This window comes from Mirounga leonina, unplaced genomic scaffold (assembly GCF_011800145.1).
Source record: "Mirounga leonina isolate KUSES-001 unplaced genomic scaffold, KU_Mleo_1.0 Mir_170, whole genome shotgun sequence".
Classification (NCBI taxonomy): domain Eukaryota; kingdom Metazoa; phylum Chordata; class Mammalia; order Carnivora; family Phocidae; genus Mirounga; species Mirounga leonina.
Genome location: NW_023270433.1, coordinates 31420207 through 31488680, shown reverse-complemented (window position 1 = coordinate 31488680; position 68474 = coordinate 31420207). Strand labels below are relative to the sequence as shown.

At 39.0% G+C, this 68474-nt stretch overlaps 1 protein-coding gene across 2 annotated transcripts; it reads left to right on the top strand.

Moving 5' to 3' along the window:
• Window positions 1-12599: 12599 nt before the first annotated feature.
• TGFBR1 (transforming growth factor beta receptor 1) lies at window positions 12600-66326 on the top strand. Of its 2 annotated transcripts, none has more exons than XM_035016217.1 (9): window positions 12600-12742; window positions 37829-38074; window positions 40442-40684; window positions 45722-45952; window positions 50436-50603; window positions 52896-53052; window positions 54709-54833; window positions 55867-55997; window positions 61770-66326. In XM_035016217.1, the coding sequence occupies exons 1-9, from the start codon at window positions 12658-12660 to the stop codon at window positions 61893-61895; spliced, it is 1512 nt and encodes a 503-aa protein (XP_034872108.1). In that variant the 5' UTR covers window positions 12600-12657; the 3' UTR covers window positions 61896-66326. The 2 variants fall into 2 exon arrangements, with proteins under 2 accessions (XP_034872108.1, XP_034872109.1); XM_035016218.1 differs by having other exon boundaries at window positions 12603-12742; window positions 40454-40684.
• Window positions 66327-68474: the final 2148 nt, after the last annotated feature.

The window sequence follows — 68474 nt, the reverse complement described above, 5'->3', positions numbered from 1 at the left end:
TCCAGTATCCATGGGGCGTCTATAAAATTAATCAAAAATTAACAAATAAATAAGGTCCCCAAAGCAGAGAAAGTATCCAGAGGACAAATTCTTTATCCATAGTGTGTTTAAAAGGAGACATCCATAACAAAAGTCTAAATGAAAACAAAACAATACAAAACACAAAACAAAACATTTTCTTAAAGCAACCCAAGCATTTGGGGAAACCAGCTTGACAGAGGCGAGTGGGATAGACAGCCTGTGAGCATATTTTTAATGTTTGAAAAGCAGCCGAGACAATGCCAGAAGCTGAATTTCTTTTGCACTGTATTGGCAAAATAGCTTTTGTTTGAATCCCCTTTGATACCTATAACAGTTACAAAACTGTGTTACGCTGCAGCAGAAAATTCGATCGTGATTTTTAAGATGTCTGTGTAATAGGAGGTTAGGCAGTAGGAGTTTCATTCCTGACAATTGGTGGACTGACCCTCCCACGGAATAAACCTAAAAACGCTGGGGAAATGTATCTTCCTAAATGCATTCATCAGCTGGCAAGAAAGTAAGGAGATTCTTGGGCCAAAATACTAAGTGGAAGAAGGGACTCATCATGGTAACTGGAATACTGCAGCTGGCTCTTGTTCTGAGGGCACCTGCTGCACCAGATGAACTTGACTTTCTGATGTCTGGTCTGACAGAGTACAGGGAATCACAGAGCACAAAGACCAGGGGCCATCCAAGGCCTCTGGACACTTCCTCCATAAAGATGAGACCCCAAAGGTCTACACTCCCAGTGAAAAGGTGAACCAGGAATAACTATTAACCACATCAACCACCAGGGAGTTGCAAGAACATGGGTGTTGAGCCAAAAAAAAAAAAAAAAAGAAAAAGAAAAAGAAAAAGAATGTCATACTGAGAATCTGGAAGCATAAGCTGTCCCTCATGCAGTCTGAAGTCCCAATTCATATTACCTGTGTGTTCTAAACAATAAACACATTTAAAAAAAAAAACTCAAAATTCAATCAATAATTTCTTAGAATAACCTGAGACTGCTAGGGATACAGGTTGCAAGAACAAATGTAAATCCTCCACAGAGGACCCAACATTGACCTCAGAACTTAAAGAATTTCTGCAAATAAAATCCCAAGGGAAATGCACCACTTTCAATAAAAAGGAACAATATGTATACAGATGCAGTGTAAATGAGAAACAACAGACACAGAAATAGGCCCACAAGAGTTCAAATGCTGAAATTATCATATACAAACACAATTATGAAATAATTATGATTGCAATATTTTTTTTAACATACCAGTGCTTTAAATGATTTTTTAAAAAAAAGACCAAATTGAAAAACACACATTGGAAACAAGGAACAATAAGGGAAATTTTTTCCAACGGATTTGGAAAAAATCCAAATATAACTTCTACAAATGAAAAAAACATTAAAATTAAAACTTAGTGGAAACAAATACATGGTGGTTAACTGGCATGCTACTAAACAGTGAGTGGGTCAACCAAGAAATCAAAGAGGAAGTAAAAAAATACATGGAGACAAATGAAAATTAAAACACAATGGTCTAAAATCTTTGGGATGCAGCAAAAGCTATCTTAAGAGGGAAGTTTATAGCAATACAGGCTTACCTCAGGAAGCAAGAAAAATCTCAAATAAACAACCTAAGCTTACACCTAAAGGATCTAGAGAAAGCAAAACAAACAAAACCTAAAACCAGTAGAAGGAAAGAAATAATAAATATTAGAGCAAAAATAAATGAAATAGAAGCTTAAAAACAATAAAACAGATCAACGAAACCAGGAGCTGGCTCTTTGAAAAGATCAACAAAATTGATAAACCTTTAGTCAGATTCATTGAGAGAGAGAGAGGGAACTCAAATAAACAAAATGAAAAATGAAAGAAGAAATAACAATCAATTCCAATATACAATTGTATAACCAATTACAAAATACAATTATAAGAGAATATTAGGAAAAATTATATACCAAAAAATTAGACAACCTAGAAGAAATGAACACATTTCTAGAAACATATAACCTTCCAAAACTGAATCAGGAATAAATAGAACATTTGAACAGACCAATTGTTAGCAATGCAATTTATCAGTAATCAAAAAACTCCCAACAAACAAAAGCCCAGGACTAGAGAGCTTCACAAGTGAATTCTACCAAACATTTAAAGAAAAGTTAATACCTATTCTTCTCAAACTATTCCAAAAAATAGAAGAGAAAAGAAAGCTTCCAAATTCATTCTGAGACCAGCATTACCCTGCTACAAAAATCAGATAAAACACACACACACACACACACAGAACTGCAGGCCAATATCTCTGATGAACATAGATGCAAAAATCATCAACAAAATATTAGCAGACTAAATCCAGCAATACATTAAAAAAATCATTCACCACAATCAAATGGAATCTATTTCCAGCATGCAAGGGTGGTTCAATATTCACAAATCAATCAACTTGATACACCATATCAACAAGAGAAAGGATAAAAATCAAATGAGCATTTCAATAGATGCAGAAAAAGGACTTGACAAAATACAACATCCATTCATGATAAAACCCCTCAACAAAGTAGATTTAGAGGAAATGTACCTCAACCTAATAAAGACCATATATGAACCCACAAGGTAACATCATATTCAATGGTGAAAAATTGAGAGATTTTCCCATAAGGTCAGGAGCAGGACAAGATGTCTACTCTCACCACTTTTATTCAACATGGTATTGGAAATCCTAGCCACAGCAATCAGACTAGAAAAAGGCTAGGAAGAAGTAAAAATTTCACTACTGCACATGACATATTATGTATAGAAAGCCCTAAAGACTCCACCAAAAAGCTATTAGAACTGATAAATAAATTCAGTAAGGTGGCAGGGTACAAAATCAATATACAGAAATCCGTTCCATTTCTATACACTAATAATGAAGTAGCAAAAAGAGAAATTAAGAAAACAATCCCATTTATAATAGCACCAAAAATAATAAGATACCTAGGAATAAACTTAGCCAAGGAGGTAAAAGACCTGTACTCTGAAAACTATGAAACATTGATGAAAGAGATTGAAGATGACACAAATAAATGGGAAGACATTCCATGCTCATGGATTGGAAGAACAAATTTTGTTAAAATGTCCATAATACCCAAAGCAATCTACACATTTAATGCAATCCCTACCAAAATACCTACAGCATTTTACACAGAACTAGAACAAAAAATTCCAAATTTTGTATGGAACTAGAAAAGACCCTGAATAGCCAAAGCAATCCTTAAAAAGAACAAAACTGTTAAAAAAAATAAAATAATGAAAAGAACAAAACTGGAGGCATCATAATCCCAGGTAACAAGATATACTACAAAGCTGTAATAATCAAAACAGTATGGTACTAGAGCAGAAAGAGACCCATAGATCACTGGAACAGAATAGAGAGCTTAGAAATAAACTCATGATTATGTGGACAATTAATCTTCAACAAAGAAGGCAAGAATATGCAATGGGGGAAAAGAGAGTCTGTTCAACAAATGGTGTTGGGAAAACTGGACAGCCACATGCAAAAGAATGAAACTGGACAACTTTCTCACACCATACACAAAAATAAACTCACAATGGATTAAGGACCTAACCTGAAACCATAAAAATCCAGAAGAGAGCCCAGGCAGTAATTTCTCTAACATCGGCTATAGCAACATTTTTCTAGATATGTCTCCTGAGGCAAGGGAAACAAAAGCAAAAATAAACTACTGGGACTACATCAAAATGAAGAGTTTCTGCACAGCAAAGGAAACAACTAAACTAGAAAACAACCTACAGAATGGGAGAAGATATTTGCAAATCACATATCAGATAAAGGGTTAGTATCCAAAATGTTTGAGAACATACACAATTCAATACCCCGATAAATAATTCAACTAAAAATGGGCAGAAGACACGAACAGACATTTCTCCAAACAAGACAACCAGATGGCCAACAGACATAGGAAAAGATGCTATCTTTTCCCTGATGATGATGCATCATCAGGGAAATGCAAATCAAAACCACAATGAGATATCACCTCACACCTGTCAGAATGGCTAAAATCAACAACACAAGAAAACAACAGGTGTTGTCGAGGATGTGGAGAAAAAGGAACCCTCATGCACTGTTGGTGGGAATGCAAATTGGTGCAGTCACTGTGGAAAATAGTATAGAGGTTCCTCAAAAAGTTAAAAATAGAACTCCCCTATGACCTAGTAATTGCACTACTGGGTATTTACCCCCAAAATACAAAACGCGAATTCAAAGGGTTACATGCACCCCATGTTTATTGCAGCATTATTTACAATAGCCAAATTATGCAAGCAGCCCAAGTGTCTATTGATAGATGAATGGATAAAGAAGACAGGATGCGTGTGTGTGCGTGTGTGTGCGCGCGTGTGCGTGTGTGTGTAATGGAATATTACTCAGTCATAAAAAAGAATGAAAACTTGCCATTTGTAACAACATGGATGGAGCTAGAGAGTATAATGCTAAGTGAAATAAGTCGGTCAGAGAAAGACAAGTACCATATGGTTTCACTCCCATGTGGAATTTAAGAAACAAAACAAATGAGCAAAGAAAAGAGAGAGAGAGAGAAACAAACCAAGAAACAGGCTCTTAACCATAGAGAACAAACTAGTCACCAGAGGGGAGGTGGGTGGGGGGATGGGTGAAATAGGTGAAGGGGATTAAGAGGACACTTATCATGATGAGCGCTGAGTAATGTAGAGAACTGTTGCATCACCATATTGCACAACTGAAACCAATATAACACTGTATGTTAACTACACTAGAATTAAAACTAAAAATTTTAGGAAACTTAATGGAAACAATAATTAGAAAACGAAATTTAAAATGAATTCCATTTACTGTAACATATAAATTTAGCTAGAAATAAATTTAACAAATGTTATGAATGACTTCTACCAATAAAAACTAAAAAACATTGTTGAGAGAAATTAAAGACCTGAATAGATGGAGATACTATGTTTTAGATTAGAATAATAAATATCATAAAGATGTCAGTTCTCCCAAAATTGATTTATAGATTCAATGCAATTCCCAATAAAAATTCTGGCAGGCTTTTTTTTGTAGATATTGACAAACTATGATTATAATTTACTTATACAGTAGGCAAAACAATGTTGAAGAAGAACAAAATTGGGAGGCAAACTCTACATGATTTTAAAACTTACCATAAAGTATAGTAATCAAGACAGTGATACTGGGATTAAGATAGACAATTAGACCAATGTAAAAGAAAAGAGAGTCCAGCAATAAGCCTGCAAACATACAATTTTTGAAAAGGTACCAATGTAGTTTCAAACGGAAAGAAAAGTTTTTTCAGCAAATCATACTGGATCAACCGAATGTCAGTACAGGAAAAATTAAACCTTGACTCATACCTCACATCTTATACAACAGTTAATTCAAGGTGGCTTAAAGACTTACATGTAAAAGCTGAAACTTTAAAGCAACTGGAAGAATATGTAGAGGAATATCTCTGTGGTTGAGGGTAGGCATTTTTTTCTAGACAAAACACAAAAAGAACTAACTGTAAAGAAAAACAATTAAAATGACTACTCTTTAAAAAATAACATTAATAAAATAATAGAACAAAAAGTTCACCATACACACATTTGGCAAGACTCATATCCGGGTTATACAGGTAACTCCTAAAATCATTAATATGAGACTGGAGCAAAATGCTTGGACAGGCACTCCACAGAAGATGATATGCAAATAAATAACAAATAACAAACACAGATGCTCAGCATTTCCTCTGAGTTGAGATCGAGATCAGTGCTCAGGGAACCTACAGCGGCTGGAATGTGCAAGGCAGGGTTCTGGAGAGGAAAGAGTTCTGCCTAGAGTTTGAGAAGTCCGCATCGGGGTCCTCTGGACTCTTTGGTTGAATACTAATCTATGCATGCAGAGAATGAACCCCCACAAGGCTGGCAAGAACAACTTTGGAGGAAAGAAAAAATGCTGAGAATCTATAAAACAGATTTGCAGAGTTGAGACCAATTCAGGAATCATTTGAGTCCTCTCCAACCAGAGTAGAGAGATCTTGTGGACTATATAGAGCATTTAACAGAGATCCCAGAAAGAACATACCTTACAAGTGATGCAGAATTAGTCTTAGAATAATGGTTATTTTGGACTTGTCCCAAAGGAGTTTTTTTTTTTTTAATTTTTTAAAGATTTTATTTATTTATTTGACAGAGAGAGAGACAGCGAGAGGGGGAACACAAGCAGGGGGAGTGGGTGAAATAGAAGCAGGCTTTGGGCTGAGCAAGGAGCCCGATGTGGGGCTCGATCCCAGGACCGTGGGATCATGACCTGAGCTGAAGGCAGACGCTTACGACTGAGCCACCCAGGCGCCCCTCAAAGGAGTTTTAAAATAAGCCTCAAAAGGGTGAAACTAATCTGCAAGTAACTGAACTCACTGTCAGAAAAAGTTCAACACTCTTCAGGAAAATAAAGCATTCCATATCCTAAAATTTACAATGTCTGGCATCCAATAAAACGCCACTAGACATAAGAAGCAGCAGGAAAATGTGAGCCTAAAATATCAGTAAACAGAAACAGACCCAGAAATGACAGAGTAGATGGAATTATCCCACGAGTACATTAAAACAGCTATTATAAATATGCTTCATATGTTTAGGGATATAAAGAAAAATGTAGACATAACGAGAGGAGAAATGAAGATTTTCAAAAGAACCAAATGAAACTTCTAGAGATGAAAAATTCAATAAAATAAAAGCAGCCAGATACGGAGCGACAGGACTCTCATTCACTGCTAGTGGGAATGCAAAATGGTACAGCCTCTTTGGAAGATAGTTTGGCAGTTTCTTACAAAGCTAAACATACTCTTATCATATGATCCAGCAATCATGCTCCTTGGTATTTACCCAAATGAGTCGAAAACTTATGTCCACACAAAAACCTGCACAGGGATGTTTATAGCATTTCATCCATAATTGCCCAAACTTGGAAGCAACCAAGATACCCTTCAGGGGGTGAATGGATAAATAAACTCCAGTAAATCTATATAATGGAATGTTATTCAGCGCTAAAAAGAAATGAACTATCAAGCCACGAAAAGATAGGGAGGAAACTTAAATGCATATTACTAAGTGAAAGAAGCCAATCTTAAAAGGCTACAGTATGATTTTGACTATGTGACATTCTGGAAAAGGCAAAATTATGGTGACAACAAAAATTGGTGGGTGCCAAGGGTTAGGGGGAGGGAGGGGTGAGTAGGCTGAGCACAGAGGATTTTTAGGGCAGGGAAACTATGATACTGGAGTGGTAGATACATGTCATTAAACGTTTGTTAAAACCCATAGAATATACAACACAAAGAGTAAAGTCTAAAGTAAGTTATGGACTTTGGGTAATAATGATGTGTCCGTGCAGGTTCATTGATTATAACAAATGTACCACTCTGATGGGGGATATTAATAGTGGGGGAGGCTGTGCCTGGGTAGGGACAGAGAATATTTGGGACCTCTATGTAGTTTATGCTCACTTTTGCTGTGAACCTAAAAAATACATATTTTATTTATTATTATTATTATTTTTTAAGATTTTATTTATTTTTTAGAGAGCGAGCGAGAGAGAAACAGCGTGAGAGGGGCGAGGGTCAGAGGGAGAAGCAGGCTCCCCGCTGAGCCGGGAGCCCGACACGGGACTCGATCCCAGGACCCTGGGATCATGACCTGAGCCCAAGGCAGACGCTTAACCATCTGAGCCACCCAGGCGCCCTATTTTATTTATTATTTATAACACTTATAAATATTTTTATTTATAAAAAATAAAGTCTATTAAAAAAAAGTAGACAGAAAAGACCAATTACCTACAAAGGAGAAATGGACTAATACTTGATTTCCCATAAGCAACAATGGAAGCCAGAGACAGTGGAATGATAGCTTTGATTGTTGAGAGAAAGCAATTGCCAATCCAGAATTCTGTAGCCAGTGAAAACACTGTCCAAAAATAAGGATTAAATATAGTCATCTCAGTCAAACAAAAACTAAAATTGTTTGCTACCAAGTCATCTCTCTCTAAAGGGAATTCGAAAAGTTATATACTTCAGGTGGAATTAAAGTGATTTGAGATGGAAAGTGTAAGGAAAACAAAAAATGAAGATCAGAAAAGGTTGTAAAAAGTGTGTGCAAAAATTGGCCACACTTATGTCTCTCTTGGTATCTACACCCCTTTGCAATGTGATCTTGCAGTTACTTTTATCAAGAGGTTGGAATTTCCCTACCCTTTGAATTTGGGCTTGGCCTAATTCAGGCCCGAACCAATGGGAGGTGGCAGAAATGATGGGCCAGTTGTAAACTCTTGGATCCCTGAACTGTCATGTTAACGAACCTAGGCTAGCCTACTAGAGAGTGAAAAACCACATAAAGGAGCTGAACTAGACCATTATAGATCTGTTCAGCTTCCAGTTGACCTGCCACCTGATAGCAGACTCATATGTGAGGTCAGCTGAGATCATCTTAAATTGGCCTAGACCAAGAAAAACAGCCCAGCCTACCCACAGCCTCATGAGAAATAATATGGTTATTATTCTAAGTCACTAAGTTTTGAGGTGATTTGTTATTTAGTTAGGAGCCCAGGAGTTAGCAATAGATAATAATGGTATAAATCAATACTAGCTTGTAGGTTAAAAAATTAGAAACAAAATATATAATAGATAGCATCGACCTGAATTGAAGTGTTTTAAGGTTAAAAAAGAGGACATATTTATTTTTCTCATATAATATGAACATCAGTGATAAGCATTTAGAGCTGGTACAATTGCTCAAGGAATTTATCAAGGACCCAGACTCTCTCCATTCCTAGTTATCTACTCTATCCATTCCTAGTTTCTCTCTACTGTTCCTAGTTATGGCCACCATCCTTATGCTCACAAAATAGCTGCTGTACTTCCAGGCATTACAGCTTTGTTCCAGATGGAAAGAAGGTGAGAATGTGACGAGTCTTTATAGAGAAAACAATATCTTCCCAACAAGCTCTACCTGGTAGGCTTCTTATATTTCACTGGCCAGAACTCTGTCACATGGTCATATCTAGGTGCCAGGTGCCGGAGAAATTAAGATTTTTAGCTAGGTGAACTGCTTTCCCAAAGGAAATGAGGATTCTGTTCATAAAGTGAATGTAGGAATGAATATAGTTTAGGCAACTAACCATCTCTGCTCTCCATTTGGGAGAAAACTTTACCTGAGGGAATAATCCAAAAGGAAAAGCAAACAATGTACCTGGCAGGAAGACTAAGAGGTAGCATTGTACAGAGGACAAAGCACAGGAGTGAGAGTCTCTTAGTCCTGGCTCTGAATCTGACTTGCTGGGGGCTGGTCCTCAGTTTCTTCCCTATTAAATCAAGACAGAGTAAACAAGCCTTTTTCAGAGCCTATAGAGACTGTGAAGGGAATTCACATTTACGATAGATTCTTCATGTGCAATAGCTCATTTAGACCTTACGACAAATATATGAGTCATTATCCCATTTCACACTGGGGGGATATGAAATCTCAGAGAAATCGAGTAGTGTGCACAGATCCCGCATGTAGTAAATGGTAGAACCAGTATCCCAGCGAGGCCTCCAAAGCCAGAGGCTTCTTTCCATTGCCCTCCCTTTCTCAAAAGGGGAAATCAGTACATGCATTTTTATTTATTGAATTTCAAGGTAACACTTTCTAAACCAGTGTCTTTTAAAGTGTGGCCCAGTGACACCCACAGCAGAATCACGTGGGGACCTCCTTCAGATGAACTAATGCAGACTCCCTAGGGCTGACACCTGACACCCAGGAAGCTGCATTTTTAAAAGTTCTCCAGTGAATTTGGAGACATGTTAAAGTTTGAGAACCATGATTTTAAACTTATAATTTACTGTTCCATTCCAACGTAGTTTATTTGTGGATCCATGGCTCATGGAAATTTCTTCCTAATATCAGGAAAATAAAATTTAAAAATAATCTGTTCCTCCTTCCTGTTCCTCAGTGTTCTAATGAAGACACTCAATTCCATGGAAAATGTTAAGGAACTGGAAGTGTGTCATAGAAGATAATCTAACACTGATTAACTGAGGTTCCGTAAGGCAAAGGCGCAGGTTAACAGAACATGAATGCTGATTAGAATCAAACAGAGCCTGAAGGGGCTGGGCAAAGGAAATGGCATTAACTAAATATTTACTATGTTCTAAAAAAATGTATTTACTATGTTCTAGACGCTGTTCCAGACACATTACGTCATCTAAGGGGCCCAAGACATGTGATTCAGTCCCTTTTATTTATAAATGGGGTAGGAAGAATATTTCATTTTAAAGGGGCACCTGGGTGGCTCAGTCGTTAAGCATCTGCCTTCTGCTCGGGTCATGGTCTCAGGGTCCTGGGATCGAGCCCCGCATCGGGCTCCCTGCTCCGCGGGAAGCCTGCTTCTCCCTCTCCCGCTCCACCTGCTTGTGTTCCCTCTCTCGCTGTGTCTCTCTCTGTCAAATAAATAAATAAAATCTTTAAAAAAAATATTTCATTTCAGAGATGAAGAATCTAATGAGAGAATCTGATGAGAGAAAGACACTTCACTTGTCTGAGGTGAATCATTCATTCATTCATTCATTCAATAAATATCTCCTGAGCTCTCATGGAAGACACTGAGAATAGAGCAGCGAAAGAACAGTCTACAGACCTCAGGTATCATTAGGACCCCGACTTACCGTCCACATCTCCACTGAAAAAACTAGAACCGAGGGAGCAGATTCGGACTGGAGCCAGCCAGAAGCAGTCTTTGCCTGCCTTCTGGGCCCTGCGGCAGGGAGCAAGAGGAGAGCTTGCTGCTGATGGTCACCAGCAGCCAAGAGAGCACAAGAGAGCAGGCTATGCCATGTTTTTGGTAGTAGCTGCATCCCTAGGTGGGCAAGTCAGTGTATACCCACCCTCCCTTACCTGTCCAGGTAGGAGCAGATGAAGTGTCTGGAGGGAGGGCCTAGAAATAGAACTTGAAAGAGCAGGAGGGGAACCCCCAAATCTTATATCCTCTCACTGACCAGGGGATATATTATTTCCATTTTACAGATGAAGACATGGAGACTCAGAAAGGTTAATGGACTTGTTCAAATGAGGGTCCTACACGGGAGGGGAGTAGGGCAGGTCTCAGATCCCAGCTCCAACACCCCCACCCTGCCCTTTTACAGCTCGGGAGGGAAGTCCTCGCAGGTAGGTCAAGAGCTCATGGAGGAGCAGCGCTAAAGTGATTTACAAATCGATGCTAGAGGGTGATTCTGATTCCTGCTACCAAGGTTTATTTAATTCCAAGCTCAAATCACACAGAAAATAAAATTTTCTCCTTAAACGGTTCTGCGGAAAAATGTTCTCTGTTCTATGTAACAGCCTCCTCGGCTGTGTTTGTGTCTGAAGAGAGGACTAGTCTGACAGGAAGAATTACAAATCTGGAGCTCATTTTGGTGTCCCAGAGGGAAGGTGGGTGGAGCGTCTCACAGTAATTAGGAATTCAGAATGAAAACGTAGCCGAGTTTATTTGGGTTTCTAGTGACACCTCAGAATTATTGTGCAGGCGTGTCAGAGGCAAGTCAAAGTATTGACTGCTCCCCCTCCGCCAAAGGAGAAGTGCTGCGAGCTAAGAAGGGAAGTCCCACTCCTTTGGGGGTTGGGGGTGGGGACCTTCCCTTTCCCACCTGGATCAGGAAGAGGTCAGAAGGAGAGAGTGTGTGGAGCCCCTTTCTGGGTCTGCTCCTTGTTCCGGAGGGAGAGAGGCTATTCGGGGAGGGGAGGGGCGTGTCGGAGCTCAGGATCTGATTGAAGTCTGAGGCCAGGATTTCAGGACTTTCAGGGCCTGGAATTTGGTTGGGGTTAGACACTGACAGCGGGAGGAAACAGAAGACGTGAGTCTTATATGGAAGGCACTGAGGAAAGATTTGGGGGAAATGTTGAAAGTTGAGGCGTGGATCTGGAAAGTGGAAGTTGAAGCCTGCGTGACGATGCCGCGGATCTGGGTGAACGTGTTGGGGATTGGTGGTGCAGGGCTGTGAATGGGGGTCGGGTTGGGATTGGGGTCAGTACTAGGTCTTAGGGGCTTGGAGAAGGCTAAAGAAAAGAGCGTAGAGCGGCCACAGCCTTTTTCCGAAAGCGACTCACACCCAGACACACCCCTCGCGTAACCCTAGCCCTCCCGGGCCGAAGGCTAGGCCGGGTCGGGGCGCGCTAGACCCTGGCCCGGGCCGAAGGCTAGGCCGGGTCGGGGCGCGCTAGACCCTGACCCGACCCGGCCTCCTCCTAGCGCGGAGCGGCTCTGGCTGGGGCAGGGGTCTGGCAGCACGGCCCCTGGGGAGTCTGGGGGCGTGTCCAGAGGCCGGCGCCCGCGGCTGCGGATTGGCTGTCCAGCGGGCCTGTAGGCGGGGCTCCGGGCTGGGTCCCGCTCGGCCGCTCGCCGACAGCCGGGAGGCGGGGCCGGCGGGAGCCCGGCAGCCAATGGACGCGCAGCCCCCGAGCAGTTACAAAGGGCCGGAGCGAGGCCGCCGCGGCGGCGGGAGGTGGGGCGAGGCGAGGCTTACTGAGGCGAGGCGGCGGCCGGGCCGGACCGAGCCACAGGCGGTGGCGGCGGGACCATGGAGGCGGCGGCCGCTGCTCCGCGTCCCCGGCTGCTCCTCCTCGTGTTGGCGGCGGCGGCGACGCTGGTCCCGGGGACGACGGGTGAGCGGCGGCGCGGCAGGGCTGGCGGGCGGCTGCGGGGCGCGCGCGGGCCGGGCCCGGCCTCTGGCTCGCTCCCTCTCTTTCTCAAACATGGCGCGGGGCCGGGGGCGCAGGTGGCGGCGCCGGCCCGGGGCCGGGCTGGCCTGGCCTGGCGGCCGCCACGCAAACCACGGGCGGGGAGCGCGGGCGGGGCGTGGGCGTGTGTCCGAGCGCTGGTGGACGTGGTCTGCAGCCGGCGGCGGCCCCTGCTCCGGGTTCCCCCGGGGGAGGTGGCATCGGGCGGAGCGAGCCGAGGGCCGGGCTGCTTTCTGGGGAGCGAGGGGGCGCGGACCGAGGCCAGGGGGTGTGCGGCTGGCCGGGCCTGGCGGAGCTGGGGCGCCGTGTAGCGTTGTCTGGGCACCCCACCCGGAGCGGGAGGGTGCCCGAGGCGCCCGGGGCCCGGGGCGGGGTTGGGGTCGCCAGAGGCTTCCCGGGCGGGTTAGAAACTCTGAGCCTGTCGGGAGGTGGGAGGGGGCGACGTGTGGTGGAGACCCCCGGGTCACAGGGCCGCCCTGGCTGTGGGCGCCGGCCCGGCCCCGCCGAGAGGGGCTGCTTCTCCAGCCAGGGGTGGCTTTGGAAGGGGAGCCGCGAAGCTTTGTGTGAGAAGGAGGCACGAAGATGTGCGGAATGTTTCTTCTTTGGTGCGTCTGGGAAGTGTTGAAGTGAATCCAGTAACCAGAAGGCTACAGATTGTTTTCGTAGTAGAAACTTGAACGTTTGCTCACTCTGCGGGGTTTGGAATGTTTGAATGGGAATGACTCTGTGAATTGATCAAACGCCTTTATTTCCTCGAAGGAATATCGCTAGTGTTCCTTTTCTTGAGTGAGAGTAGTTTGAGTCAGTAGTCTCTGTGTAGTTGGTTTTCAAGGGAGAATGTTTGCTCCGTTTTCCAAAATACTAAATCAGGATGGGGTACGTGGTCATGACCAATCTCCGTGGAAAGAACAGTGAAAAACTGTTAACATCCAGACTAAAATACTAGAAACTGAAATATAGATCCTTAGTGTTAGAAACTAAATTACAGTGAAAGTACATTTCTGTCTCTAAAATTGAATACCAAATGTTTTAAAACCAAAAACCTCAAGAGTGAGAGTGCCAATATCTACGTCTGTTAAGAGCTTACTATGATGTAGATGCATAAAGTACACCAAAGTACATTATCAAATGCTCACGATGAAACCTCAGGGTTAGTGGCATTTGCCCCATATATAGATGAGAAAACTGAGTTTAGAACAGGTTAAGTACTCAGTTACTAAGGACAGGAGTTAGGATTTGCGCCCCGAGTTCAGTGTTTCCAAAACCTATATATTAAAGTGTGTATGTGTGTATACACACCTCAGTCTGGCACAACCCATATTTCTGTTCAGTCCACCAATGAGCAATTGATCTTTATTATTCATTTTTTTATTTTACCCTCACAATATGAAAATCAGGTTGGCTTCCTCCTGACTCCTAGTACATTCCTGGAGTCCCTTCATATTGGGCCTACAGTAGAGGAAACTGGATTTTTGACATTGGCCTAAGGCGTGGGGGCAAGGTAAATACGTGGACAGGTGAGAGAATCAGTAGTTATGTATCAAGCAAAAGTAACATTTCTACGCCACTCCTAACTGTAATGGCATAGTTAACTCTTTTCCACTTAGCCAGTCACACTAAGTGTTCGTGTATTCAAGTAACAGTATTAGACTTAACTGATGTATGGAACATTGCTCAGTCCCTGCTGGGGAGAAGCTTATAGACTACACTGGCATGCATACAATACACAGCTGATCCAGGTGCTATTATTCTTGTTTTTTTTTTTTTATTTTTTTTTAAAGATTTTATTTATTCATTTGAGAGAGAATGAGATAGAGAGCATGAGAGAGGGGAGGGTCAGAGGGAGAAGCAGACTCCCTGCCGAGCAGGGAGCCCGATGCGGGACTCGATCCCGGGACTCCAGGATCATGACCTGAGCCGAAAGCAGTCGCTTAACCAACTGAGCCACCCAGGCGCCCCAGGTGCTATTATTCTTAAGTCTAGACTACCTCAACTGGTCTGCCCACGCTTGTTTGTTATGTTGATGTTGATCTTTCATACATTCTGAAGAAGCTCACATGCACTTTTAAATTTATAATTTGGCTTCTTTTTTAAGACCTTGCAGTTGTTCCTTATTGTCTGGGTATTAGTTTTGTATTTCTCTGCTCAGCTTCTCCTCTTTCTAACATTGATTTCTCTAGGGAAATTGGTTCCCTGTCCCTAATACACAGATTCGTACCGTACCGTACCAGTATGTCTACATATATATCCCATGTGAGAATCCAGTTTCCTTTCTGCCATCATGTAAGTTTTTTCTTTGAAAACATGCCTAGAACCCAACTCTTCTTTATATCAATGCCTCTTGAATGTCTCTTCCTTTCTTTGTATGCAGCCATCAATTTAGTCCTGCCTGTTATCCCTTGAATCTAGTTGCTTTCCAGTTTCTCTCATCTAGACTTTTCTGTAGGCTACTGCCAACCTAATCTTCCTCAGCCACCCTCACAAAGGGTTTACAAGATTTTCCATTTGTATTCAGCACTTAGAGCAGCACTTGAGGCTTATGATTAGAGCCATCTCTAGTATTCAACCAAAGATCACTTCTTGCTGCTACTGTAAACCCTCAATTCCAGCAATTTCTGTTTTTCCACGGACTCCTGATTTTTTTAGCCTTTTAACTACATACTTAATTTTGCCCCTTTTGGGAGTATGAGGAGAGAAGTTCTCAGTTCTGGTTTCATGTACTGGTTTAGTTCCTAAATTCCTTATTTCCCCGAACTGTATAGCACTTAGGGTTTCAGTTTGTGTTGTTTATTTCTACCATCTTGCACTGTCATTTATCTATACTTGTGAATGTGTTATAGGTCCCCAGAGGGCAAAGGTATGTCTTTTCTTTCCTTTATGCTCTCAGAACCTAGCACTGTGTTTTATATTCTGTTCCACTTACATGTTTGTTGATTAAATGAATTCCATTTGAGCATTCCTTTAGTATTTCTACTGTTTTATATAAGTACAGTTTATGCAATATTAATTGACAATTCTGTGTATATAATATGGGAAAATTGTGTAATGTGATGAAAAAAGCAGTTGGTTATTAGATTTGATTATTAGTCCCAACCTCACCTCTAGTTATGCAGAAAATCTAGATGGTACCTACTTTTCCTAATTCATGAGATCTTGAAGACCAAATGAGAAAGATGTACTGGAGTTTGAGATTGCTATTTTGTATTGATAGTAATAGGTAGGACTGAATGTTCGTCCAGCAATTTCCACTGGACCACGTGTGTTTTGATTGATCAGATATCCTTTCTGATCGTTTGGTACCATTGTGGAGCCAGTGGTTAAATATTTTAATATCACCCCTACAGAGAGACATCAGCATTCAAAAAGGGACATGATTAATGTAGGCTGATGTGATTGGGGGAGGCTTTCTAGACACTTTAGGACTTAAGCTGACTTTGAAGGGTAGCTCGAATTTAAATAGGCAGAGAGGGGGGATTTGATGAGTGGTAAGGCTGTCCTGGGGCCTACTCTAGGGCAGAACCAAAACTTATTGACTGGATGGCAAGTTCCTCTTTAGAGTTAAGTTCATTATTCTACACTGTGGAGTTTGGATTGGATGTATTACCCACTATTTCTTTCCCCCAATTCTGAAAACTCTGCAATATGTGACTGGAAACAAAATAAAAAGGTAATCTAAGTGGGATGAATAAGGGAAGATAATATTATGGGCTGCCCACCAGGGGTAGGCATTCGATTGGTGAAAGTTCTAAGTCACTTCAGTTGACAAGGGAAAAAAATGACATCAGAGGTTAGGTGAATTTCTCAGGGTCAGGCAGAACTAAGACAAGAATTTAGATTATCTCATTCCAAATCTGTGCTTTAAAGAATATGAAGGACTTGGAGGGGGGGAGGGCAGGGTTAATGGAGTGACTTACCTAAGTGAAGTTATCTTGAATTTCACAGAACTTATGAAAAGTGCCTTCTGATGGACTGTGGACGCGGAGAGGTGGTGGTGGTGGTGGTTGAAAGGTCCTCAAGAGAAGGTCAATATCATTTTTATATTGTTGATAAAAAGCCCAGGTGTAGAGCTTATTGACTGAGAAGAGTAGGCTTTAGTAGTTTAAAAGATGGTGAAACTGTTTGGGGTTTAATTAAAATGGATGTAATTGAAAGGCCTTGCAGTTACATGGTCTAGGTTTAGAATTTTAGATGCTCTCCTTAGTTATTGAAATTAAATAGGGAACTGACATGATCAAAGTAATCAAGAGGGAGATAAATCTGTTCCTCTGGGGAGGGCTGCTTATATGGAGAAGACCTTTGCTGAAAGGTTCTTCTAAGCCTGTTGAAACAGTTAATCTGAACTCAGCACCATCCTGGTAGTACCTTTGTAGTGCATCAAATATGTTCATTTCTAATGACCTGGGTTTTGAAAATGCCATTATTTTATGGATGGCCCTTTTGAAATGTGAGAACATGTCTCTTCAAACCACAGAGCCCTCTGCACATGTCAACAAACTGCCTGCCTTTTGCTGTTCTTTCTCGGTCGTGGCTTACGTGATGCAAGTTCTCTGAACAGATGGACTGTGCTTTATTATCATGTGATTGGGTCACATCTTTGCTTCCTGCTTCTGGAATTGAGGGCAGATGCTGGCATGTTTCTCAGGGGTTTGCATGCTTTGTCCCATAGAATTGGCTTGAGAAAACTTTCGGAATTTTCTTTAAAATTATGGTCTATCTTGACCCAGCCTAACTCCAATACTTAGGATAATTAATGCCTTTCTTAACTGAGTTTCCTCAATATCAAATCCAAGCATTATTTATAAACTTTAAGATTTGTTGCTACTTTGAAATAGATCCAGTATTAGCTGTACAGTTTTGGCCCAGATAACGCAGGTAGGTTTCTTATGGTTACCTTTTTTTGATATGGACTTATGATTGGTTGATTTGTAGGCTTTTTGCCTTAGAAAAACACTTTCTCAAACACTATGAAGAGTGAGAGTGGAGTAAGTCTGGATTCAATTTGTATGGATCCAGTTTTATAGATCAGATCTGGCCTTTTGTAAAGCTACTCTCTTATTTTGGCATTCCAAGAGAATACACATTATAAAGAATGATTTCTAACTTAAAAAAAATATGACTTGGAGGGGATACACACAAGTTGCTTTGACATTTCTTGAAGATTCAGTGGTCCATGTACCATTTTATCAATCTGAAAAGAATATATTATAAGAATATGCCAGGGGCGCTTGGGTGGCTCAGTGGTTTAAGCCTCGACTCTTGGTTTGGGCTCAGGTCATGATGTCCGGGTCGTGAGATGGAACAGGAGTGCCGTGTAGGGCTCCACACTCGGTGCGGAGTCTGCTTGGGATTCTCTCTCCCTCCCCCTCTGCCACTACCCCTGCTTCGTGTTATTTAAAAATAAATAAATAAATAATAATAAATAATAAATAAATAAACAAACAGTTCATTCTTAAAAAAAAAAAAGGAATGTGCCAGGATTCTATCTGCCTTGTGTCATTTAATTCTCATAACCAACCCTGGATGGTAGTTGTATAATAGCACAAAATCTTCTTATGTACCAGTTCATTTCCAAAAGATTTTTTAAAAGATGTATGTATTTTAGGGAGAGAGAGCATGTGAGAGAGCACAAGCAGGAGGGGCAGAGGGGGAGAGAGAGAGAATCCCAAGCAGAATCCTCACTGAGCGTGGAGCCCATTGTGGGGCTCCATCTCATGACCTGGATGCAGATCACGACCTGAACTGAAACCAAGAGTTGATTCTCAACTGACTGCATCACCCAGGTGCCCCATTCCAAAAGATTTTTTTAAAGTCCATTTGTTACTAGGTCCAGGTGACCAGTGCTCAAGAGGTAACTGTAGGTTTGATGACATTGGTTCCAACCCAAGATTCTTTTCAGCTCTCTTAGATGTTATCCAAAGACGTTAATATTCTTTCATCTTTTAATCATAAATATATTTATTAAAAAAGACACTGCTTCAGATAGAATAGAGGTCTGTAGACTAACAGTAGTGTAACCACCAAGGTTCAAATGATTGTGCTTGGGTAGGCAGAGTTAACAGGATTTTTGCTCAGATTGGAACCTAGTTTGTTATCTATGAAAGTTTGTAAAAAGAAGAGCTCCTGTGTTTCCATTTTACAGACCAGGAAACTGAGGTCATGATGTTAATAAATGGTGGAACTTGCACTTGAGCATTTCAGAGGGTGTACTCTTTCCTGTACGTCATGCTACTTTCATATACAGTAAATACCTTGTTTTGGTCACCATCAGGAAGGATTTTTCTTCTTTTTTTTTTTTTTTTAACCATGAGAATTTGCTTCAGCTTGTCTTAATTATAGTTTGCCTCTTCACAACTGCAAGTTACTCAGATGCTTGCAGTCTTTGGATTATATTTTTAGGTAATTTGAATCTCTCTGATGAGTCTAATGATAGTTGATCACTCACTGTTTATATTGATTTATATATTTTCATAGCAAACTCTTTGCTTTTCAAAGTAACATGAGCTCAGACCTGAAAGTAGCTGAAAATTTGAATTGAGAAAAGAAAAAAGCTATCACTGTCCATCATGAACACTTTGGCTTGTTCGACCCCCCATGCATTTTTTTAATATGATAAAACCATTTTTTAATTATTCTCTTTCAGTAGTTTATCAAAGCTAATAAAAGTGGGGTTTTTTTTAAGATTTTATTTATTTACTTGAGAGCGAGGAAGTGAGAGAGAGCGAGTGAGCGCACAAATGGTAGGGAGCGGCAGAAGGAGAGGGAGAGAGACAAGTAGACTCCCCTCTGAGCAGGGAGTCCGATGCGGGGCTTCACCCCAGGACCTCGGGATCATGACCTGAGCTGAAGACAGACACTTAACTCACTGAGCCACCCAGGCACACCCTGCTAATAAAAGTGTTTTTAAGGGGTGCCTGGGTGGCTCAGTTGATTAAGCATCTGCTTTCAGCTCAGGTCATGATCCTGGAGTCCTGGATCGAGCCCCATGTCGGGTTCCCTGCTCAGTGGGGAGCCTGCTTCTCCCCCTGCCCCTCACCTTGCTCATGCTCTCTCCCTCTCAAATAAATAAATAAATAAATAAAATCTTCTAAAAAAAGTGTTTTTAAGTTGGCAAAGAGCTTCAGCTTTGTAGAAGAAATAGCTCACTTAATCTTAATGAATATTTAGTAATGACCAACACAGTGGGAAGTAGAGAAAGAGGCTGACTTGCTTTCAAGAAATAGGATGCTTGGGAAATATGATAAATACAGATTCAATAATAGCAACCACAGGCACTGCTTTATAGAAGTGGTGGGAATTGATCTCCTGCCTTGTGGGATGGTTAGAGTTTAGAGTGGATGAGGGGCAGAGAGAAAGCTCTCCTAGGCAGGGGAAGATGATGCATATGGAGAAGGAGCATGCTAAGTTTCAAGAATATTAAGGGGGAGGAATAGAAGTTCGTGATGTAAAGGGTGGCTTCAGAGAATTATGGGACTTGGAAATCAGGTGAATGGTTCTGATGTGCAAAATGAATGTCTGAGTGCACCACACAGGAAATGGAGCCGGGTGACTACCTAGGAGATTTTGGAGTTTGATGATGGCATTGGGAGAGGGAAGGGTGGCTCTATGACATTTCAAAGAAATCGGAGGAGCTGGTAGTAGGGCTTTTGCATGGCTGTCACTTTGCCTCCATACCTGCACAGCCTCCTCCCTCACCTCTTCCATATCTTTGCTCAAATGTTACCTTTTTCTCAATGAGGCTTACCCTGACCACCCTTTTTAAAATTGCCATTATCTTACTCTGCTTTTTCTTTTTTGTAACATTTACTACCTTCTGAAATCCTTTATTTACTTACCCATATTTACTTATTTTACTATGTCTGTTGTCTCCTTCTTCCTACTAGAATATAAGCTCTATGACAATGGATATTTTTGTTTTGTTCACCAGTGTAAAGTGCATAGAAAGTACCTGGTGCATCATAGGCTCTCAGTAAATGTTTGTTGAATGGCAGTAGGTCTTAGTTGTAGAAAGTTGAAGTACAAAAATTAAGGACTGCATGAAATCAAAAAAGAATGACCAGGATTTTTACACCAGATAATGCCTTTAACTAGTAATAAATTAGCTGAAAGAAAGATTGAGGGGAAATGAAATCTGGCTTGAACATGTTGAGTTTGAGGTATAGGTAGCATAGCCAAGGGGAGTAGGCAGCAAAGATGTTAGACTGGAACATGGTTGGAAATGGGAGAGAATCTTAGGCAAAGAGGCAATTGTCAACATTTGCCTTCCACCTCATTCTCACTCTCTTTTTAATTCTGGTGCCCTAAAAAGCCACCTTAACTCCTAGCTTAGATCTGGGGCCTTGCTCCATTCACTGAGATACTCTTCTGTCCTGAGTTACAGATCCATGCTTTGTTCCCTTTACCCCCTACAACACCAAAGAAGTATGTATTCAGAATTATTTGGGATCTTCTGTTTGTACTGACATTAGCCTTCAGGCTCTCTTTTGACCTTTGGGAATCTGCTCTGGTTCCTGGATGAGGTAGAAGAGAGGCCAACATAACAGGTTCTCAACCTCCCTAGCATTCATAGCTTTGAGATGAGCACTATTTTGTAACTTTCTCATATGGGAAAAATTTATTCACTGATTGGCTTGTGTACTCTGGCTGTTTTCCAGAAAAGGATTTAGGAAACTTGAAATAAAAACATATGCAATAAAACCAGAACTAATGATCAGAAAGATAAGAACCAATAAATAAAAAGGGAAAAGAAAGAACAATTATCCATAACTTTTAGCTGAGGAAAGCTTTTGTAGTTGAACACAATAGTCAGCTCTGAGTTTTCTAGCAGTGAGAGCAATAAGGGAACCTGATAGTTTGCATCTCGTTGTCTATTACTGAGCATTTATGGGACGCTGCCACCTTCCTTAATAATAAGGAGCCCCAGACACAAAGATGCAATGCAGGGAGAATCTCTAAGTGGTAAGGGGTTGCTGGACCTCAGCCCTGATTCTCGTTCTCACTTTTCCTCCTCAACATGTATTGAGGAGCATGCTACCATTTTTCTTCTTCATGCAAACGCTGTGATCCAAGTATGGACACACTAGTCTTACCCTAATGCCAGTGGAGCAGCTGATGTAAGGCTGCAGCGTTTAAGTCAAGCTTTGCTAAAAGCTGGAGGATAATGAATAGAGAAAGCAACATGAAACTGTTCAAGCTGGCTTACGAAAACATTTTCCTCATGTCCTTATCTTTTGGCCTGTCTCCATTTGGCAGACATCATCTGAGTGCTGCCACCAGAAGTGAATAGAGCCAGGCATTTATCTTTCTTCAAACAGGGCCAAAACAGCAAGGTCCAGAGAGTGTCTTCACTTGGGTTTCCTGTTTGAAGAGCTGCCTCCTTTCTGGGTGATGGATGTTGGGAACGATGACTTCCTTTTGGAGAGACCACACTTACTCAGAGAGTGTGTCCCTACACATGTAGGTTGCATGGTAACCCCAATATTCATATCAAAGATACCCATGTATGTCACCATGAAGGATATTCTTTGATTAGAGACATGCCGATTTCATTGGAAAAACAAGTTTCTTCCTGCTCTTGAGCAGAATCAATTATAGAAGTCTTTGTAAAAGGGGCATGGGAATCAAGTGAAGAGTTTGGGTTTATCACTCTCCATGACTTGAGTAGATTCACTTTCCTTTCTTATTCTGCAGTTCCAGTGTTTCCTTATTCTAATCAATAGGGCTGCCAGTGTTTCCTTGTTCTAAGCAATAGGGCTGAACCTCCTTATTTTTGTTCATTTGCTTCAGGATAACCATTCCATCCAGATTTCCTAGGTGTGAACCTCACTGATTACATAATAGTGTGTATTTATAGTTCTAGGACACCTTGTGCGGGCATCCTGTTACATTTCTACAATGTAAGATCTTTAAATATGCATTGAAATACAAATAGCTCCCATGGAAAAAAGCAAAAACAAGTGGCTTTTTCTTCTAGAGGTGAGAACTAATATATATTTGAGAGTAACGAAAATGGAGGAGATAGTTAAGCATGAAGAGGAATGTAAAGATAGAAAGTCACTAACTATGGCTTTTCATTTATACAAACACGACAATATATGTATGGTCTTTGTTCTTTATTTTTTCCTTGATGTATTCATTCCCAAATGAACCATAATGTGCTCTAATTGAGTCTCTTTGTTTAGCACATGGCTGTTGATTTGAGTACTTTCTCCGATTGAAAAACTGACATTTTAATTTTGTTATTCAATGTGCAACAGATTTAGATAAAAACACCAAGATTGTGTATTGTAGATTTTCTTCAACAATAATTATATGTAATTATTTTACCAAAATAAACAAGTTAAAGTAGTTTTAGCTGTTTTATCTCATTTTACGTTCGGAAAAAAAATTACAAATCAGGGACTAGAGTTTGCTTGTGTTTCTCAGTGAGCAAAGATAATTTCTGTTTGCTGGTTCTAGCCAGTTCCACCAAAGCAGTACAAAATTGATGCTAGTAAAAAGTACTGAAAATGTGAAGGGGAAGTGCAACTGGAAATAGGTCAGAGTGGCTACGTGCTACTAAAAAAAATTGGTAGTATTCATGAATGTGGTATCTCAAAAATTTTAAGGGACCTGTGAAGATTAAATGAGATTATAGCGTACTTCCTGCCACGTAGAAAACACAAAGTAAATGACAGTTATTAAGAAAATTGTTTTTCATAGAAACATAGAGTTTCTAGGCTTCTAGAAAGGATCATAACTAAGGGGATCAGGATTATCATTTTGTCTCACTTTATTTTACAGATGAGGAAACTGGGGCTTAGAAGGTAGGTGGTATTTCAGGATAATCAGGATAATTTCAGGATAATAATTCAGCTAATGACTAAACAGGAATCCAGCATCTTCCTCACTTAGAACTTCACTTAGCATCCCTTTTCCTTCCCAAGTCTCCAATAGGGAGAATGATTTTTTTTTAATTTCCTAAATTTATGGAAGATCTCTTTAAATGCTGTCAAATCAGACCCTCAACAGATGGATACATAGATGGATAAATAATGATAAAAATCAATATAGCAAAATAGTAACAACTACAGAATTTAGGTGGTGGGTATATAGGTGTTCAGAAAAACTGAATGTTTGAAAATCTTGATAATAAAAAGTTGGTGGAGGATAATTGAAAAACATTATAATATCTCCTAATCCCAGATGTGTGTCTGTCACTGATCTCTCTAAATATAGACAAACCAGCAGTACTTGCTATAGCCAAAGGAAATAAAACAACCAGGGTCCAGCACCTCTGGGATATACATTCTAGGCCCTTTTTTTGACATTCTTCAAGGATTGAGAACCACAGATCTGTCATGACTTTTTCTTTTCTTTTTCTTTCTCCTTTTTTTTTTTTTTTTTTACAAAGGATAGTTGTGCATTGCAAATTTGAAATTCCCTAATCACCAACAAACAAGCCAATTAACACAGTTATCACTGTAGATCACTTTCCTGTGAACAAATGCTCTATTTTTTTTCCCTTCACCTTTCCCATGGTAAATTTTAACTTTATTTATAATGCATTTATAAGCTTGGGTCTCTCTGCCCTCATGTAGTCTTTCTTTCAAGATCACAATTGTTTCTTCCACTTAATTCTTTAAAAAAAAAAACCAAAAAACCAAAAAACAGGGCTGCCTGGGTGGCTCAGTTGGTTAAGCAACTGCCTTCGGCTCAGGTCATGATCCCAGGGTCTTGGGATCAAGCCCCGCATCAGGCTCCCTGCTCGGCGGGAGGCCTGCTTCTTCCTCTCCCACTCCCCCTGCTTGTGTTCCCTCTCTCACTATGTCTCTCTTTGTCAAATAAATAAATAAAATCCTAAAAACAAAACAAAACAAAAAAACATGGTCACATATTCTTTTAGCTAGGGACGTTCTTTTCTCATTGATCATTTAAGTTTTGTCAGTTCTAGCCTTCCCTTGCCTTATGATGGGAAAAGGGGAAGGAGGGAGGAGTTTCAATAAATTTGAATTTAGGAGTCAGGCAAAAACCGTAGGGGATAGTCTTCAAGGAGCAACAGACTCAGAATTAGCTGGGCATTGCAAACAGATGGTATACTCTAAGGAAATAGCTGTTCTAAGCAGTTGGGTGTTTGCATCTAATTTAGCTTAGAGATCCTGGAACTGGAGAAAAAGTCTCATGGAGCAAATGGGTACAATCACCTATGAACCATTCTAAACCATAGCTAGGGCCTAGTAATTATTGACTTCTATATAGATGTCATCAATTCTATATATATGCTGCATAATTCTATACAGCATAATTCTATGTTGTTATCTTCAATTCTCTGAAGACTAAATAACATCAAGCCCTGGCAGACCCTTATCTTTTTATTATTTTTATTTTTTATTTTTTAAAGATTTTATTTATTTGACAGAGACACAGCGAGAGAGGGAACACAAGCAGGGAGAGTGGGACAGGGAGAAGCAGGCTTCCCGCTGAGCAGGGAGCCCGATGTGGGGCTCGATCCCAGGACCCTGGGATCACGACCTGAGCTGGAGGCAGATGCTTAACGACTGAGCCACCCAGGCGCCCCGACCCTTATCTTTTAATAACCAACCCCCTACTAGAGATCTTCTTCAGTAACCAAAATGCTAGGTAGCATCAATGCTAACAGCAATTTGAAACCCATATTCTCAAGCCTCTGGATGTTTGTATCGTGATGTCTGAAAACTTTATTTGGTTGGTTCTTCTGAAAGGAGCTCAGACAACATTAGATACTCACATCCTCATGCCCCAAAAGAGGTCATGGATTTAATGGTTAGAAATATTATAAAATATTATAAAAACATGAATATTGTAAAATATTATACCAGTCCCTCCATTTGGCTGGTCTTTTCTGTCCTTGCTTGGTTTAATTTAGCCATATTCCTCTAGGAGACTGCACTCAGAATTGAACTGCTTGCTTTGATACTTTGTTTGACAAGGAAAATGAACATTTCAGGCTAGGGAAGTCAAGAAATTAAAACTTGTGTAACTGTGTGGTTCATCAAGTTTCTGAAATTTCCCACAGTGTCTCTTCCATCCCTCTTTTAGCTAAGTTCAGTAAGTTTTTGTTCTGAAGAGACTCAGTTAAGTATAGAAAGTGCGATTGCTTCTGTGGAGCGGGAAATAGGAAGGGCTGGGTGTTGGGGAGCTGCTATCTTCTTTTGTTGGGTGGGGTACAGTCTTGTAGAACTAGTTGACACCTTAAACTCTATACATACATAACTTCAATAAAAATAAAACCTAAGTTAAAAAAATAGTGGTAAATGTATGGCAGTTAGTTGTCCATGAATGCTTAATAAAAATGAAGAGTTGCATTTCCCTGTTGAAAAGTCAGATTCTTAGGTTGGATTAATATGTACACAGAGGCCTTCAAATTTAGCTATTTTTTTTTTTCAAAAGACACCTAAAATGACGTGAAGATGTTGAAAATAGTAGATTAGAAAAAGGCAAATTTGACCCAAAAAAGGTAAATACAGTAAGATTAATACCCAACAAGATTCAAGCTACAAAAGCATTAAAAGGAAGAAAGAGGTATATTTTATATTGATGAAGTACTCTCTCAAGACATGTCATGAATCTTTATGCAACTAATAGTGTCGAAATATATAAGGCCAGAACTGTTAAAAATACAAGAGAAATTGATAAATTCACTATAGATGAAGAAAAGAATACTTGAATAACATAATAATGAAGATTTAATGCATTCCAATTTTGTAATCATGAACAGTATTCTTTTAAAATACTTCTTGAGTTTTTCAGGAAATTGATGATATGAAAGTCTACAAAGAATACCCAGATTAGAAATTTACAATAACTAAAAGAAAAAGTCAAAATAAATAATATATTCACTTGGAAATATAAAATTATTCTTCTGACTAATCCCTGGGGTAAAGAAGAAGTTAGAGTTGTAATTACAAAACATTTAGAAATGAACATATCCAAACTAGTGGGAGTTTTGCTAAAGCAGTACCCAAAGGGAAATTTGGAAGCAAGATTTCAAGCTGGAGCAGGAACTAAATCCAAATCAACCTGAAGAAGGAACAACTAAGTGTGTATAAAGGAGATAAGGATTTAGAAAAAACTTCAGAAAAATAGATTTGATCTATAAAACACCAAATTGGTTCTTTTTAAGCACATTACTAAAATACACAAATACTTGATAAATCTAAAAAAGAAAAAGACATGAATAGAAAAATGGTAAAGGAGAATGGTGTCTTTTTGACAAACTTAATGTATTTTAATGTAGTCCAACTTCCGTTATTTTCTCTTAAAGGTTAGGGCTGTTTGAATCCTATTTGATTAATCTTTCTCGACCTAATGTCTTGAAAATGTTTCTTATGTTTTCATGTAAAAGGCTTCTTGCCGTAACTTTAATGCTGAGATGTAAAGCCCATCTGGAGTTGATTTTTCATTATGGGATGAAATCTATGTATTTTTTATTCTTTATTTAAGTTTTAATTTTGATTCCAGTTAGTTAACATATAGTGTAATATTTTTTTTCTCTCAAGTTTTACTTAAATTCCAGTTAGTTAACATACAGTGTAATAATAGTTTCAGGTTTAGAATTTATTCAATACTTAAATGCAGCACCTGGTGCTCATCACACCAAGTGCAGTCCTTAAACCCCCATCCCCCATCTAGCCCATCTCCCACCCCCACCTCCCCTCTGGTAACCATAGTTGGTTCTCTGTAGTTAAGAGTCTGTTTCTTGGTTTGCCTCACTCTCTCTCTTTTTTTAAATTGCACATGTGAGTGAAATCATATGGCATTTGTGTTTCTCTGACTTATTTCACTTAGCATAATACTCTCTAGCTCCATATACATTGTTGCAAATGGCAAGATTTCATTCTTTTTTATGGCTGTATTCCTGTGTGTGTGTGTATTTTATTATTTTTAAAATCTGTATGCCCAGTTGATCTAGCACTATTTGTTGGTAATACCTTCCTTTTCCCAGTGCACTGCAGTGTCACTGTTATAAATCAAGTAGTTGTATATGTGAAAATCTATTTCTGGAATCTCTGTTCTTTTCCTTTGGTCTGTTTGTTCTTTTGCCAATACCACACTGTCTTAATTATTATGTTATGATGGGTCTTGATATCCTATAGTGTGAGTCTTCCAAAAGCATTGTTTTCTAATATTGCTTTGGTCTTGGGATGTTTTTCCATATAGATTTTAGAATCAGCTTGTGAATTCACACACACACAAACACCCAGGATTTTGATTTGATTTTTTTTAAATCTACAGATCTCTTTGCAGAATATTGATATAGTATTGAATTTTCCAGTAAGGAGGCTGGCATGTTCTTCCATTTATAAATAAATAAATTGTATTTTATATCTTTTGTAATTTATGTCAAATAAGTAATGCTTTGAAGCTTCCCCTTTAGAGGTCAGGTCCTACATATTATTAGATTTATTTCTAGGTATTTGATTTTGGATGCTTTTGTAAATGATATATTTTTGAATTTTTGTTTTGTTTTCTTTTTTTTTTAAGATTTTTATTTATTTGTCAGAGAGAGAAAGAGCCTGCACAAGCAGGGGGAGTGGCAGGCAGAGGGACAAGGAGGCTCCCTGCTGAGCAAGGAGCCCGATGTGGGACTCGATCCCAGGACTCTGGGATCATGACCTGAGCCAAACGCAGATGCTTAACTGAGTGAGCCACTCACGCGTCCCGAATTTTTGTTTTCTATTTACTACTGGTTTAAGAAAAGCTGACTTTTTTTATGTAGCGACTTTTGTGTTTTATCATGAATAGGTGCTGAATTTTGTTAATTTTTTTTTGGTTTTGTTTATGTCATGATTATATGATCTATTTACATTTTCCTAAACTACTTCAGTCTCTTATTCCTGAAACTATGTACAGTATCTTTGTACAGCATCTCCCTGGGAAGACTTTCCTTTCTTCTTTAGTCTTCTAAGCCTCAGGGGAGGCGCCATCTTTGCGAGAAGTCTCCCTTCTCTCTGCTCTCTCAGACTTTGTGTGCGTTGCCCTCTATCCGTAACATGGTGGCTCTCCACGTTACATGGTGAGCTCCTCGAGAGCAGGAATCTCATCCGAGGTATCTCCGTCCTCCCAAAGGTGTATTCTTGGTTCTTACACAGGTTGCATACACTGTTCTTCTCTGGTAAAAGATGTTTAGGCCTTACTCTGTGCTTCAAAAATGACGAACTGCTTAGTGCTGCCGGCTGGTTTCTGCAGCTGTGGCTCCAGTTGGCCCTTCGCTGTTTGCAGGCCCAGGTGTGACTCTCCTCTTCCTTTAATTCAAAGGCAGCTGGTGGGTGGTTACCACTTCCTTCTCTTACCACAGTTCTGTTTCAACTTCATTCTAGCCCAGGATGATTTGCCACTTTCGTTTAGGTTCATCATTGTACCTCAGTACCTGTGCAACCAAGTCACATCACCTATAGTCACTCTTGCTCTCCGGAGGGCAAGGCTTGAGTCCTTCATCTTATCCTACTTGGGGGAAATCACCATAGATTTTCTAACGATCTTTTTTTTTCCTGTGCTTTCAGAATATATCTGGATTATGTTGATGTAACTCTTTTGGCACTTTGTTCCCTCATCTGTAAAATACGAGGTTAAGATCAGGTAATTATCAGGTTCCTCTTAGCATGAACATTTTATGAGTTGGTTGTTTTTTTTTTTTTTTTTCCCAAAGGAGGCTCCACTCTCAGCATGAAGCCCAACACAGAGCTTGAACTTACAATGCTGAAATCAAGAGTCGGACACTTAACCGACTGAGCCACCCAGTTATTCTTTATTAGGGATATGTGCACACTGGATGTGTTCCAACACTTTGTTAATTTGGGTTGGAACTGAAAATAAACTTTCTTGTAGGTACATCTCATCCTGCTACAGTCAAGTTCTTGGGCATAACCCTGTTCAAAAAGTCATATTGCTGAAAAACTCTGGGTATCTGCGAGTGGAGGGAGATACAGAAATAGCTACTGGGAATGTTCACTGCTTTATGTGCACACTGTTTACATTATGTGTCCGTGTTGTCTTCTAAGGTTGTGTAAAGGTTTGCTCTGATTCTCTGTCCAGCATAGACAACAGACTGACATGTGGTAGGTGCTATTAAATACCTGTTGAATGAGTGCATAAATTAATTGTTGAGCATTTTATGTGCCAGGTACTGTGCTAAGTATTCTTATATATGTATATGTTATCTCAGTCCTCACCTTCTGAGATTGCTATTGTTACAAATTTAGAAAACAGGCTCAAAAAAGTTAAGCAGTTTTCCCCAAGATTACTTAGAGGCTGTCTGGCAGAAATAGGATTTGAGCTGAAATCTTTTTGTTTCTGAATTCCATTATATTAACCATACTCTTGTAATACCCACTAGTCAACATAAAATATAATGAGAAACTATAAAAGTGTGTTTAGATTGGGGAAAAATAAGATATCCAGTTATTGTTTTAGCATTAACCATCAGAAATAAAAATGTCTCCATTCTTTTTAGGGGCTAGGGTAAGTTACAGTGCGTACATCTGTTATGTATACCAACGTACCCCCTCAACTCGTTGACATGGAAAAAAACAAGACGATCACCCCACAGCGATGAGATTGTAATCACATTGTATATGGTATTAATAGTATGACCATTTCCCTGTCCTTAGAAATGCTTCTAAAGTATCAGCTTTAAAGTCTGTATAGTATCCCATTTATGATTGTATCATAATTTATTTTGTCACTGCCCTTGTCATTCATATAGGTTGTTTTCAACCACAAAATACTGTATCAAACATCTGTGTGCTAATATCTTTGCTCTTATCTCCTGTTACTCCTTTAGACTAAATTCTAAGAAGTAGAATTACTGGATTAAAAAGAACTAGGCTTTGGGACACCTGGGTGGCTCAGTCGTTAAGCGTCTGCCTTCGGCTCAGGTCATGATCCCAGGGTCCTGGGATCAAGTCCCACATCGGGCTCCTTGCTCAGGGAGCCTCCGTCTCCCTCTGCCTGCCACTCCCCCTGCTTGTGCTCTCTCTCTCTTTCTCTGACAAATAAATAAATAAAATCTTAAAAAAAAAAAAAAAGAACTAGGCTTTAAAGGCTCTTACTATATCTTGGCAAATTGTTTTCCAGAAAGAACTTTAAAGTTTTGAAATCAGCAAGAAGTGTCTGTATTCCATAGAGTAAATATCCTGAGTTGGAGTTTTGAAGATAGTATAGGGGAAAGGGATGGAGCATGGAAAGGCATTTTTAATTTTTTTGTAACTTTGAATAGATCTAATACACTCATATTTTTCTAAATTCAAAAGGTATAAATAAGTGCATAGTGAAAAGTCTCCTCCCACCCCTTTCTTCTGGGTACCCAGTTCCCTTCCTTGGAAGCCAGTATTACTTATTTCTTTGTTTTTCCAGAGAGATACTGTAATATCTGTGTGTGTGCATTTTCCCTCCTTCTTTCCTTCCTTCCTTTGCTTTTTAGCGCAGATGTTACTATATCAAATACACTGTTCTGCACTATGCAGATTTTCACTTAATACATCTTAGGGATCAGTCTACATTAATACCTAGAAAACATCAATTTTTTTTTGATATTATGGTCCTCCATTTTATAGTGGTACCATCATGTTATTTTACTGGTTCTATTGATGCATAGGCAAGATTAGAAACAATCTAGTATAAACTCTTAGGAAATTAATAGCCATGTATGTGGGGCACTTTACACATGTAAAGTATATCTATAGGCTACATTCCTTCTGGGTCAGAGGGTATGTTCATTTGTCATTTTGGAAAAGTGTCAGATTGCCTTCCATTTATATGGAGGAAGAGGTTATTCTGGATAATGAGATATTTTATATCAAATGGGCTCAAGGGAGGTACCTAAGTGAGAATTTTGGACAAATGAAAGGAGAGCATTGAGAGATGGGAAAAGGTCTTCAAAAATGAAGGTAGTAAAGGATAAAAGGATAAAAGAGAAAATTTGCTTGCTTGGCCATTTTATTGAGGACCTTGGTGGTAGCGACCACCCACATACTAAAGAGACACTCCTGGGATGTTTATGCAAGAAACATACTGGATCCTTTCCTGTGTGCCAGGATCTAGGAATGCAGAGATGCATAATGTACTCATAAAATACTAACCTAGGTCCTGACCCCAGGAAGTTCACAGTTTAATGGAGGAAATAGATGAACAATTATAAAATGAGATGCACTGCCATAATTTCTGTACCTTCAAGATGTCAACTTAAGTTCAATTAGTCAAAAAATGAAAACATGAATGTTTAATATTTGATGTAACTTATAAAATAATAGAACCTTACTTTTTAAAGAATTGTAGAGGCACCTTTGGGTGGCTCAGTCAGTTAAGTGTTCGACTCTTGATCTCAGCTCAGGTCTTGATTGCAGGGCCGTGAATTCAAGCCCCATGTTGGGCTCCGTGCTGGGCCTCACACTGGGCTTGGAGCCTACTTTAAAAAAAAAAAAAAAAAAAAAAATTGCAGAATTTTAGATTAACCTTTTACTTAGTGCAGGAGATCCCTACTTCACAAATTCTGGCTATTGGTTATTAAGCGCCTGCTAAGTATCTCTAATGACAGAGAAGTCATAATCTTCTGTGAGGCAGTTAATTCATTGTAGGGAGGAGCTGTAGTTAAATGATTTTTATGAAACAAAACTTACCACATCTTGACATCATGATTTGATTTAATATTGGAGTAAGGTAAATTGACATTACATCTATAAAATGAGGTAGTTGTCTCCACAGCTAGGATACCTTTCAGATCGAACTTTGTTGATCTCATTCTCTGATTTTCTGACTCATATTTACATGGCAGATTGATGTTCAAGTAACACTTACTGATTACTTATTATTTGGACATTTGTGGAATTTTGTGCCCAGTTCTCGAGACTCTGTCTCCCCCATCACCATGGCTACAGTTAACAGTCAATGCTGTTGACTCTTCTAAATCTGTTGTTAAACAGATTCACCAAATCTGCTAAGCAAATCTTTATCCTGTACTTGTGCAGTTTATTTTATTTTGAGCCTAAATGAAAGCCTTTGTATTAATTGCCCCTATTAAATCTCATCTTGCCATTTAGGCAGCCTATTCTTAGTGTACATTTCTCTGATACCATTTAACATTATATCAACTAATTCCATGGAGCTCAGGAGACTAGAAAATGGAGGTATTGTGGAAAAACAAGTGATTGAGAATTTAGGTGTGCCCCTGGTCTTCCAAGTTGGAGTTGTATGAATCAGAATGATGTTTCTTAAGTGCTTGGACTTTCTGGAGAAATGTCTGGATAAACCGTATTTTTGTTGTGAAGCCCTAAATTTGAGAGTGCAGTGTTATCTAGACTAGACTAGAGAATTCACTTTCACATTGTATGGTCCTTGGTATTTTGACCAGCTGACTTTGACATTACTGCTGCCAGGTAACCTAAAGGGATGCAGTTGAGAAGAACCACTGAGTGCTTTGAAGAGCAAAACTCAGTTGGTGGCCAGGGTTTTAGCCTTGTTTACAGAGATTTGCAGCATACTTAAAAAAGAGGAAGAGAACATATATATGCTTTCCCCAGAACTGGAACAGGGAGAAGAGGACAAGTCTCCTTGAGAGAGGGTGTGGCATTGGGAGTAGTGGGAAGAGGGGAAGGCAGAGCTGGAGTAGAGACATAGACTACATTGTAATGGGGTTGCTTGCCCGTAGTACCTGAAAGGATTTGTTACAACTTCTTACTTTTGCCTTCATCTTTGCCAACAGTGGTATGAGCTTCTGTTTTTAACAGAAGAAACATTTAAGAAAACATTTAAGAAAACCCTGTCAGGACAACTTTCTCACCTTCAACTATTGATCAGATTTACATATTCTCCAAGTTCTGACTTGGATGTCCTGTGAAGCTTTTCTTGCCTTCCCTTCTACCTTGGCAGAGTTGAAGCACTTTGATCATTCTCTTCCAGACTCTGGGTTTTAATGATCTGTTTAATGCCTTACTCTTCCACCCTGCTGAACTCCTTCAGTCCAGCTTGTCTTATTCATCCCTCCACCCCACAGCCTGTGCAGCAGCTAGCATATGGGTACGCTCAGTGAAAAATGGCAGAATTAAATGAAAGAGTCAAGTTGATGAGGTTGGTGTTAAAGGATGCTGTGGGGTGGGGTGGGAAGAAGACATCATTGTATATCTTGGTTAGGGAGAAATTTTGCCCTGTACATGCATTTAAAAATCAATAGAAACAACAACCTAATTAAGAAAGGGAGATAACTAGGGGTCAGATCTATCTATTAATAAAATAAATTTGAATTTTTAAAAAATGGGAATTAAAGTTCATGAATGCATGGGAATTTTTAAATTGTCTTATTTTTTTCCCTAAACTATATTACTGCATCTCATACATTTAACAGCAATCTTGTATTCAGTTTCAACTCTGATTTAAAGTGGTAAAATAGAATTTTAAAATTCCCTCAAGAAATAAACCCTTACCTGGTTAAGCTTTATGTTAAGTAATGTTTATATTTGTCCAGTGACCTGTTCTTACTGAAAGACTCTTGTTAAGAGAAGCCCTTTAGCCCTGACTTTCTCAAACTTGCCTTATGCAATGACTCCTTTGAAAGGAAACGTACGGAATGTATTTTTCATGTTACTTAAATTGTGTAGCTATGAAACTAGATATAAAATTTTTGTTTTTGGCTCATTTACAACTATAAACCAAGCCTGCAAATTAAATACAAAGACAACTACAAAACTAACAAATTTCAAATTAATACAGTTATTCAGTGTGACAGATGATGTTTAGGTTTCACAGTAGAAAAAAAATAGCCTTAGGTCTCATTCCATTTTTTTTTTTTTAAAGATTTTATTTATTTATTTGAGAGCGAGAATGAGAGAGAGAGAGCACATGAGAGGGGGGAGGGTCAGAGGGAGAAGCAGACTCCCTGCTGAGCAGGGAGCCCGATGTGGGACTCGATCCTGGGACTCCAGGATCATGACCTGAGCCAAAGGTAGTCGCTTGACCAACTGAGCCACCCAGGCACCAGGTCTCATTCCATTTTAAATCTGTTTCTGTATTTTAACTTAAGTGATAATAAAAGCTTCAAGTACCCATTCTCCATAAGTAATGTTGTGCAAGGTGTTATTAATGACTTCAAGCTTTGTTTGCATGTTCAGGGTAGTCAGACCTCGTATCTAACCAAAACACTTGCCAGCAAGCATTCCTCAGATACCAATTTCTGAAGGCAGACGCCTAACGACTGAGCCACCCAGGCGCCCCCCTCAAATACCGATTTAATGAGATGTCAGCTGTGGTGTTCATTTGAAGATGAGGTTAACGTTCTGTCATTACTGAAGTCTTTAATAAATGGTTCTCTACACTAGCTCATGCTGGAAGTGAGAACGGAATCACGTCTTTGGATACTTCCAACCACATTTACTTCCAATGAACTTTTGCAATTGTACTACAAAGATAGGATCCATGTAATACTTGTATCATATATATGGTATTAACTGTTAGACTGTTGGCTTTGGATATACCATGCCTGTCTTGTCATGTGCTCTGATGATTCTAGTTGCCTGTATTTTTCACTGTTGGTTACAGTTACTGTGAGAGCTTTGCTTGTACAGTGTGTCCTCAGGACATTTGGCCTGAAGGAGATTTTAACACAACTGAAGAAGCGTCAGTGAAAGCCTACTGACAGTACTTGTTTAGATTGTGGTTACTTATGGTTCAGCATTTTTATCATTCATTTTAGATTATCTTTTAAATGAAAACATTAACAAAATTTTGTACACAGTTCTTAGATTCCCCTTCTCCAAACATACTTGTGACCTCCTGTTTGGGAAACACTGCTTTAGCATATATTTTTGTGATCACTAAGAGTCCAGGATTCAATGGTGGGAAAATAAATTTTAAAAAAACTTGGCCCTTCTTAGTGTAATGAGAGACACTTTAACAGCAAACTATATAGAGATTTGTTCTATCTTAAAGGTATACAGAGAGGACTATGGGAACATATTATAAGGACCTGCCAACTTATCTTAAGAGGAGGGGAGGGTTTAGAGCCTATCATGGAAAAGATCTTGTTTGAATAGGGTCTTAAAGGATGAGAGGTGGTTTAAACTAGGCAGAGAGATAGTATGTGTAAAGACCATGGTCATGAAAGACATGATTGTTATAATGGTGAGGAGCATGTGGGCCCTAGATTGCATTTGTAATGTGAGTGGTAAGTTGAACCCCAAAAGTAAAAGTCTTAATTGTTAGACCAAGTGTTTAGGTCTCATTTCATATATGCTCAGGGAGAAGATGAAGGTCTTAGAACTGAGAGAGTACTCATGGCAGTATTTTTTTAAATATAGCAATTACCACATTGGATTATGGTATTCTCCTTCTGTAGGCCTTGGAGCTCTTCAAGGGCTTTGACCATGAATTATCAATCTTTGTACACTAAGCTTTTGGTACAGTAACTGATAGAGCTAATGGTTAGAAAATATTGGTTGAATGACTGACCATGAGTAAAGGGGATTCAGGAGAGAATGATGATAATCTCCTATGGTGGTGGTTTTAATTTGTGGGTGGTAGACCCCTTTGTGATTATCTTGAAAGCTGTGAACCTCCAAAATGGAAATACATACATTTGACAGTTTCATGGCATTCATGTATCCCTGAAACCAGTGCATGGGTTTCTTATTCAGAATTCCTCCTTAGGAAAAAAAAAAAAAAAAAAAGAATTCCTCCTTAGGAAATTGAACCTATAATCACCCCTATACCTCACCATGAATAACCACCATCTCTTTTAATAATCTTTAAATGTTAATATGATTTCACTCATGTGGAATTTAACAAACACAACAGATGAACATAGGGGAAGGGAAGGAAAAATAAAATAAGATGAAAACGGGGAGGCAAACCACAAGAGACTCTTAACTCTGTGGAAAAAAACTGAGGGTTGCTGGAGGGAAGGTGGGTGGGGGAACTGGGTAATTGAGTGATGGGCATTAAGGAGGACACTTGGTGTAATGAGCGCTGGGTGTTATATGCAACTGATGAATCACTAAATTCTACCTCTGAAACTAATACACTATATGTTAGCTAAATTGAATTTAAATAAATTTTTAAAAATTAAAAAAAATTTTTAAATGTTAGACTATGATTGTGTCTCTTTAAATACTCTTTCTGAGTTCTTCTTATGTTTGGGAGGAGTTAATTCAAATAGTTGAACCATCTCAGAAGAAAGAATTTTTATAATGATTAAGGTAAAATTTGCTGGTCTGGAAAGGTAATAAACAAGTATATTAATTAAGCCAGCAACCAAAAAGCACTTGCTTGAGGGGATCCTGACATTGCAGGTTTGGGTTTAGCAAGTGAGTCGAGGTCCCTAAGACCATCCTCAGGCTATGAGTGATTTGCTAGAAGGACTCACAGAACTCAGAAAAGCTGTTGGACTCATGGTTATTGTTTATTACAGTGGGAAAGATACATGTTACATCACCAAAGGAAAAGGCGCCTGGGGCAAATCCCAGGAGAAACCAGGTGCCAGCTTCCCCGTGTCCTCGGCTAGCACAGGAGCACAGGTGCATGCCATAGCTCAGCAGTGGTGTGACAGCACATGCGCAGTGTTGCCAGCCTGGGAAGCTCAGCAGAGCCTTGGTGTCCAGGGTTTTTACTGGGGCTCAGTCACACAGGCTTGTAGCATTCTTTTTTTTTTTTTTTTTTAAGATTTTATTTATTTATTTGAGAGAGAGAGAGAGAATGAGAGAGAGCACATGAGAGGGGGGAGGGTCAGAGGGAGAAGCAGACTCCCTGCCGAGCAGAGAGCCTGATGCGGGACTCGATCCCGGGACTCCAGGATCATGACCTGAGCTGAAGGCAGTCGCTCAGCCAACTGAGCCACCCAGGCGCCCGAATTTAGAACTTCTGAGAGTAGTAAGAGTTTTGTTTTTTGAACAGTGCAAAGAAATTGTATGATTATAATAGGATCAGGAATGTATTATTTTAGTGAATATGGGATAATTTCAAATTGTTAACTTGGAGAATTTTTTCTAATAGAATCTTGTTCTCTTTTTCCAGCATTACAGTGTTTCTGCCACCTTTGTACAAAAGACAATTTTACTTGTGTGACAGATGGGCTCTGCTTTGTCTCTGTCACAGAGACCACAGACAAAGTTATACACAATAGCATGTGTATAGCTGAAATTGACCTAATTCCTCGAGACAGACCATTTGTATGTGCACCATCTTCAAAAACTGGGTCTGTTACTACAACCTATTGCTGCAACCAGGACCATTGCAATAAAATAGAACTCCCAACTGTTGGTAAGTTGTTGTATACGATTTTTTTTTCTTAATACTACAAGAAAAGCTGATTCTGACTATGGTTTTAGAACTGGAAGGGATCTTAGAACTTCGTCTACCCCAGCTCATTCAGTTCCGAGGCAAGAAGGAACCTGTCCATAGTTGTAGAGTTACAGGAGTAGCCAAGATCCCGACTTCTGGGTGTGTGTTGTTTGACAACGTGGTTCCAATAACAGACTTTCTCTGAGGTCCGTTAGGGCCTAAAGGCCAGCCTCTTAAAGGCGAATTCCGACAAAGCTGCCATAGCAGTCTGTCCTCAGGGGGTCCCTACTTTGTCCTCAGAGTGGATTTCTTTTCCTTATGTAATGCTCCAGCCTTTTAAAGCAATCGATAATGGGCAGGAATTGAGAGCGGCACTAAACAGTCCAGATGCCTTCATTTTGCAATGTAACCTTGCTTTATGATCTTTATAAATCATTATATGTGATTTCTAGGTTTTGGTCCTTTGCCATAGTTTACATTTTACAATGTCCTGGCAGAGCCAGGGATTTGAAGGCTTTATACACTCTTAGGATTAGTTTAATTTTCAGGTTCTGGTTTAAGATGTTAGTCTGAGCACAAGTATTTACCTCCTCCATCACCTTCCTCAAATCCCAAATTTCTACTGTCATAATCAAAGGAATATAAAAATGCGGGAAATCTATATTCATGCTAGCCGAATTGATGGAAGAACACCACCCTCATGCCTGCGCTTGTGAGAAACTTCTGTAATTTGTAGTGCAGATAACTTCAGACTAGTGAAGTTTGACTACCCATATGAAAAGCAGGGAGTGAAAGGACCTCTTACAAAATCCCACCAAACCTTAACCTGAGGGGTTTGGGGTGAGAAGGTTACAGGAGCAAACGGTCATTCTCCTTTAGGAAGAAGTACCTGGTTTCATTGCTCAGGGAGGCAGACCACAGTGCTCACTGTCCACTCACAGTTGATCCAGGCATCATGCTAACTGAAGTAGGAAGCACTGCTGTGGCAGAGCAGAAAAGGGCCAGTCTTGCAGGCTACAGAGGGAGGCAGTCCTCCTCTTCATTCAAGTGATAATAGCAAAGTAAAACCAGATCTTCAGCATTATAGGGAAGCTTCCCCATGGCAAGTTTCAAATGACTAATTTTTCTGACTTCTGTTTAGGGTATCTGCAATTCTAATATGACAAAGAAAATTGTAATTCCGGAATTCCCCATTTCCATTGTTTGGGCTTGAAATATCTAAATGAAGGCTTATAAAGCCTTGTGAAGCACTTACTTCATTTCTAATGCTAAACATACATAAATCCCTCATTCCCAGGTCTCTGTTAAGCAAACAGCCAAAAAATTACCAAATGAAAAGATTCAGTGGTTCAAAAGAAGTGAACTGAACTGGGTAAATCAGAGTAGATTTGTCCTATGAAAAAGACTTAACCTCATGATAAGGAAGAACTTTCAGACAGTCCAAAGTCCATTTTCAGTTAAAGATCACTTTTAGATGAAAAGCTCAATTGATGAATTATTTTTAAAAATGTAATATTGAAAGTGAGTAGCAGACTGGAGACTAATATTTTATAGCCTAGTGTGAGACAAGCTTAAGGCAAGACAAGCTTGAGAAATTGTGTTACAATTCAGGGAGAAAAGACAGTGGGCAAATTAAGAGATGTAGAGGATAAATCTAGGTGATCCAGTATGCTTACTACAGAAATTCCAGAAAATGACATACAAGCAGACAGAAAAGAATGTGCTACCAAAATTAATGAAATTAATGAAAAAATACTTAACCAAATACATATAATAAAAAAGTATCAGTTTCAAGAATAAAGAAAAAAATTGTTTATGCATTCAGCCCAAGGTAGCACCGCTTACCTCTAAAAGGGAGAAAAAGTTCAGATTTTCTTCTTTTTTTAAATACCAAAAGGCGGTGGAACATCGTATATTAATTGTTACCCAAAATTCTTTAGATCAGCCAAGATTTTCCATATATAAAAGCAATAGCCATCTTTAGATAATTAAGTATTCAGTGTATAAGGACCCATGTACTCTTCTTAAAAGAAATTACTAGAATTAGGATTCTATCATAAGAAATCCAAATAAAGATCTCAAGAATGGGAAAGTTACTTCCTTAGATGAAGGCTGAAGAGCAGAGGAAGAGTAAATGGATGTTGACTGAGCTGGTGATCATGAAAGGGGGGCCAGTGGGTGAAGACTGGATGATTCACTTGTTCTGGATTTGAGCCTTATGAGCTTCTGGAATGAGGTTCTCTGACTAATGGGAGTAGTGGCCAAGTATAGGAAATGTGGAGGATTAGGAAATTGTGGTTGCCACCTTCAGTGTTTTTGCTATTGTTGATGTTTATTTCATTTGAGGCTCTTTTTCAGGAAAGCCATCATCTGGCCTTGGTCCCGTCGAACTGGCAGCTGTCATTGCTGGACCAGTCTGCTTTGTCTGCATCTCACTCATGTTGATGGTTTATATCTGCCATAACCGTACTGTCATTCACCATCGCGTGCCAAATGAAGAGGATCCTTCCTTAGATCGCCCTTTTATTTCAGAGGGCACTACATTAAAAGATTTAATATATGATATGACGACATCAGGTTCTGGATCAGGTAATGGAATTATTTTTCCTTTTTCCTAAGAAATCTTTTAAAAGTTAACTGGATTATTTATTTTATTAGTTGGCTAAGCCAGTTTGGCTTAGTGTGTTTAAAACTTGGGATAGTGTGAATACAAATTCCAACTTTAAGCCCAATAAAGGTCTGACTGTGACTAGTTTAGCATAGACAAATTAGAATGTACTTTTACTGTTGAAATAAGTAAGTCAGCTTCATGTTTGTATAAATTGCAAAGCTTTCTCACCTTCTTAGGACTCCATGAGATAAAAAGAATAAGGATAATTATTTTCTTATGGGTGAGGCTGAAGTTCATAGATACTCAAATGATCTGCGGCTACCCATTCTATTCAGGATTGTTTAGCAGCTTTATTTTTATACTTGAAAGCAAGCATGACAGAAAATGTGTTTGGAATTGTGAAGGTTATTTGCTTTTTTAACGTATGAAATTGCTGTCTTTAGCTCAGACCTAGTTTTTTATTAAACTAATGATGATTTTCTCACTTCAGAAAAATGTCTAACCACCTTATTATTGAATATAGCTTTCTGGATTCATGGCCTCTGTGATGTTTGCTTTTCTCAGTTCCATTTGCTGATTCTTGCAGTGTCAGAAATAGACTGGTTAGTTGCCAGGATCATCCCTTGAAGTGGATTTTGGTATAGCAGTGCTTCTTCATGTTTAAACTGAAAGGGATTTATTTTTTCACTTGCATGTGCTTTGAAAGGATGCTAAGAGAGGAAGACCCCTGTCCTCTACAATATTGTAATTTGACACTGGGCCAGGAATCAAGAGATCTAGATTCCAGTGCAAATTTTGTCATTGGTTTACTCTGACCTTGGTTAAACTGTTTTTCTTCTTTTGGGCTTCTGTTTCCTCATCATAAATATGGAACAGATCCTGAGATATACTGTCTTTTGGAAAATATAAAACAACTTCAAAGAAAGCCTAGGTTTATAGATAAAATGAAGATTTGAAAATATACATAGTGGTGGCGCCTGGGTGGGTCGGTTGTTAAGCGTCGGCCTTCGGCTCAGGTCCTGATCCCAGGGTCCTGGGATCAAGCCCCGCATCGGGCTTCCTGCTCTGCGGGAAGCCTGCTTCTCCCTCCCACTCCCCCTGCTTGTGTTCCCTCTCTCGCTGTGTCTCTCTCTGTCAAATAAATAAAATCTTAAAAAAAAAAAAAGAAAAAATATACCCAATGAAAATTTCGCTAGTTTTATAATCAAGTTACTAAACGAACATTAAAGCAGAAGTTGTGACCAGAGGAAGAATATGACTGAAGCATGAAATCACATCTGATACTACAGAAAGTTCACACAATGACAAATGTCTATTTATTTTAAGGAAATGAATATATATTGATTTATATGCATATCTGTTGAGTCATATAAGTATGAAGAAACTGAATTCTTGGCCTGAAGTTGTCTGTTGACTTTGGCCATGTATATTCAGTAAGTGACTTCGATCCATGACACTAGGACACATATAGGCTTGCACCGGAACCCAGGTCTCTCAAGGCAGCCTTTAAGGATCCCTGAGACCATTGTGAGCAGGGAGGCAGTGAGAGGTTGGATTGAGATGGAACAGCCTTAGCACTGGAGATGTGACAGTCTTTGGGCTGGAGTGGTAGAGGAGTGGAGAGAGCTTGTTTTAGGGCTTCGCCAGGGTTTCCAGTTGATTCTGAGTTAGTCCAAAGGGTTCCCAAAGGAGATCGGGCTCATTCTAGAAGTCATCCCTAGATCAAAAAAACTGTGATAAGCAAAGACCAAAGTCACAGGAAATCAGGGTGGCTACAGATCATTTGGAATTAATCCCTTGTTGCCAAACTTACACCCAGGGAAATCACAGCTGCTCCTGCCACTTGGCACAGTAGTACTCTAACAGGCCTCCAGGGGAATAAGCCTACCTAAAGGATTAGAAGAAATTGCTGTCTGGAAGGCAGCAGAGTTCTGAATAAGAATGCATTTATTTACTTTTTAAGATACAGACATGAAGTCAAGAATGAAATCACTCTTTTTGCATTTTATCTGTATTTTTAGATACACCAGGAACCACAGCTCTGTTGTCTGAAGGCTTCTCTCTCTCTCCTTTCTTTTATGCCTTACCCTGCAAAAACTTGTCTACATTGTTTGCTAGCTCTGTGGCTTCGGGCAGTTAGCTGATGTCTCATGCCCAAGTTATTTTATCTTTAAAATGAAAGTAAAGAACCCTGCCCTGTGCACGTCATTGGATTGTTGTGAGGTTCAAGTGAAACAAGATGTTTTGATAAATTGTAGTTCTGTCCAAATGACAGGTGTTACTCTTATTGGAAAGATATTTGGAAGAAAAATCTGACATATGGTATCAGTTTGCTGCATTGTACCAAAAAAACTTAGTTGAAGGCCTCCTTTCCCTGTCATAGTTCATTATGTGCTGAATGGCCTCCAAATTTATTGACACAGAGGCTATCTTATGGTGAATGATAGCAGAAAATGCCACCTGTTTCCCTTCTATTCATTATAAAGCCTTAATGCTGTCTCATGCATGGGACTCATGACCATTTACTTATGTAAGTAAAATGTCTTTATGTAATACCCTTTTTAGTTCTTTTGCTTATTGAGAAAAGGTAAAACTAAACATTTCATGTTATGAATTCATATGTTTATTATTTAGTATCATGACCATAGTGGAGGAAAGGCCTGATCTCTGTTTCTCAGACTGTATCTTTAACTTGGGAACTGTGGGCAGCTCTGTGCCTGAAGCTAACCTAATCCCTGTTGCATTAATTTGAATCACAGGTTGTGAGTGTGCCCTTATTTAAGCTGTCATTAGATTGTAAAGTGTGTGTGTGCATGTGCACATGTGCCAGTTTTTGAAAGAGTGAATCTCTTAGGCCACTGTTCATTATGTTTTGTTCATGCTTGTAATCTCTTACAATGTACGCAGGTTGTTCAGGTCTTATTTTGATTGTTCACTGCACGCGAAGCTGCTCGGACCCTGTTTCCCTATTGAAGTTTTTCTTTCAAGCAGTTCTAAGGATACAGAAGAGGAAAGCAGAGAACATAGAGATTTGAATTAGCCCTATTTATTTTTCTCTTTAGAAGAAAATTATTACTTTTTAAAAATGCTCATGTATTCACGTGGGTTATGGTAACTAAATATAGATAATATGATGAATCTAGATTTGGCTTTGAATTTTAGTTTGGGATCTAGAATCCAGTGATAATGGGGAGACAAAAACTTTCCTTGTCCTGGTAGCTTTCTTGACCATATCACTTACATGGGACCTGAATGTGTTAGACATTTTCAGACTTCCCATTTGTAATTCCCCTTTCTTCTGTACTCCTTGCCTGTCTAACTTCCAGAGTAGCCTCCTGAAGTTAACTCTTAAGTGTACTTTAAATCTTGAAGTATATCATATGACCCCATTCAAAGGCTGTAAGAAAATTTTACAGATTAGTATCTATACTAAACAACACAATTAAGGATATTCATAATATTAAAAGAGCTCCTTGATTTAAATAAGGATTTTTCACAGATCTGTTTTTAGCTAGCAGCCTCCTTATAAACATAAAAACAATTGTTTATAATTAGACTGCTAACTACTTTGCAGGAGGTGGGGAGGATAGAGAACAAGAAGAGGAAAAGGACCCATTTGAGAAACTTATAGATGAAAAGAGGAAAAACTTCTGATCACTTTAAAGACTTAATGTTTGAATTTAGAAGGATTTCACATCAGGAAACCAAAGACAGCACATAATTTCATTTACTACCATTGGGTTAATTTGGTCTAGCAAGGAACTCTGAAAATAGATTATAAATTACACACATTTATGTGTATAGACTGTATGAAAAAAATACTAGTGTAGAACATGGTTTATACTGGTATTTTTATTGTCAGGGTCAGTATAATTTAAGATGACACTTACTTAGTCCATGAGGGGATGTGATATTAAGTGAATTGGAATAGTCCCACATACAGTGATACTTAAATGTTGCAGGTAGTGATAAATCCTTTTCTGTAAACAAGTAAGTGTGACAGTATTTTAAAAATTTATATACATATTTTAGAGTAGGGCACGTTCAGATGGTGAAATAATGCCAGTGTCCCATCACCACATTAAGTTACTTGGCATCATTCTTTAAGATACTAATGTTGCCTGCGCAGCCAGCCAGTTCCTAGTGCGTAAATTGCTTGTCTTGAAATGGTTTCTGTGATAATTTTTACTGATTTATTGAAATCAGTATGGATTGTACATACTGATTTTATGTTTCTTGTGTTCACATACTTTTCTCCTCCCATCAGTAAAACCATTACCAGATTCATCCTTCTGAAAGCAATTTTTAAATTGCTTCTCCTCATTCATGAACCTTTTCAGAAATTTTTAATAGTTCCTGTTTAATCCACAGCTCTCATTGGTCTTTTTTTTTTTTTTAAGGATTTTATTTATTTGACAGAGAGAGTTGAGAGAGCACAAGCTGGGGGAGTGGCAGGCAGAGGGAGAGGGAGAAGCAGGCTTCCCACTGAGCAAGGAGCCTGCTGCAGGACTAGATCCCAGGACCGTGGGATCATGACCTGAGCTGAAGGCAGACACTTAAACGACTGAGCCACCCAGGCGCCCCTCTCATTGGTCATCTTGAGCTCAGCATTCAGTACTCTTCATACTCTGATGACAGCTTCCCTTCTCTTCCGCTGCTTTACCACACACATTGCCCTTCGGTTTAACTGAGCGGGTTCTGTAAACATTCATTCATTTCCCTCTTCTACCTTTGCTTTAATAGTCCTCCTACCTGAAAATCTTATTTCCTCTTCTGTGGTGCTATCCCTTCTGTAAAGGAGAGTCAGATTCAACTTACTTTATAAAGCCTACCTGGACTCTCTAGGCAGGAGTTTCTAGATTCTTTTATTATATTTATAATCCTGTTGTCATTTTATTATGAATTACTATTTTTGCAAATGTAGTCTGCCGCTCCTTAGTGAGATTGTTAAGTTCTTTAAAGACAGAGCTTTTGGAGTTATTCTGTCACTCTTTAATGCCTATTTTTATCTTTAGGTTTACCTCTGCTCGTTCAGAGAACAATTGCAAGAACTATTGTGTTACAAGAAAGTATTGGCAAAGGTCGATTTGGAGAAGTTTGGCGAGGAAAGTGGAGAGGAGAAGAAGTTGCTGTTAAAATATTCTCCTCTAGAGAAGAGCGCTCATGGTTCCGTGAGGCAGAGATTTATCAGACTGTAATGTTACGTCATGAAAACATCTTGGGATTTATAGCAGCAGACAATAAAGGTCAGTAACATCTGCTTCTCCTTTGAGTATAATGTCTGCTTGAGCCTTTCTACAAATATGGATACTAAACATTGTCAGATTTGATGAGAAATAAATGTTTGTCATACAGATTAGACCCATTAAGTCAAAAAGAATATATTAGAAACCTTTACAAACAGGAACTTCTTTTTTTTTTTTTTAAGATTTTTTTATTTATTTGACAGCAAGAGAGAGTACAAACGGGGAGTGGCAGGCGTCGGGAGAGGGCGAGAGAGAAGCAGGCTCCCCACTGAGCAGGGCGCCTGATGCGGGGCTCGATCCCAGGACCCAGGGATCACGACCCGAGCCGGACGCAGACGCTTAAAAAACAGGAACTTCTTAAAGATGTTCTTGACGTGTTTCTAAATCTCTGTTTTATAAGATAAAAGAGTTTAAATATTTAAATTTAAAAGGGATGTGCTTTTGTTATTTTGGTTTTAGGCAGTTAGTAAGTTGAGTATAGTCATAGCATAGAAAAAATAGAGTTTTATAAACTCTGGTTGCTCAAAATTTTGAGATAAGTTAGAGCCCAGAGATCGGTTTCCTTTAAATTTCTTTTGACCTAATGACCATTAGGGCATTTTAATAGATACTAATGACCTTATTTATAGGAAGAGTAAAAATAACTTCTCGGTGTATTCTGTGTTTTAAGTTGGCAGGGGCTAGGTAATCTTTTAAATAAATAAATTTTTAAATCAACTCCATTACATAGAGAAATAGTTCCTCCAGGACCACCGTGCCCATTGGTAACCAACCATCTAGACACTTTCTTGCCTGTGATACAGGTGCCTGGGGCCCTGGCTCAGTCCGATGCTGCAGGAGAGTCAGTGGAGAGTCAGAATGAGCGCTGATGGGGAGCAGTGGCTTCACTGGACTTCATCTGCTGTCTTGGCTTCGGCTCTTACTGTTGTGCCCATAGTTGCTGCTTTTGTAGCTTCATCAGAGACTCGGCGTTAGAACTCTCATCAGCCCCGCCTGCAATCAGATGCATTTCCCAGCTTTCCTATTTTTAAAAAATGCTATCATTTTCTCTTTGAGATTGGCCAGAACCATGGTCCTCTTTTTCCTCCTCTCCCTTCCCATTTTCTTCAACAATATTTATTTCTTCAGAATATTGTTTAATGATTTTCCCTTTTGCTTTTCTGTATTTTCAGATTTATTCTCAGTATGCATTTATTGGGGTTTTTTTAAGAGTTTATTTCTAGAAAATTTCCAATATATAGAAAAGTGGAGCAAGTAGAGTATAAAGAACACTTGTCACCCAGCTTCAACAGTGATTAGCTCATTGCCAATCATATTTGATCTGATTCTGCCTACTCTGCCTCTCTCTGAATTATTTGAAGCCAAAGATATGGTATATATCTTTTTATCCATAAACACCTTTCTTTTGTATCTTTAGATTAAGGAATCGTAATGCAGCATGACCAAATTCCTGTTGTCAATTTTTAAAATGTCATCAGTATCCAGTCAGTTTCACATTTCTGCAGTTGTATATTCTTTTTTTTTTAAACAATTGGTTACTCACTTTAGGATATGAAGTCCACACATGGCATTTGGTTGATATTTATCTGAAATCCCTTAAAATTGCTTTGTTTCTCTTCATTTTTTTTTTTCTTCTTGCAGTTTCTTGAAGAAACTGGATTATTTGTCCTGTAGGGCTTACCACATTTTGGATTGTGTTGATTGAATTTCTGTAGTATCTCTGAACTTGCTCCTTGTATTTAAAAACTGGTAGTTAGGATTAGAGACTAAATCTGAGTAATTGGATTGGTTTCCTGAAAATATTGTATGCCTTCCTATATACTGTATATTTTGTATTATATACTTGTATACAACATACTGTGTATTGTATATTATATATTGATATATATATCACATTAAGAGCCATCTAATATTTGATTATCTAGGTCTTTTTTAAAAGATTTTATTTATTTATCTACCTACCTACTTACTTACTTACTTACTTACTTACTTACTTACTTATTTATTTATTTATTTATTTATTTATTTATTTATTTATTTATTTATTTTAGAGAGCGAGCGAGCGAGTGAGCACGAGCAGGGGGAGGAGCAGATGGGGGGGGAGAAGGGGAAAGAATCTCAAGCAGACTTCCCGCTGAACACAGAGCCCCACCTGGGGCTTGATCCTCAGAACGCTGAGATCATGACCTGAGCCAGAAAGGAAGGGTTGGATGCTTAACCGACTGAGCCACCCAGGCGCCCCTTGATTATCTCTTTTTTGTGACTTAGGGCAGTGATGGATGTGATGGCTGTAGGCAGTGATTTATCAGTGGCTATTACCAGTTTAGTATTACTTAATGTAAAAACAAAACAAACAAAAGCAGTGATCATAGTTTGACCAAGTCCTTAGTTTTCATTTTCTTCTGCCTTTGGCACCATTTAGCGTCCCCTCTAACTCTTAAAACAACCTTACAAACAATGTTCTGTGACTCTAGATTTTCTGTGTTCATTTCTTATTTCTTAGTAGTTGTGTTTGCTTTCTAAAACTCTTTTTACTGATTTGTATGAAGGCTCTAAGTCTACAAACAGTAATTGCTCCCTTGAAGGACTTAGCCACGTGCATAGTTTCAAACTCAGCTGTGGTGGTTGCTTTTAAATCTGTCATTTGGGGCTCAAACCTGACCCAGGCCCAACAGGTTTTAGGCCTATTCCAAGCAAACATCCTGGCGCAAAATGCCCTTGCCTTTGTGCCCTGAACTTTATTTTCCCATTTGCTCAGGCAGCAGCCAAGCTAAGCTGGTGCTGTCATCTGGTGGTCACCATGGGAACTGGCTCACCCTCTTGGGTCTTCCCTACTCTCTTCTTTCTTTGTCAGGGGTTAATGGACTTTGCCCAGAATTTAGCCCATCCACTCTATTTCCCTTCTCCTTTATCTTTATCCTCCTGATTTAGTTAATTCCACCTGAGACAACCCTTTATATTACACAGCCTCTTAAATATCCTTCTTCTGCTTCTCTTATTAATTACCTCAGAAAATCTCCCTTTCTTCCATCTGCCTGTGTTCCTCTTAATTTGTCAGCCTTTCAGAATTCAGTCATGATTAATAAGCATGCAGGTAAAAATAGTGATGCATTTGTATCAGGGAAAAGAAAAGGCACAAGTTTGAATAGAATCAGTTTATAAAGTTTATGAAGAGTAAGCTTTGTTTATATGTATAGTTTGTAAAGAACTAGTGTCATGAGCATCTAAATTGTTTTGAAAGTACCCAGAAACCCCCTCCCGAATCTTCTGAAAATACCTTTCTTAATCTCATCTAATCAGAGTTGCTTTCCTTCAAGTACCACTTTCAAAATTACAGAATCTGTTTTATGTTAATTGGGGTGGGGTTTTTTTTTTTGTTTTTACAACCAATAGGGAAGGAGACAGCCCATTTTAAATTCTTAGGAGCCATGCATTCCATTAAATGCTTTATCAGTTGTCCTGTTTTTTAACTCTTCTTAACAGTTTTGCAAAAGTAAGGTATTCTTGCTGTGTAAAAGAAGAAACAGAGCCTCATTGGTTAAGAAACTTATCTGAGGTCACATAGTCAATAATAACTAGGCCCTGGGTTCCCCCCAGGTCAGAATGACTCCAAATGTGTATCTTTTACTGAATTGTGCTGCTTCCTGGTGTATGGTTTTCTTGCTACTCCTAGGTTAAATAGGCTTTTGAGGACCAGCCTAACCTAGAAGCCTAGCCAGAGTTTTTACCATGATTCCCATGGGAAAACACATTTCAAAGCCATGTATTAGTTTACAAACAAATTTTTGGAATACATACTCCTAGTTGTCGAAGTTCAGAATCACCTTGTGTAAAACTGGGTTCAGCCCCAGCTTTTTTTCCCCCTGACATTTTAGTTTCTCTTCCAGCTTTACCATTTGTCAATGATACCACTATTTTTATATTTTTTTCTAAGATGGAAACCTTGGAATAATCTCTTATCTGGCTTCTTTGTGAACTGAATGTATAGTCTGTGATTAAAGCTTGTATTTCTTCCTTTAAGCTCACTTTCAGTTTTGTCCTATACTATTCCATTCCTACTGTGGCTACACTAGGCTCCAGATACTTCTCATCTTCCACCCACTCCCCTTTCCCTTCCTCCTTCCAGAAACAACTACTGAGCACCCCACCTGAACCAGACATTTTTCTAGCCACTCAGGAGTCCCAGCTCTGCTACCATCTGTGTAGATTTGAAATCACCATCTTTGAACTATGATTCCTTACCTCTTAAATGGGATTAGTTACCCTTGCCTTATCTCAAGAATAGGGGGCTTACTCAGAGGATCTAAAAGATATGCATGTAAAAGTGTAAGACAGTGAAAATATGAAGGAAATAATATTCAAACTTAAGGTACTGTCATGTTGCAGTTGTGGAATTCAGGATTGAGAGTAAAAAGTGGTAACTTTTGAGTAGATAAATTGATGTTCTACAATCCATCTGAAACATTGTTATTCTACTCTACAGATAATGGCACATGGACTCAGCTCTGGTTGGTGTCAGATTACCATGAGCATGGATCCCTTTTTGATTATTTGAACAGATATACAGTTACTGTGGAAGGAATGATAAAACTTGCTTTGTCCACAGCAAGTGGACTTGCCCATCTCCACATGGAGATTGTTGGTACCCAAGGTAACTCAAAGTACTTATGTTATTTAAGCTTTAAATTCCCATGAATCTAATGTCCGTTAGAAAATTTTTTAAGAAGTCAGCCTAAATAAAGATGTTTAAAATGCGGTTTTTAATGAAATTATTTTATCTTTCTGTTGAAAATCTCAGGTGGAGTTAGGAATATGGGAATTTGTTTAGAGATTCTCTAGTCATTGTAACAAAACTGATATGTATGTGAATTCTTAAAAGTAGCATCTAGTCTTGTGATTTTTGAGGATCTCGACTTCAGAATTCAAGTCTGAAAGAATGTGTGTTTTTATGTGTAGTATCAAATGTAATGTGAAAAATGCTTTTTAAAAATCAGCATGTTCAGCCATCAAAAGGAATGAGATCTTGCCATTTGCAACGACGTGGATGGAACTGGAGGGTATTATGCTGAGTAAAATAAGTCAAACAGAGAAAGACATGTATCATATGATCTCACTGATATGAGGAATTCTTAATCGCAGGAAACAAACTGAGGGTTGCTGGAGTGGGGGGTGGGGTGGGAGGGATGGGGTGACTGGGTGATGGACACTGGGGAGGGTGTGTGCTCTGGTAAGCGCTGTGAATTGTGCAAGACTGTTGAATCTCAGATCTGTACCTCTGAAACAAATAATGCAATATATGTTAAGAAAAAAAGAAGAAGAAGAAGAAGAAGGTAGCGGGAGGGAAGAATGAAGCGGGGGAAATCAGAGGGGTAGAGGAACCATGAGAGACGATGGACTCTGAAAAACAAACTGAGGGTTCTAGAAGGGAGGGTGGGAGGATGGGTTAGCCTGGTGGTGGGTATTGAGGAGGGCACATTCTGCATGGAGCACTGGGTGTTATGCACAAACAATGATTCATGGAACACTTCATCTAAAACTAATGATGTAATGTATGGGGATTAACATAAGAATAAAAAAAAATCAGCATGCCACCTAATGTTATCTGGCAATCTAATAATTATATTTGACTCTGAGATAAGGAGACTTCATGAGACCATTTTGTAGTTAAAAAATTATATACTAAATTTTAGTTATGAAATTGTTATGGTATAATTTTTATGCCATGTAGGATTGTCACATGCCAATATATCTCTCTCCTCTAGCGATTATCCTCTTGCCACCTGGTGGCTCCCTCACTCCCCACTTTACCACACACATGCTCTTTCACATCTTAGTCTCCCTCATCTCTGTAATTGTTACTGTTGTTGATAATAACAGTTGTATTGCGTTATGATTCACATATCATACAATTCACCCATTTTAAGTGTACAGTTCTGTGGCTTTTAGTGTATTCACAGAGTTGTGCATCACCACAGTCCATTTTAGAACATTTTCATCACTCCAAGAAGAAACACTGTGCCCATAGCAGTCACTCCCCATTTCCTCCCAAACTCCTTAGTCCTGGGCAGCCACTAATCTGCTTTCTGCCTTTATATATTTGCTTATTCTGGACATTTCCTGTAAGTGGAATTGTGTCATATGTGATCTTTTGTGGCTGGCTTCTTTCTCTTGGCATGTTCTCAGGGTTCATCCATGTTATAGCATGTATCAGTACTTCATTCTTTTTTATGGCTGAGTAATATTCCATTGTTTGGATATACCACATTTGTCCATCAGTTGATGGACACTTGGGTTGTTTCCACTTTGGGCTTTTGTGAATAATGCTTCTATGAACATTGGTGTACACTTTGTGTGTGTGTGTGGGTATATGTTTTCAGTTCTCTATTTATACAGTGGAATTGCTGGATTATACAGCAACTAACGGTTTTGAGGCATTACCAGACTGTGACTCTTTTTTCCAAAGTGGCTGCACCATTTTACATTCCTACCAGCAGTGTAGGAGGGCTCCAGGGTTTCCACTGTTAGTATTTAAAGGTTGTAAATTTAATACTGAGTATATTATAGTTGGTAGCTAAAGGAAGTGGTGTCGATGCTTGGTCCTTGGACTGAAATATCAGTCTGTAACAAGAGTTCCATAAATAATTCATAAGATGTCAACAAACAAACATCTTTAACCCCCAGTCTTTGAGTTGTTAGACTTACAATTTTTGAGCACCATTTTTTAGAGCATCTTATTTTCTCTATTTTCTTTGAAGAAATGTAATTTCAGCAACTTTTGGTATAATGATTCACTTGAGGTTGTTTAGTAATTGTCCAGGTATTGTGGGTGATGTGAGCTGAAATGCTTTGACATTGGGATAGGAGTAGAGGCTTTGAACCTAAGGGGGAGAATTGTGATTGGTATCACCTTTTAAGCAATCACGTTTACTTTTGGTTTCTTTAGGGAAGCCAGCCATTGCTCATAGAGATTTGAAATCCAAGAATATCTTGGTAAAGAAGAATGGAACTTGCTGTATTGCAGACTTAGGACTGGCAGTGAGACACGATTCAGCCACAGATACAATTGATATTGCTCCAAATCACAGAGTGGGAACAAAAAGGTATGCTTGTGAAGAGTGTTTAATATCTTCTGAAATCAACTTTTTCATTTCCTTCTCATTTTTATGTACATATCTTCTGAAACTCAAACCTGTACTTTATTAGATTGCCCACAGGTAGAAGAGCTCATGGGCTTGCCTGCTCTGAAGCCAAGGTTACCTGACTTTTAAAGATGCCTGCTGATGAAAGATGGCCCTTCCAGAAAATACTATCATTCGTTATATTAATTATAATAACAATAGTAGCTGATGCTTATAGGGTGCCCAGTATGTGCCAGTCATTTTAATGTGTCATATATATATATAATCTCAGTTAATGCTCTCTTCAAATGCTATACTGTAGGTAGCCCAACTATTTTCTGATTTTTAGTTCCTGGAAATACACCTTTCTTTCTTCCTTAGAATTTCTGCATGTACTGTATCCTAGAGCAGACTTTGCCCTGCCTTTTCCCTGACTTGTACTCACCCTTCCTTTCTCAGAGGAAGCCCTTTCCGGACTGAGGTGCCCTTACCAAGGGCTCTCATAGCAGGCTGAACCTGGACCATTAGGGCACTTAGCACATTATAACTCTCCATTTATTTGTGTATATGTTCCATTGGATTGCAAGCTGCTTGAGAGCAGCCTTGCGTTTGTTGAATCCACAAGTTTTCTAAAGAACATGACTAGGTGGGTGACGTCCTCATTTCACAGATGAGGAAACAGCCCCGTGGAAGGCAAGTCACGGGGTCAGCCTCATACACATGGTAACCTGAAGAGCTGAGATTCGAACCTTAGCCTTTCTCACCCAAAAGGCCTTACTCTGTGTATTATCACAGCATGTTGCCACAGCATATCTCCACGTTACTGCCTTGGCCTTGGATAGAGCCAAGCTTCATTCTGTCTCAGTGGTATTTATGATTTCTGGATTCAGCAAGGGCTCTCGGAACTCTTGACTTAGGCTCCCAGGACAGTGGTCGCTGCAGGTCTTCATGAATCCTGCTGTATAACTTCAGTAGGGTTTTTAAAACTTCAGAACCCTACAACGTGGCATCAGTAGGAGGACTGGCATTCATTTTTTATCTATTATTTTGTTCCCTGGATTATGTCCTCATCCTTTCATCCTGTTTTAGTGAGAAGACTTCTAGATTAAAATATATGGTCCCCGCATAGTACTTGACAAAGTAGGTGGTTTGTGTTAAGACATTCTTAATAGTCATGATTGTTACATATGTGTCTTTCATTAGAAGCTAAGATCATAAGGCAGATAGCATGAAATTGCTGTTTCAGCTTTTCGTGGCATTTAGTTGACATCATTAATTTTCAAATCAGTTTGGATATTTAATATTTTTCTTGAGTTTAATATGGTCTCAGTTATATAATACTGGATATATATGTCTATATATGTATAGTGGTATCTGAAAGAATGTTGATCAAAGCGTTAACACTGGGTGGTAGTAATGGAATGATTTTTCACTTTGTACTTTATGAACTTTGGGAAAATTTTTATAAGAAGTATGAGTCATTTTAAAAAGTAGCAGAACCATGCTGAAAGGGGAGAAAAGTCTTAAAGTTAATACCAATTTTTAAAAAAATTCTCAGGAAAAAAAGAAAATATATGAAACAGTTCAAAAGTAAAGTGACCACCATTCCATAAAGTAAATTGCTGACTTCTTTTTTAGGTACATGGCCCCTGAAGTTCTAGATGATTCCATAAATATGAAACACTTTGAATCCTTCAAACGTGCCGACATCTATGCAATGGGCTTAGTATTCTGGGAAATAGCTCGACGATGTTCCATTGGTGGTAAATTTCTCCCCCTCCCCCAACAGTTTATTATGAACAGAAGCTGTTCCAGGATAGCCTTTTTTTTTATTGAATGAAATTATACACATCAGCGGTCTAAAATTATGTTCACCAGGTGATCACTGAGAGTGCCAAAGAAAATAAAGGAGATAAAACCTGCAGTGAGGGGAAATGACATGACATGCTTATTTTAGTGTATTCTTTTTCTATTTCCATTTGAATCCTGGGAAGCATCAGAAACCAAGCCCTTGTTATCTTGGAATATAGTTATTTAGAATGGAAGACTACTTGAGAGGCCACCCAGGAAGCTGTTTCTAGCATGTACCTGGGTCAAACTCACCCCCCCCCCCCGCCGACCCCAAATGTGTGGTTATTTTGTCTAACTTCTTAGCTGGAAGTTGTATATACAGAATACAATTACATTGCCATTACACTACTTTTTAAACTAAGTTTATTTTAAGTTAATTTTAGATTGAGCACTTTCGATATTTACTTGAGCAATAGTTTCTCATTCTTGGTGGCCCAGGCTTGGTTGAGACTAGGGTCTCAGGTTTATATGGCAGTAACAGGGAGAGTGTGTCTCTGTATGGTAACAAAGAGGACAGATCCAAGTAGAGGTAAAGGACTTGCACCTCAGATTTGCCTGTAGGATTTACATCTCCGTGGTAGAGTGTATATCCCTATACCAAGGCTGAGCACTCACAGAATAAAAACTCTCATTTCTTGCACATGAGGGTTCTTTGGGAAAATATCAATCAGGTCATTACAGCTCATAGTTAACCATCATTAAGATAGCCTTTGCTGATCCCATAGTGATATTTAATTTCAAGGTGTGGGCCCAGTACCAACTCAGAGAGATGGGTTGTTGATGCAGATGTAGATGAGATAGAGCAAGCTAGAAGCCCTGTTCCACTTCACTAATTAATTAATGGAACCCTGAAATAGGACTCTTGGGTGTGCCTGGACAAAGAATGGTCTGGCATTATCTGAGTAAATTCTTCAAAAAATACATATATTTTTTTAACCAATATAGGAATTCATGAAGATTACCAGCTGCCTTATTATGATCTTGTACCTTCTGATCCATCAGTTGAAGAAATGAGAAAAGTTGTTTGTGAACAGAAGTTAAGGCCAAATATTCCAAACAGATGGCAGAGTTGTGAAGTGAGTATTTATTTTGGATACTACACAATTTTCTAAACTGCTTCTGCTTGGTATGTGGAAATTTGCTACTTTTCTTTAAGGAAAATAGACACAGGAATTTTCTTTTCTTTTCTTTTTTCTTCTTTCTCTTTTTCTTTTTTTTTCCCCATGGCAGTTAAACCAGTGAATGAAAAACAGAGTAATTTGGTTTTCATGTTCAATCTCAAGGACATCAAAAGGGCCATGGAGCATTTGCAGTGGCCATCAATGTCTCAGAATAGTATTTAAATCTACCAATGAACCAAGGCACCTGCATTTTCATTTTATCTGTCTTTTACATGGAATGTTCATTCCATTTACATTTAATGCACTTATCGGTATGGATGGGTTTAAGTTCACCATCTTTTTTTTTTTTTTTTTTTTTTAAGAAGTGCACTCTCTAATCCCCATCACCTATTTAACCCATCCCCCCCATGCATCTCCCCTTTGGTAATCATCAGTTTGTTCTTGGTAGTTATGAGTCTGTTTCTTGGTTTATGTGTGTCTCTCTCTTCGCTCTTAACTTTTTTTTCTTTGCTTGTTTGTTTTGTTTCTTAAATTCCACATATGAGTGAGATCATATGGTATTTGTCTTTCTCTGACTGACTGACTTCACTTAGCATTTTACCCTCTAGCTCCATGCATGTTGTTGCCAATGGCAAGATTTCTTTTTTTTTTTTTTATGGCCAGCATTCCATTGTATATATACCACATCTTCTTTATCTATTCATCTATCAGTGGACACGGTTGCTTCCATAGTTTGGCTATTGTAAAATAATGCTGCAACGAACACAGGGGTGCATGTAACCCTTTCAGTGTTTTTGTATTTGGGAGGGTAAATACCCAGTAGTGGGATTCCTGATTCATAGGGTAGTTCTCTTCTTAATTTTTTGAGGAACCTCCATACTGTTTTCCACAATGGCTGCACCAGTTTGCATTCCCACCAAGAATGCAAGGAGGTTCTTTTTTCTTCACATCCTTGCCAATAGTTGTTGTTTCTTGTGTTTTTGATTTTAGCCATTCTGACAGGTGTGAGGTGATATCTCATTGTAGTTTTGATTTTCATTTCCCTGATGATGCACGATGTTGAGCATCTTTTCATGTGTCTGTAGGCCATCTGGATGTCTTCTTTGAAGAAATATCTGTTTATGTCTTCTGCCCATTTTTTAATTGGATTCTTTGGTTTTGGGGTATTGAGTTATATCATATAGTTCTTTATATATTTTGGATACTAACCCTTTATCAGAGATGTCATTTAAAAATATCTTCTCTGGGTGCCTGGGTGGTGCAGTTCAGTTAAGCATCCGACTCTTGGTTTCAGCTCAGTCATGATCTCAGGGTGGTGAGATTGAGCCCCCTGTCGAGCTCTGCACTCAGCGCGGAGTCTGCTTAAGACTCTCCTCCCTCTGCCCCTTGCCCCACTCTCTTCTCTCTTTCTCTCTCTCTCTGAAATAAATAAATAAATTAAAAAAAAATCTTCACCCATTCAGTAGGTTGCTTTTAGTTTTGTTGTTTACTTTGCTATGCAGAAGCTTTTTATTTTGATGTAGTCCCAATAGTTTATTTTTGCTTTTATTTCCCTTGCCTCGGGAGACATATCTAGAAAAATGTTGCTACAGCCAATGTCAGAGAAATTATTGCCTGGGCTCTCTTCAAGGATTTTTATGGTTTCAGGTCTCACATTTAGGTTTTTAATCCATTTTGAGTTTATTTTTGTGTGTGGTATAAGAAAGTGTTCGATTTTGCTCTTTTGCATGTAGCTGTCCAGGTTTCCCAATACCATTTGTTGAAGAGACTTTTTCCCTTTGTATATGCATTCCTCCATTGTCAAAGATTAATTGACCATATAATCATGGGTTCATTTCTGGGTTTTCTGTCCAATTCCATTGATTTCTGTGTCTATTTTTATGCCAGTATTATACTGTTTTAATTACTACAGCTTTGTAATACAACAGTCTGGAGTTGTGAGACCTCTAGTTTTGTTGTTTTGTTTTTCTAAGATTGCTTTGGTTCTTTTTGTGGTTCCATACAAATTTTAGGATTGTTTTAGTTCTATGAAAAATGCTGCTGGTATTTTGATAGGGATTGCTTTAAATGTGTAGATTGCTTTGGGTAGTGTAGACATTTTAACAATATTTGTTCTTCTAACCCATGAGCATAGAATGTCTTTCCATTTCTTTCATCGTCTTGAACTTCTTTCATCAGTGTTTTATAGTTTCCAGAGTACAGGTCTTTTACCTCTTTGGTTAAGTTTATTCCTAGATACTTTGTTGTTTTGGGTATAATTGTAAATGGGATTGTTTTCTTAATTTCACTCTTGCTGTTTCATTAATAGTGTATAGGAATGCAACAGATTTCTGTACATTGATTTTGTAGCCTGCGACTTTACTGAATTCATTTATCAGTTCCAGTAGTTTTTTGGTGGAATCTTTAGGGTTTTCTATATATAGTATCATGTCCTTTGCAAATAGAGGTCACCTACATTTTATTTTTTTTAAAAGATTTTATTTATTTATTTGACAGAGAGAGACACAGCGAGAGAGGGAACACAAGCAGGGGGAGTGGGAGAGGGTGAAGTAGGCTTCCTGCAGAGCAGGGAGCCCAATGTGGGGCTCGGTGTGGGGCTCGATCTCAGGACCCTGGGATCATGACCTGAGCCGAAGGTAGACGCCTAATGACTGAGCCACCCAGGTGCCCCCACATGCATTTTAAATGAATGTGTCCTTTTGATCAGGGCAGCCCAGAACAATTGGATGGATCTGGACGGAAATTAGGAAGCCTGGATTCTAGAACAGCCTGGCCACCATTTCAGAGTCTGACTTTGGGCAAATCATTTCAGTTTTCCAGACCCTAACATGCCTTTTAAAAGGAGGAAGTTGGATAAGGTGATTGGCAGGATGGTTCTGATGATTTGACATCTTACTCATCTGATTACCTGTGTGACCATTCACCAGGAATGTAGGGAAAATGCTTTCCAGCAGTGTCTGAGATTCTCAACCCCAGCTCTTACAAAAATTTTAGAAATGTTTTTGTACTTGTAAATTTAAAGAATTTCTAAGACAAATTTTATTTAATCTATATGTAATTGTTAGCTGTCACTGTTATAATATTGGCAAGGCAGAGCCTTTTTCTCCAGATGTGAAGTTTTATAGCTGAAGAGGAATAAAAAGCTAGTGACTTAAGTAGTTGATTTTACATATCAAAATAATGTAGGACTCGGGGCGCCTGGGTGGCTCAGTCGTTAAGCATCTGCTTTCCACTCAGGTCCTGATCCCAGGGTCCTGGGATAGAGCCCCGCATTGGGCTCCCTGCTCGGCGGGAGGCCTGCTTCTCCCTCTCCCACTCCCCCTGCTTCTGTTCTCTCTCTCGCTGTGTCTCTCTCTGTCAAATAAATAAAATCTTTAAAAATAATAATAATGTAGGACTCAATGGTCGAGACATTGAGAAAGCTCCTTAGCTACCTCCCAACAAAATCAAGTATCCAGGCCCAGATAAAAATACGTCTTAGTGTGCTCAGAGAATTTGCATGTTTAACAAATGAAATTGGGCTAGATTTTGTCTTTTACAGATTTGATCTTGATATTGCAAAGTGCAAACTCGAAGTATTCATGTATTCATTAAATAAGTAGAACACATTATTAAACAGATGGCTTTTTAAGCATGAGGAAAAGTTAACAGAAAACATTAAGAGTACACATGCAATTTGCAGTTACTGTCACATCGTGCTGAATTAATGCCATTGCTGTCATTTTTGTTTTTTCTCCATTTGGTTAGTTTTCTATTTCACTTTACACTAATTCAGTCTTTCGCTTTTCTGGGGTTTATAAGTCTCCTCTCAATAGTTGAAACACATTAAGAACATGAAACTGATAGAATAACTAAGAAGTATCTTCCAGAACCTTCTGATCTTTTCCAGTCTGGACTTGTAGCTCCTTAGGCCAACTGAGCAGCTTTCATCTTGGGATATCCCTCACCTTTTGTCCTGGGATTCCCTTTGCCTCTGTTACAGTGAATCTTCCTTCCTGGACCCCATGACTTCCTGTTTCTTGGTTTATTCAACTCCCACCATCTTTTAAGTCTCTGCTCAGATGTTACCTTCTTAGTAGACATTATACATCCCTTTAAAATATCACCTTCTTTCCCTGGCATATTTTATCTCCTTCCCTAAATGATGTTTCTCCTTAGCACTTACCACTGACAGTCCATGTATTTCACTTGTTTATTAGCGATAAGCTTTGGCTCCCTCGAACGTGAGCTTTATGAGGATAGGGATTTTGTCTGTCTGTTCTCTTTTGTATTCCCAGTACCTAGGATGAATTCTGGTAAATGGTAGGCTCTCCATAAATTTATAATTTTGTAGAATTGAGTATATGTATGTGTTGGGCATTTGGTCGTTTTTATATGGAAACTAATGTTCATTTCTAGGAAATGTCCCCGAAGTATTTGTTTGATTTGTTCCTTTCTGTTTTCCTCTGTTCTCTTTCTTCCACTCTAGTTTTGAATGTTAGACCCCTTAAGAGGCCTTCTCATTTTCTTATCTTTCCCCTCTTATCCATCCTTGATTTTTTTCTAAACTTTCTGCAAGGTTTATCAACTTGTATCTTTTTTTAATCAGGTTTATTTTCCAATTCTTCTGTCACGTTTTTCCAAAGTCAAACAAGAAGCAAAAAACTGTCAGTGATGAATATGAGTATTTTCTTTATCTCTTTGAGGATATTAATAATAAATTATTGATCCTTTCTTCTCTGTACAACTGTTTTGTCCAAGTTACTTTAGTCTGTTTGTATCAGCTTCTGCATTCATACTGCTTTCTTTGATGTCTGATCAAACTCCTATTCTCTCTCTCTTTTTTTAAATTATATATAATGTATTATTTGTTTCAAGGGTACAGGTCTGTGATTCATCAGTCTTACACAATTCACAGCTCTCACCATAGCACATAGCACATAAACTCCTGTTCTCTTCATGTTTAAAAACAGGACACTGGAAGCTGACGAAGCTTTGTGCATATGAACAGCACTCACCCACTGTGACCTTTAGGGTGACCTAACTGGGTTGCTTCCATCAGTTGTTGGGAGCCACTGATATGTCAGTATCTTTAGGTCTTTCCTCTTGGGCTCACATTTCCCAGAGAAGACTCAGTCTCTTACCTGGAGGAGTATCTACAAATTGCTGCCTGTGTTTTAGGGAGAAAACCTATGGTCTTATCATTTAGTGAGTTGTTAGTATGGAACTTTGCACCCATGTTCCCCAAGTCGGAAATCTCTGTTTTACCCTCCCAGATAAAACCTCTAATCTTTTGCTGGGGTGAGAGTGGGACAGTCACCCAACCGTGTGAAGCTCGGGGAGGGGCAGGTATCTGGGGTTCCAGCTCTTTTGGCTGATCCTCATGTGTTTAGCTTGAACTTCACATCAGAGGAACTCAATGCAGTTAATTCCTTGGTTCTAGGGGAGTTTCTATGTGAGTGAGGTTCCTTTTTTGCCTTGACAGCTCTGGTTTAGGATTCAGCTTTTTCACATCTGCTAAGTAAGTTGGCCCTCATCCATCTGCTTTCCAGCTGCTGACACCAGTACCCCAATGATGGGAATTGAAGTCATTTCTCTTTATTTGCTATCACAAATAATGCGGAAATATAACAAAACAATTGAACATATGTCACTTGGAAAGAAGATGTACAGAATAAAGATCTTATTCAGATGAATGGAAAGCACTCATTGGCACTCATTAATTATTTTTCTTCTATTTTTTTGCAGGCTTTGAGAGTAATGGCTAAAATTATGAGAGAATGTTGGTATGCCAATGGAGCAGCGAGGCTTACGGCTTTGCGTATTAAGAAAACATTGTCACAACTCAGTCAACAGGAAGGCATCAAAATGTAGTTCTGCAGCTTTGCCTGAACTCTGCTTTTCCTTCAGATCTGCTCCTGGGTTTTAATTTGGGAGGTCAATTGTTCTACCTCACTGAGAGGGAATAGAAGGATATTGCTTCCTTTTGCAACAGTGTAATAAGGTCATCGAGAAACTCCCCAGGATTTCTTTGGACCCAGGAAACAGCCACGTGGGTCCTTTCTGTGCACTATGAACACTTCTTTCCCAGGACAGTTACAAAATGTTGTGTAGTCTACCTTTATTTTTTATTAACACAAAACTTGTTTTTTTTTTAAAGATGATTGCTGGTCTTAACTTTAGGTTAACTCTGCTGTGCTGAAGATCATCTTTAAGGGTAAAGGAGCTGGATTGTTGAGTTATACAAAACATTTCTTATTTTTAAAGAAAGTGATTTATTCCTGGTTAGTACATTCTCAGAGGATTCTGAACCACTAAAGAGTTCCTTGATTCAGACTTTGAATGTACTGTTCTATAATTTTCAGGATCTTAAAACTAACACTTATAAAACTCTTATCTTGAGTCTAAAAATGACCTCATATAGTAGTGAGGAACATAATTTATGCAATTGTATTTTGTATACTATTACTGTTCTTTCACATATTCAGAACATTACATGCCTTCAAAATGGGATTGTACTATACCAGTAAGTGCCGCTTCTGTGTCTTTCTAATGCTTACAGTCTGTGTGTCTTAAAAGCTGTAGTATTTTAATTCAAAAAATTTATTTATCTGGGTAACCCAGACTTTTTTGTTTTTTGGAAGGTTTTTTGTAGTATGTCATTTGGTATTCCATTTTGAAAATGCCTTTCTCCTACCAAAATGTGCTTAAACCACTAAAGAAATGAAGTGGCATTAATTGATAAATGTTATCATGGTCATTTTTTAATATTCTCACATCAAGCTTTTGCATCTAAATTGTGTTGTCTAAGTATACCTTGAAAAAATAAAGTGGCACTGTAGATGCTTATAGTACTCTAATAATTTAAAACTTGTAGCATACAGACTAATTTTTCTAAAAGGGAAAATTTGTCTAGCTGCTTATGAAAAGTTGTGTGGCATTCTGTAAGCCATTTTTTTTCTTTATCTGATCAAAGACAGTGTTATTTTTTTAAGAAATGAATTACATTTAAAATTAGGGTGTGTTAATGTTGAATAATAGACCTTTTTCTAGGAAGGTAAAGGTAGTTAATCATTTGAGTAGATAACAGGTGTGCAGGAGAGTCATAGTTGTTACGTAGGAGTCAGTGTTTGGTGGACTTTCTGTCTTTGTAACTAAGGTTAGAGTTAGCGTGGTTCTGAGGTCTCACTACACTTTGAAGAAGGCAGCTTCTAATTCAGTCTTTCCTTCTGTGTGCAGATACTGCAACTGCTTAATTTACATGGTTAGGTAATAAGTTTAGTACACCCTTGATATTTGGGAGAGTGGTAGCTAAAGAACATTCTGAGTATTGGTTCTCCATTTACAGATGTTCTCAGTCAAATTCTATGTTTAAAGCAAACTTGTCATGGTCTTCACACTAAGTTGAAACTGGCTTATAGTAACTGATTTTTACTTCCAGTGCTAAAAGTCTTTTAGGGCTTTTACGGTTTTCAGAGTCCTCTTTATCACTGTGATCTTATTCTGATGGGAGAAAAACTATCATAGCAGTGAGGCAAGACATTGACTTTATAGTGCTATCAATTTCCAAATGAAAGGGTCAGAATAACCTTTATAGTATTTGGTCAGTAAGAGATAGTGGCCATTTACGCTGACTGAGCTGCATTCTGATCATGTCTTTTCTCTTATACATAGAATAAATTTGAAAGACTATTTGGTCTTAAAGCCAAAGTAATTTTAGAATGAATGACATATGCATAGGAATTTAGTGTCAGTTTCATGTGTTAAAAACATCATGGGGAAAAATGTGCTTAGAGGTTAATATTTTGACTCCAAATTTGAGTTTTTTTCTGTAGTTACCATGATTTTGTCAACGCAAATGAATGACAGACGTTGAGGGCTTTGTTTTATAATTACGTTATATTTCCTCTTTAATCTCTAGCTCTCTGATTAGGTACTTTTTTTTTTTTTCTTGGCCATTTCTATGCCTACCAGATCTGGTTTTTGAAATCCAGGGGACCAATGCTAAAACTATTTTTATATAATTTTAAGAACATACCAAAAGTTCTTGTCTGATTTAAAATTGAGATACATGATTTCTCACTTTCATATAAGGTAATCAACTTTTACTGAAGATATTCTTTATTAAATCAAAGATTGAGTTGCAATTATACTATTCTTGCCTAAGTGGATAAAATGTACTTTTGGTGAGTCAGGGAATTTTTTTAAAAGTTGGAGTTTAGTTCTAAATTCGGTTTACATATTACTGCAGCAAATTCCTTTTCTGGCTAATGACAGTTTGATAAACTCCGATTAGTTAATATTGAAAATGAAAGTCACTTAAAAATGAAATAGATCATGATTACTGTGGCCATAACCGCAGATACGTTTGACTAGAGTATTGATTTTCTCATTTAGATTCACAAGCCTTTGCTTATACTGCCTATCTTCAGATGCTCACCTTCCAAAATTAAACTTGGTTTAAAATATACCTTCAGACCAATTACTTGTCCACATCCACTTCGTCAGTACCCCAGAGGAATGGGGATGAGGGAGGTGTGACCCGGCGGGGCGCAGGAATCCCTGGCCCGCCCTCCTCCCTCTAGCTTAAGTTTCTCTCAGCCTGCCTTCCTGCTGGTCCCTGACTCAGAGATGAATTGCCTTGCCACCAGCCTTGCCCGCCCACCTCCCCTCAGCAGCCTGTTGACTGAACAGCTGCTTTGGAAATCCAGAGGAAAATGGTTGACGGAAGTCAGCTTGGTTGGTGGGACATGAGTCACTGGATGTTGCTGGGAGGGTTCTCCAGGTTTGGAGGTGGGGTGGGTGATGGCCCTGCCGGCTGCCTTCTTTTGACTGGCGCTGCGGCCAAGGAATGGGGAGGCAGCGCGGCCGCAGTCAGGGCAGCCGCAGTTGAGCCAGAAGCAGCAGCAAATCGGGTCCCCGAGGGGACAGGGCGAGGCCCGAAGCGCGGAGTCTGTGAGTCTGCTGTCGTGAGACTGCTCAAGAAGTGCCTTGAGTCCGTGCACAGTGACATCGTTAGTAACACCACGGATTCCACATTTCAGTTCTCGTTACAAAATTTCGGTGGTCCCTCGGCCATTCTGCAGCTCATGCATGAGCCACCTTCAGTTGCTCCTCTACATCTGAGAGCTGTCCCGTATAGAACATTTTATAAACAAGATGGCATAGGGCTAATTAAAATGCAGAACAAAGTCAGGATCCCCTTAGACCTGTCCTGCCAAGAGTTTAGTTCTATCCTTGCACCGAAAGAGTGATTGTTAAGTCAGCTGTTTCTGTTGGTTCCTTGACTGTGGCCGGGTTCTGGCTCCAAATGATGGAGATTCCAAATGATGGTTCTGTGATCGCGTGGCAGGAAATGCCAGTTCAGACATGTCTGGGATCCTAAAGAATAGGTCTGCACGTGTAATCTGTCGCTGCTTGTGTCTGTTTCGGAATGCCGGACTACCCTTGGGCCCTCTCTCTGGGAATGCTGGAATTCTAAGACATTCGGAGGATCGTCAGTACACTTAAACTTTTCAACACCATTATGCAGTCTTACTTGTAATTGTAGACTTTAAAGAATGTGTTTAATAACATTCAACCTGTTTCTTAAAGCTTAAAAAAAGAACCTAAGTGAATTTGTTTTTATTTTTTAACAAGATTTGTGAACTGAATATCATGAACCGTGTTTTGATATCCCTTTTTCACATTGTGCCAATGGAACGGGGTGTTTGAGATTTCTTTATATGTCAAGGAGATGCTTCAAAATGTCAATTGCTTTAAACTTAAATTACCTCTCAAGAGACCAAGGTACATTTACCTCATTGTATATATAATGTTTAATATTTGTCAGAGCATTCTCCAGGTTTGCAGTTTTATTTCTATGAAGTATGAGTGTTATGTTGCTAAATTACTGAAATGGTACTGTATTGTTTATATTTGTACCCCTAATAACATCTTCTATGGTTTTTGTTTTCTGTATTTTATTGTATTTGTGCAAAATTCTCTTGGCTTTACCAGTGTGATCTCTGCCCTTTCAGATGTGTACAGAAAATGTCCATATAAATTTTCATTTAAGTTGAATGATTTTGAGAAAACTGTAAAGAGGAAAGAAAAACAAAAATTGCAGTTCCCCATAAGTTTTTAAAAGTTGTATATTGTATTTGTAGTAATATTCTGAATGAGTTGTAAATAGGAAGTAGAAGAGCGATGCTTATGTCAAGTCCTAACACTACAGTAGAAAAATGGAAGCAATGCAAATAAATGACTTTTTTTTCCCAAGTGCCAGTGGCATAATTTAAAATAAAGTGTGTATATTGGACCGAGCCTATGCTGTTATGAAATGTAGTTGCTGTAGATAGATATTAGAATTTTTGGATTATTCCCCAGTACAAGTTACATCGTAATGTGGTTGAGAAGTGCCTGCCTGCCCCAAGGTGCCTCCATGGGCGTGGTAGCTTCTTCCCACGTGTGCAGGGGTTGCTGGTCTGACAGTGGGCAGGATGGGACCTGCCTCCCTGTGAACTATGTTGCCTCTTGCTCAGCAGATTTGCTGAGGTTGTGTTAAAGTGATCTTATTACTTTGATTCTCAAAGTTTTGCCGTTATTTTCAAAGGAAATTTAGAGTGTTTTCATCTTTCCTAATTGAAGGATTTATGAGAATTGGCATAATTTGTAGAAATAGGCTTGGCTTTTTTTTTTTTTTTTAAGTAGATTTGAACAGTTAGTATGCTGGGAGTGGAAACTTGGCTCATGAGAAAACAGCAGATAGTGAATGAGGAGATGTGGCCCCCAAAACAGTTGGGAGTGGTTTTGTGGATTGGCTTGCTCTTGAATTACAGATTGTCACTTCAATTCAAAGACTGGATTTAGGGATTTTTTTTTTTTCCTTCTCCATAATAAAGAAGACACATCACTAGGATGTAGAGCTTTTGTTGAAAGATGGAAAAAAGTGGAATTATTTTTAAAACATAGATTCAGAGAAACAGCAGAACCAGCTTTATACTGGTCTCTTCTAACTTAGAAAAAATGTTTTTACATATGTGTTCTCATGGACATATCTTACACCTCTGCACTTTTTTTTGTTTGTTTTACAGTTGAAGATTTACAAAACAATGGGGCTATTCTGAAATATGCGTAGAAAAACTTGATGTTATAAAATCTAAGGCTCAGTCATGCATGGTTCAGCCATGCATAATTTTTAAGAATTGGGAAAGAAACAAGTAATATTAAGTCATTACGGAAATAAAGGAGTTTTTATGAGAGCTAAAGAGAAATGGAAAAGGTAAGAAACTTAACTATTTTCTGTTAGAAAGAATAGAATTATAAAGGGGGATTGGCCACTTAAGTATTTCTAAGGGGAAAGAATCCATTGAGAGAGGTAAGAAAAATCGGAAGTAAAGGGGAGTACTTGTGTAGACCAATAATAAAATGTGCACATACTGTGGTAGGCAGCACGAAAACACTTGGGATCTCAATGTTGTAGTAGATGGTGTACAGGGAGGTCTGCTTCTTTGTTTAAAGGGAGATGTGATTAAGAAACTATTTGGTAGTGTTAGGCATTTTTATTTTTTTAAAAGATTTATTTTAGAGAGTACGTGCACGAGTGGGGGGAGGAGCTGAGGGAGAGAATCTTTAAGCAGTCCCCCTTCTGAGCCTGAGTGGGGTGCCTGTCTTGGGGGCTCCATCCACTCACCTATGAGATCATGACATAAGCCAAAACCAAAGAGTCGGGCGCTTAACCAACTGAGCCACCCAGGTACCCCAATGTTAGACATTTTAAAAGGAAAAACTACGTGGGAAAGGTTATGAACATCAACCATAAAATAACACTAGAACTGCTGCTTGGCACCCCTGATACTCACAAGAGGAGTCAGGCGGTCATGGGATTCATAAGCTGAAATAGATGTGGGCACTCAGTGAGGGATGGATTAAATGCACGTTTGAGACTTAATTCCAGATGTGGAGAAATGATTGCACACTTGTCATTACCTAGTGTTTTGAGTTTTTCCAAGTGCTTTCATATGTATGATCTCACCTGATTTTTGGAACTAGGACAGATGGTGGCCAACTGAGGGGACAGAGGACTGAGAGGAGCCTTTAGAGAATGGATGAAGGTGAACTGGGTGTGGATTTTTAGGGGTGAGGCCAGAGAGGGCAGATAAGAGGCTCAGGGGTAGCCGTCTCTCCTTCACTGGCCTTCCACTTTGTGAACTCTTTTCACTCCTGGCTTGTTCCCTGGGAGTCTGATTTGGGAGTTCAAAGCCTTGTAGCTTGGGAGGCCCAGTGGCAGCTGGGCAAGCCCCAGAGCCAGCCTTAGTGTTTACCTCAGTGTCCAGGAGAGAGAATGAGGCCTCAAAAATCTCTCATAAAAATAACAAAACCCCCTAAAACTTAGAAAGCTGAACATTCTAGATGTTCTCAATATGTAGCAGACCTACCCAGATCTGAACAGGCTACAGCAGTTAAAAACAG

Coding starts and splice junctions, on each gene's coding strand:
- TGFBR1 (XM_035016217.1), top strand. CDS start 12,658: ATGGAGGCGGCGGCCGCTGCTCCGCGTCCCCGGCTGCTCCTCCTCGTG. Junction 45,953..50,435: donor TATAGCAGCAGACAATAAAG/GTCAGTAACATC, acceptor TCTACTCTACAG/ATAATGGCACATGGACTCAG. Junction 54,834..55,866: donor TCGACGATGTTCCATTGGTG/GTAAATTTCTCC, acceptor TAACCAATATAG/GAATTCATGAAGATTACCAG.